Consider the following 63,975-nt stretch of genomic DNA (forward strand, 5'->3'; position numbering starts at 1 on the left):
ATATTATTGGCGCAGTGGTGAGAGCTCTCGCCTCCCACCAATGTGGTCCGGGTTCGATTCCGGCCAGGTACCATATGTGGGTTGAGTTTGTTGTTGGTTCTCGTCCTCCACAAAAAAGACCAACACTTCTAAATTCCAATTCGATCGGGACTCCGAGGGCCACAGGTTTGTCAGTCGAAGACTGTTACGTGCAACCCTCGTAAAACAAAGTTGATTTTTAATGGTTACTGGCTCTGCGATGATGTCGGAAGTAATTTCGCACTATCACGGGGAGATTTCTGGAAAATCTATGTTCGCTAAGAGATATAACTGAGTAGAATGTATAAGCAGAGAGCTGTTTTTTTGCTTTGTGTCGAAACTTACTGGCCCTTTCCTGTTTCTGTGTAATGGAAAACAATCTTTGGCATGCAGCATGACATTTACTCGGTTGGTAGAGAAGTAAAGAATAGTAAAGCTCACCTTGTAAATGACACCTTGTCATTTAGCTCTGAGTTCAACGCTCTCTGATCGGTTTGGCATTTCTTATTTATAGAATTACTTATCTTTTAACCCTATTCAGACCGGGGGGGGGGGGGCTTTGAGGCCCGCGGTGACTTTGAACTCTTATAACTTTTTTTAAGATTCAACCAAACGCTGCCAAACTTGCTGACTTTTCCTAAAATTTATCTGGCAATTATTTGGTAGGGTTGCATCGCCATGGCAACGGCATTTTGACAGGCATGTTTTCCCAAATTTGTAATTTTGCGTGTTTCTGTTAATAAAAATTAACTTTCATGGAATTATTTTTACATTTTTACGGTTTTAAAGCACATTTATTGATTTTGAGTACTTTGTAGTAATTTTGGGTGGTTTTCTGGCATTTTAGAAAAATTTTGAAATCCAAGATGGCGGATCCAAGATGGCGGCTGTTTTGACATCATGATGTAATTGTCACGTGATGTGACGTCTCCATCCCACGTGACGATTACCAAAAGAAAGATGTTCGGACATACAATACATCCTACGTACGGGTGGGGGAGGGGGGCTTCCGTTCCCGCTTGATAATTTGACTGTCCGAGCTTCAAGTATACATTAATACTTTGTAAAAACTTACTCAGTGTATGTTTTGAACTTGTGACGACAAGCTACTGAATACACAGGTAACAGGTAATGAAAATAGTCCTAACTGACATCAATAGTAAAGTAAAAGTGCCTTTATGGCTCTTATGTAAGTGTTCACGTTTGTTATTGAACACAAATAAGCAGTGGCGGATCTAGGGGAGGGCCCAGGGGGCCCGGGCCCCCACCTTATTTTAAGGCCAAACTGAGGCCCAAAGGACCGAGAAAACTTTTTTATAATAATAATAATAATATAATAACAACTTTATTTAATGAGGGTTACACATTACAGTTAAAAACTGAAAAACCTGTGGCCCTCCCCTAGAATAAAAGTTAATACTACTACAAATATATTATCAATAAAAAATGAAAACAGATAAAATAGATAAAAACTAGATTGAACGGACGTGAACGGACCCTACTTTCTTTTCCAAGGTCTGGATAATCAGGCCCCCCACTTACCTGAAGGTCTGGATCCGCTACTGATATGTGTGTAAAATTAATATCTGGGTGACAGTAGTTTTTTTATTTCAATCCCTCCGTGTGCTAAAAATAAAGGTTTCTACTTCACGTCAAAACTTTTCGCTTCCATTTATTTCAGAAATTCCGCTACCTTTAGTTGCAAGCTATGAGTAAAGGCTGGTTTGCACAGATCATCAAATCATTTGCGATCCCGCGCTATTGTGAGGGAAATTGAAGACCGCTTTTGAATATTAAAAAATATATATATATATATATTATACCATGACCTGATTGCAGCAATTTCAAATAAGTGGGAAATAACTGTTGGGAAATTGACGGCACTTTGTTTTGAGGCGGCACAATTTAGGTAGACTGAATTCCTTTCCGTGCAGAGATGATTTAGCTATATAAAGCTCTGTGTATGATCACAACTTATATTTGCCAGTATTGTTTAATTTGCTGCTGGTTTTTAATTTCAATTTCGATCTTCACATGCGACGGTTGGTCATTCGTTTTTTTTTTAATAAAAAAGTTATGCACGCATACCAAGGACAATGAAAACAAGAGAGAAGTCCCAAACATTTTTAGAACTTTCTGGTAACTTCTCGTCAGAAAATCGCCGACTTGTTTGTTAGCGACTTCTCTTAATAATTACCCTTAAAACCTTTGTTAATTTACACAAAGTAGGAAAACACGAGTAGATATCTGTATCTTAGATTGTAAATTGCTGCGTTCAGTACTTAAAGTTTCCACGTCACTTTAAATAAAAAAAATATTGCTGTTTCTATGTAATATATCAGACACGGAAAAAGTGTTTCATCGCTTTTTTCAAAAAACGTAAAAAAAGAAATTAAAAAAATAAACTGAGCAGAGAAAATTCTTTTATAGATACGATTCTGATTTTTTTATATACAATATTCAATGTGTTTGGAAATACGATCATGCATCTTAATTTAACTAAAATTTATGAGTGAAAGCCTGAGACTGAATTTAAAACGAAAAAAATATATGTATAAAGAACTCGATAAATCATTAATGAGATGAAAATTTTTTATAAAGAAATCGAAGATTTTTTCCCTGTTGCGATATAATCATACAGCGCGCATGAAGAAAAAGCACTCGTTGAAAAAATTGAAACTTGTGTGCAGCCTTTTTCGTCATAACTCTTGGAAAAGAAAGGGTTTCTTTTTCACTAGGTATAAGTTAAATAACAAGGATTTTTTAAACCACGCATTTTACTTCAAATAAACAACACAAAGCGTTCCATATGTTCCTTTGTGAAGTGGTTCTCAAAATATGCTACTGAATTCGACAATTATTTTTTTAAACAAAACATCCTGTTTATGGTGTTTGCAGGAATACTCATATATTCCACTTTTCGGGATCACGCTTTTTTCAATTATCGAATATAAATGTACAAAAAATGTAAAGTACTCTTAAAGATTGAAATCACTAGTAACGAAAGTAGCGTCACGAAAGTTGAATTAACAAGCTAGAAACTTCCATTAAAGTGAAAACAACGTTTCATTCATAGCAGATATACCTATAAATATCATTTCTAAATAAATGACAGTCTGAAATTTACTTAAAGAAACAATTGGAGCTGAGAGTTCAATAAAAATAATTGTTTCTTTTTCTCCTCAAAATACCTTAATTACAGTTTTTGTGTAAAGCACTAAAGGAACTTCATTAAATTAAAAAAAAAAATCTAAATCAGGGAATGACTGGAAAGATCAAACTTTTCATCAAGCAAAAAGGTAAGAACTTTTACTTTTTTGTATGGTGCAACAGATGGAAAAATTACGAACACTGCTTTTACAAATATTTGTGAATTTTAAACATCTACTTTTCTGATAAACGGATCATGCATGTCACTTTTTAGGGGAATTTTCGCCGATGTGATGCTTGGAATTTTTATATGGCACAGAAAATGTGTCATTTGGTTTTGATAATAGATTTCGGTAATTTGGAAATTGATGAAAATGTAAAGTAGTATGTTGTCAAGGAATTCACGTCCTTTGAAATTTATTTACATTCACGCTATCGATATTTATGATTGTGTTTAGACGAACACGTCTGAAAAATTCGAAACATTATTAATGGGAGCTTTCAAAAATTATTGCAAAAATAGACGACAGAAAACATTTAAGATAAAATCGATGATTGATAGATAGATAGAAAAAACCGTTTCCTTTGCTAAATACTTCTCTCGACTTATGGAAACAAGAAGTTCACTAGACGGAAAACTGTATGCATTGAGTGACTCAGTAAGTATTGAATTGGTTGTATAGGGTACTGGTAATAAACAGCAAGTTTTTTTTTTTGCCAACATAACATAGCACAACGGTTATAAACGATATTCATCCGGATAAAATTTGTAGTTTGTTTAATAAAAGTGCAAAATTGATCTTTTAACCTAAGGTAAGCCAGCACACATGGACTTGTAACACTGCTTACAATTATTACTACCAGGCTTAACTTTATATTTTGTCACCAGTAGTGTACGTGATGATGCTAATAGGATTATGCCGGCCAGTGATTATTGTTATGACACTTCTTCCCTTCGTGGATAGCTTGGTATTCAGAACAACATCCCATTCCTACTCGGAATCAAACGCAAATCAGTTTTATGAAATTCACGAAGGTGAGTACCCTTTGCATTCTAATTAAATGCAGTATATTAAAAGTGGAATCGATTTCGGCCTTGTTTGTTTTTGATTTGTAAAATCAGAAATAAAAAAATAAGCCTCAAATACAAGCGTTAAGGTTACTGTAAACCTTCGAATTCAGAGGCCAAATTTTGCGAAAATTTTTCTCTTTGCTCATTCTAAAGCTAAAACACTGGTTTATAGTTTGGTGAAAAAAGTAATGTAAAATTGTTAAATGATCGCGAGTTATCGAGGAAAAACTTCTTTTCAGAAGAGTTAATAAATAGCTAAAGGTGTTATAATCCTAATAAAACATGGGGCGCTCGGTTCATTTTTCGCGGTAAACTTCATCCGGCGACTCGAGTTACGCAGATTTGAAAGTTTTATTTACATCGAAAGAGCTGTGCTGTTTAGCGTGGGTAAGGCCAGAAGGATCAGTGAATTTTTATGCAAAAGTCTGTAAAAATTAATATGAGTTTATCAAAAAGAGAGAACACATCTTGGACGAAACATCGTAAGAAAACCGGGTCGAAGAAAACGGAAATAAAAGAGGGAGACTAGAAGAAGGCCAGAAGCAATTTGATGTTCAGTTGGAGCTTAAGAACAAATCGAACAATAACCCTCAAGGTAACGCTTTCCCGAGCGAATTCATCCCCGCTACAGCACTTTGTTTGGGATCGACGGTCAGCTGATTTTGGCTGCTATTTCGAAGCTGGTTTCCCGTCCTTTCCCGCTTGCTAGCGCTTCATTTTCCTTTTGTTTACCCGTGTTAGAATCCATTCTGGTTGTCCTTACTTTCCACATTACAAGCTGCTAGTATTTCAAATATTCGGGCCAAATTTACGGTTCTGGGAAGTTTTTTGCCCCCTTGAGCCACCGTACAGATCAATTAGACCACGATTTGATTGCGAAATAATGTTTTCAGTGAGTTGCGATGGTCTATTTTGGTGAGGAGTCTCTGGGGGACGCAAGCTTGTGTTTCATTGGTCGGCGGCATGACCGCGTTGACAATCACACTGATGAAGTGTGATAAGCTTGCAAACCTTTAGGAGCAAAAAAACGCGAGCTTTATTTTTGCGATGATTCCACTACTTCAAGCAAATTAATAGGGCATGTAGATTTGACGGATTTTTACGAAACTTGGTCAAAATGTTCCTGGGTTATTAACGCGCCAAACTGTGTGAGGCTTTTTTAATATTTCAAATATTCCGCGTTTTAGACCTTCTTACGTGTCGAAGATCGGCAAATATTCTATTCGCCGAGTTTACAATAGATTTTCTCAGCAACCAATTAGAATATCCAAAAAGCCTCACACACTTTTGTAGTCCATTACCTGCTGATTGACACTGTCCAGTTTGTTTGGTCGTACATGCGAACACGAAAGCAGGTAATTCAATTTAGCAAACATCGTCAGTGTTGCGGTTTAAGGCTTGCGCGAGCTTACCATTAGACCTAATCTTTAAAATAACTTTTTTTTTAGATTCTACATTTTATTAGCTTTACAGTGATATATACTTTTTCAAGGTTTTGTAAAAAGAAACACACACATAATCGATTTTCCGGAAGACACTCCTTAAGGTCTACAGTAACCTTAAGTTAAGTACTGCAGAGTGTTGGGGATCTCGTATTGAAATCACAGAAACTTTAAAACATAAGACAACTACATAATTAAGAAAAGCAAGATTATACCAAAAATGGACCAGAGATATAGACAAAGTCACGGCGGTTGAACTTTTTGCCCACTATTTTAAAAATCAAACATTTTTTAATAAACTCTCTGCTACTGAATTCCTAGCTTTCTTATTTTGTTTCCTTGTTTGATTAATAATGTACACCTTTTTAGTCAAAATAAAAAAAATTCTTTTAAGGCAGCTAAAATGAATAAATATACGAAGAATTTGTCCGCCAAAAAATATACGGGAAGCTCCGCCCCGACGTCCAAACCCTTACACTTTTGGCTACCATTTTTGATAGAAAAGGTAGCCCTTTCGTATAGTTTGGATAGGTAATGGTAAGCCTTTCACATACCTACAGAACTGATACTGCATTTCTTTTCTTAAATTTGACTTGAACAACCCTTTTAACATAGTGAAATGAATCGACCGTTCGGTGGGTCTGTTCGAGGAATTTTAAAAATATCTAAATGACAGTTTCCCTACCCTCTTGTATACTCTATCTCGTAATATTCCTACCCTTTAATAAACCTACAGAATGATAATAATATTATCATTAAAAAAGGTACCCCTTTCAGGAGGCGCCTCCTAGTATAGCCCACTATACGGAGAGTACCCCCGAGTCTACATCATCCAGTAGAATCCTATCAAAAAACAACAACAACAACAACAACAACAACAACAACAACAACAACGAAGTTAATTAAGTCTGTTTGGTTATGTGTCGCTTTATATCCAACATACTGGCATGGTCGTTTCCAAAGAAAGATGAATCATTTCTGATGAAATATATTACATGTATGTTAAGACTTCAGGCTTGTTGGTCACGTCATACAAACTTCGATCACAGATGAGTTCGACTGTGGGTTTCGATGTGCAAGGAACAGGAAATGTCAGTCATACAACTGCCATTCCAACGGACGCCGTGGTAACGAAACGTGTGAATTGAACGGCCAAACACGGCACACGAAGCCAAAGGACTTAATACCAAGCAAGGGATTCACTTACCATGGAAAAGGTATGTAAATATCCACAGTTTCAGGTTACTGACGAAATTCTGAATTTTACAGTTTTCCTTGGCTGTTCATTATCCCACGCTGTGCTTACCCTGTAATTTCCAACATTTTTGCCAACAAAACGGGCCAACGGGTTCATTACTATAGATACCATCGATTGTATCTACCCGTGATTGCACGCGCTAAAAATTATGTTTTCACGTGACATCAAACGTCTGCGTTTCAGGTGTCAAACTTTCAAGTTCAGCAGACCATAACGGCATTTTTCGCGTCGAAAGTTCAACACATTCCGGTTTCGAAATGGCGGAAAGATTAGATATAGAGACTTCTTCCGAGAAATTGATGCTGATCTGTGTCGATATGCATACACAGGTTCACTTGAATCAATTCTAGTGTAAAGTTTCGCCCGTACTCAGTGTTTATGGTGAGCATTTTGAGTGCTAAAAGTTCGCGTTACGGTCTGCTAAACTTCAAATTTCAAAACCTGAAACGCAGACGTTTGACGTCACGTGAAAACATGTTTTTAGCGCGTGGTAGATGCAATCGACGGTATGTTGAAATTTTGGTTACTAAAAAGCTATATGCTAGAGATTATTACAGTCACAGTCATAACCACAGCCAAATGCAAAGCCTGAGCCACGGCCATGGCTCAAAATTCCCTACTCTTTATCATTCACTGTCATTTAGAGGCCATCTTCGTTTTATTTCCTGATAACATTGTACGTTATCAAACAAGTGACTATAATATCACTGCTAAAATAAAGGTTATGTGAGAAAGCCCCACCCTGAAACCACGTTTTTTTATTACAGCTAGGCGAGGATGGCATTTCATCCAGCCTGGTCATTCATGTAAAAACATCCGGGACTCTGGAGACTCCAGAGGAGACGGAGAGTACTGGATAGATCCGGAGAACAACGGAAATCCTTTATTAGTGTACTGTGACATGACAACTGATGGTGGTAAGTTATGAATAATTCTTAAAGGTTTGCTCTTGGAGAGAAACTGTTTCCAGTTTTTTCAAACGTTTGTTATAGTTACATTGTTAACAGTACGTAGTCTAGGCCAATATGTTAAATGCTCGTCCAAAGTTTCACGTAATTCTCCAATTAAATGGGGTGACTTGAGGGATTTAATCCTTATTTAGATGTGACCGGACCTATACCCCAGGAAACTTCCATATAAAAGAAATATGAGGGTAACCATCGAAACGCTTCAAAGGAACACCTGTAATGTACTAGAGTTTTGTTTTGTGGCCCTGGCTCAAATTGATCTCCATCCTTAAGGTGTGTCATTTTTAAACAAACTAGTTATTACCCTTTTTAAGGTACAATGCGCCAGAAGGTTCTGGAAAACTAATTTACATTAAAGACCCAATAATCAAACCCTTTACTTTTATATTGCGGTGCCCCACACCCACACCTTCGAGTGATAAACTACTTACACATCATACTGGGTATTTTTCAGGAGGCTGGCTTCTGATTTACAACGTTGTGATTGATGGCGCATCTCCTCCAACCACACTGGGTTTTGAGACATCATACCACGGAATCAGTCATTATAAGAGCAACAACATGGTTCTAGCGACTAGTGGCTTGAATGAGCTGAGAACGCACCTTTCCTTCACTCAACTGAGATTCCACTGCAGTAAACAACAGGGACGTACGTTCCACGTGACCACGGTCGCCAATAGCACTGGCGAAGCTGTAGTCCAGTACTTTAGCCGTCAGACGGACGCCTTCCCCTACGCCTGTGGATCATTTGCAAGACTGAATGGAGACAACTAAAGCTTGTAGAGGAATGTGCAAGATGGGGAAGAGAAAATGGTGTCTATGAAGTTGGCAAATGGGGGCATGAAGGAATGCGGGAGTTGAATGATTTCCCAGTATTTATTCTTGATTCATATCACTGGGCCAATCACCTTGCTTGGAATTCTTGGCTGTGTGATGACGGATTTGGATCAGTATCATCTTTATCACCTGGAGACTTCTGGAAGATTTATGTCCGTTAATTAACAATTATTCTTTAAAATCGAGGTGAATAGCGGTTGAATATTTAAGGAGCTGCGAAGCGGCGAGGTAAATATTCTGCCGCTATTCACTGAGTTTTCAAACAATAATTGTTTCTGTATATACACACACGAAGTGATCTCAACAACAAGCGATTTCAGCAATTTCAGAATTAAACCATTTAAAGTCGATTTAATTGACCTTCGTCTCAATTCATGCGTGCAAGCGGTACTAACGGGCATGCGCGAAACAGTCTGCAGAATCTTCAAACCTGGAAATGTAGTTAACCTTCAATAAAATACTCGTCACATGTCTAGCAAAATGGTCTTTTAACACCATTCAAACCAGCAATCTGAATCAAACACCTGCTTGTAAAACATTATGACCGATGAATCAAAGATTTGAAGTTCATTTGAGATGAAAATTAAAAGAGCAGTTGGCGAAAGAACAACCTCAAAATTTTGATTATACAATGCAAGCAGAACTGTAGCAAAAGTGGCAGTTTTCGTACACAAAGGCGTATTACGGAATATTTGTGGAGGTTCTTGGTTGAATAACAGTCGATGTTGCTGCCGATAAACCCGCGGTATTCATTTCTGCCGATGCCGGGCGAGGATCGACTTGACAGTAAGCAACATGTTTTTCGTTGCTCGAGTTGTGTGGACATTGTCAGGTGCTGCAAATTGTTTCTGCCGATTGGACCACGCTTTATTCATTTACTTCCGTAGGGAGTGAATAATGCTTATTATAACCCACCGATTAATTTTCGCGCCCGCTCATTGGACAAAAAGCATCATATGGTACAAAATGGCGGATATCAGACAGTATATCCCGTCCAATTTGATATCCATCGCCCGATTTTTTAGACATGTACAAAACAAACGAACAAAGTCACCCTCTCAGGTCTATCTTTTTGATCAAATCATAGTGTTAAAAAAATACGTAAACCAATCAACTTGCATTATTTTTAAACAGAGTTACGCCGTGATTATCACAGTACGTGTTTCCTATTTACCAACGATAACACGCGTTGAAGAAATTACTGGTATACTAGAGGATAATGCCCTTGGCCGAAAGACTGTCCTCAAAATTTTACAGTTGCCCTCGAAGTTTCGCTTATCGGCCAACTGTTCATTTTTCGAACAATTTTTCAGCCTTGGGCATTAACTTCCAATATGCCAGTCGCCTGAAGGGGTTTATTTACTAATTAGCCCGAGATAGCGAACCAATCAGATTTGCTTGAAACACAAAGATCACTGAGTGTGTATATACTAATCAAAAATAATTTCACCAATTCTCAAAAATTTGAATCCAAAGGAAAATCTCGCTCATAGCTAAAAACTTAGGGCTAATACCTTATTATAGGAAATTAACGCTTGTGTTAATTAAGGTATTTGAAATTAACGCGACTTAAATTAACGCGAATTGAAGGGAAAATTTCTTCCCATTAAAGGAAATTAACTCGAAAGAGGAGGTAACATTTCAAAATGAAGGAAATTAACGCGACGAACACAAAGAAAAACAATTGTTGAGAAAGTCTAAGACAACAGGAACAAATTTATTTCAACACTTGGCGTATAATCCTAAACGTAGGGGTTAAGCGAAGGAATCTGACCGCCTCGAGCGTTCTTCACAGTTTCAGTGATACCGGCAGATTTCCACCCTGATGAAATAATGCCTTTTCCTACGAGTCAAGAACGTTTGACCGTATCGAGAAATTGGGGCCGAAATAATGGAAATTAAGGTCATGGAAATTAACGCTCCACTTAATTAACGGCGCGGAAATTAACGTTAACAAAAATTAACGCGACTTAAATCAACGCGAATTTTTGAAATTCGCGTTAATTTCATGACGCGTTAATTTCCTATAATAAGGTAATATGATTATTTGTTGCAATAATTTGTCTGTTGAAATTTGTAACTATAGTTAGAAAGTTCTTTGCTATAGTGGGATAACATTATGTACTAGAAAAGTATAAACTGGGTGACAAATCTTGAAAATTGAAAGATTTCTGCCATTTTGGAAAAAAGAAACAAATTAATTAGAAATTAAGGGTGCTTTCGATTGGGCAATCCGGATTTCTTTTTAAAGAAATTCTCAATTTAGAGCACTGGAATAGTCTGATGGCACGATGTAGGCACACGCGTGTTGGTTTTTGTTAGACTACGTCTGGCAGTTTTCTTATTCACCCTCTTTTTCGCATATGTTGTTTTTTATTTCAATAGATTGTCGATTGATTGTCCCCTTTCCTCGTTAGTGCGCGCCGCTACACTAAATGTGGAATGCTTTGCTTAAATTATTTGGCCACACATAAAGGGTGGTTTCAGTGGTTTCTCGTACCTGGCGTGACTATATAATTTGCAAGGATGCAGATTATGCTATTAGGATACATTCTTCATCATCAGATGACTGACTGACTCTGCCTCTTGACTAAAGTTTTCACATTTGATGTATCCTGTCAGAGAAGTCAGAATAACAACCTCTTGTATATTTTCACGCCAAAAAAATAAACTGCACTTTCACACATATACAAATTTTGGCTCGTGTTAATTTTTAATAAAAACATCTTCCGATCCGAGTGTCGCGCGGTCGTTGTTTACTTCGTACGGTCAATACCCAACTCATACAACTAGCAACAACTCCTTCCATTTCCACTAAACTGTGCGGAGCTCGTTTAATTTTAGTTTTTTTTTCTATACGAAGACAATCTCAACAGTGTCTCAAGTGATTCCTGGTTCTATAAATGACATATATAGGTTAAGACACTTAAAAAAAATAGTAGCGGCGCCTTTGAGAGTCGAGAGTGTTATGGGCGAAACTTAGCAGCTGCGAACCTATACTGCAATATAAACTTTTGTAAATTAGATTTTTCAACTTCAGTACCGTCTTCCCGTTTTTCAAGTGAAAACTAAATGGCCGGTAGCTAGGCGCATGTCACTGAAGCACCAACTTGTAGAACCATGGCTCTTTTTGCTAGAAAAAAAATGCTGTTATTTTAAACTCGAGCGTTACGTTCAGAATACTTGTTTTGTATTTATTACGTCACTTCTGTCTTTATGCGTTTGTTAGTGTTTATATACAGCTATTTCAATAAACGTTGTCTGGTCAAAGCTAAAACCTAAAAAGCAAGACCGTAGGGCGTTTTGGGTATTCACTGCAAATTTACATATAAGTTTCATTAAGGGCCCACTGACGGATTTCTCGCGCGTTGCTAAGGTGCTAAAAGAGCGCGCGCTGTATTGCGTGTACGGGTTACTCACGCTATCTGTACGCGCCAGATGTGCAAAAAAATTCCTTTCGAGCACTTCTTCAAACTCGCCAAATAAGATGAAACAATAAGAACTACCGAAAAACTTCCTGACTATAAAAAGTTGACTTCACATCTGAGAATCAGTCAGATTAAATTGAACCAGGAAAAGCAGTTTTTTTACACATGCAAATAATCTCAAAAGCGTACGCATACAACTAGCGCGCGCACCGTTCTCTTGTCAGATGAATTACGCATGCGTTAACAAAATGATTTCCGGTTTGCAGAAAAAATCTAAATACTTGGCGGTCTTTAATTTGATTCACTTTTTTTCGACGTTATATTTTTCCGACCTGGGTCGGGAACATAACTAAGTATTCATTTGCTTAAATCATTTTTAATAAAAATTTTATGGACAAATCAATATTTTAAGTCTCTCTAAAAAAATTATTTTCCATAATGAAATGAAACCCATACTTACCAAGATACAAAAACAAATTTAGATCATGACACCATGAATGATTTTCTGATAACATGCAAAACATTAAAAATTTTAAACTTTTTCTTTATTGGTCACGTGATCATGGGCGTGGCCCGATGACGTCATATTTACGTTATGGACTGAGTAAAAGATTCAACCATAACTAAACAAGAAAAATTTCTATAACTATATAACCGTGAATGTCCCTAGCAACGGGTCCAAATATATACGTCAGTGGGCCCTTAAATGCACAAATTTGTATTTCGCACGGGAAGAATTCACGAGTTTGTTTTTCATTTCAGGAAGTCTTTCTGTAGCTTTACTTTCACTGTCTCTTGGCTCTGAGTTTTTGAAAATTCTTCTTTAATTCAGTGTGGCTAAAAACACCTCGTTTCACATGTTTGAAGAAAATGAAAACGTGGAAATTTGCGTTTGCCATGTCACTATATATTTTAGTATTCAGCACGTGCAGTTACTCTCTTCTTCTACCCAAAAGCGTTCAGTCACGTTTTTAACTTCCTGTACATTTGTCTGCGTTTTCTCTGCAGATTTACGTTCCAGTTCTGTGAGTTGATGCGGTTCGCGGGAAAAAATTATGGATAAATGTATGGGAAATTAAAAACGTATAGAATGCTTTCTAGCCCCACTACATCCTTCAAACTTGGTGAATAAAAACTTTTGCCTATAGCTAGTATCTTAACTTTAGAATTCATAAGTTGTCCAGAATTTAATTTTTGTAAAAGATATTTGCCGTCGGATTTCCATACAAACACAAACAATTTCTACCCGCTTTGCCTACTCGTCAAGATGGCGTCGAAAACCGTGATAAAGCCTTTTAGTCACTTTACTTTAACAAAACATTCTTTTGGTGTTTTAATGAAATACTGTGAAGAAGATTTAAAGTGACTAACAGCTGTCTTAAAAGCAAACCATGTATTCATCTTTTCTAGCTCAGCTATTTATTTTTATTTATGGAATAAAAAAATAATGAAAGATGATAAGTGTCAGTTAAGCATGTTTTAAATGTTTACATCAGTTGTAAAATTAACAAGCGCGAAACAGATATACCTAGTCTGTTTTTGGTCATGTAACTACTGTAGCTATTATTGGCGTAATGGCTGTTAATTTTAATTTAATTTTCGTCTTTTGAGGGACGATCCTCCATTGTCGATCTATATAGTTAAGCGCGCTGTCGTAGCTAAACGTAACACAAGAAAGAAAGCCCAAGCATTTTGAGATTTTCTCAGCTTCGCGTCAAAAAAAAATAGCCGGTTTATGAAGCAATAATATATACAAGTAATTTTATATCACTGACACCATACAAGTTTAATGTCACTCTCTGCCAATTCTTAGTTTTATTTTAACAAAATGCTGTAGGAGTTTATAAGAAACTTCACTTAACAGCTAACTTGACCTTAATTATCATAAAGGAAAACATTTTCGTGCGTTTCGACAGAGATAAAAAAACACAAGTAGAGGTTGTCATGTCAGATTGGCGATGCTGGGTGGCATCTTGGCTTCCCACAGTGTTTTCTTTAGAACAAAACCCATGTAAGTGTATTTAGTGTTTTTCTTATGTAATATATTGACTACAGGAGGTTCACTTTGTTGGTGGAATGAATATTGCTGTGCTTATTGTAGAGACTTTAAATCAACAGACAAACATTTGAAATTAAGCGCGAGAAACGTGTTTTAAAAAAAATCCAACTGGTAGGATGCAATCTACAAAGCGTTGCCGAGGAGTTAAGCTCGGGACTACCAAACCCAGTTATTGGTAGAGCAGAGCGGAGACTGATTTCAACAAGGCAAGGGGGACCAAAATTTCAAGTCCAGCTTCTTATAAGCTACTCGGTCATGCCGCCTCAATAATAAGTTGTAATTAGAGAATGTTCTCTATTCTCCCAATACAAGCAATATTTTTAAATCACTAGGATACCAGAAGTTCCCAAACCGCCAAACACCACACTTCCTGATATTAAAACAGAGTGTGCCACATGTTGTTTTGTGCAGTAGTTCTCAAAATATGCTGACTGTCTTCCGCAGTTAGTCAATTTACCTTTAGAAAAACAATCCATTTATGGTGTTTTTCTGAAATACTGTAAAGAAACATTAAGTGAGTAACAGCTGTCATAAAAGCCACCATATATTCCTTTTTATCTAGCTCAGCTATTTCTATTTATGGAATAAAATAAATATTGGAAGAAGATAAATGTTAGTTTAAAGCATGTTTTAAATATTAAAATCAGATGTAACCCAAAAGCTGAACAATAAGCAAGCGAGGAACTGCAGACAGTCAACAATGGGTTAAATTTAATATACGCTTAAAATAATGGAAAAATAATGATGAAAGCCAAGGGCTAAGCCCGAAACGTTTGGATTTAATTTAATTTGATCTTGGCACTTTAAACAACACTTTTCCATAATTATCACAACTAACAAGTGCCACGCAGCGAACGAAGATTCATTTCTTTTCGAATACGCTTAAAATACCCCGTCTTTGTTACTGAAAAAATGCATGAGATTTGTTTTACAAAGCACCCCTACATAGGTTAGGCCAGAGATAAATGATTGTTATTGGATTACGTGTTTGTACTTTACTGGTTGGAATATATTTATAAGGTTCTCGCGGAGCTAAAGCTCTGAAAAGACTTGAATATGTTCAAAAGGAAATCTGTAGTCATTACTGAATGAGATCGGAAAATGGCCGGAAAGACGAAACTCTTCATGAAGAGAAAAGGTAAGAATTTTCTTCATTTATTGCATTGCGAAAACACTATAAACATGACAAACGAGAAATGTGTATCTGTGAATTGTGAAAATCTGCTTTTTCGCTTAAAGATAAGGCCGGCTTAGCGAATTTTAGTCACTGTGTAAAACTTCCAGTCTTACGTTTGTTCCAGGTTTGCGGTACGTGCTGACGCTGGTAGGATTGTGCCATCCTGTGATTATTGCGATGGTACTTCTTTCCTTCGTGGATAATTTCGTATTCGCAACAGCATCTCAATCCTATTTGCAGTCATATGATGTTATGATGTTTGAAATTCATGAAGGTGAGTCACCTTTGCTCTCTAGCTTAACCCTCCACCTGACCTTAAAAGTCATTTCTGGCGTTTCTCTTTTCTCGTTTTAAAAATGGTGAATTATGTGAACTTATGATGAAAAATATTCTTTCTTCAGACTTCAGGCTCGTTGGTCACGTCATAGAAACAACGATTACTGATGAGGTCAACGGTGGTTTACGATGTAGAAGAAATAGAAAATGCCAGTCATACAGCTGTTATTCTAGCGGACGCAATGGCAACGAAACATGTGAATTGAACGACCACTCAAGTCACACGAGGCCACAGGACTTAATACCAGCCAAGGGATTCACTTACCATGAGAAAAGTAAGCATATAACCACGGTTAAGTTAAAGAGACGAAACGCTTTTAATTTGTTAGCTTTCCTTTTCCGTTTATAGCCCCAACATTGTGTTTACCTTGTAATTTAATTCCTAGCACGATAGACAATTATTTTCTCCATAAAATTAAGGGGGAACTACAATGTATTTTCTACTGAAGACTTTTTAACATAATGTTATGCTTTTTAACTTCTATAAGTGAGTTTTTTGCAATGTATGTTCTATTAAAGCTTTTTGATTTTCTTTTTCGAACGCCACCCTCAAAAGTAAATTTCGACGAAACGCTTTAAATTTATAATTCCAGCGTTAACCTTTAGTGAGTTTTTCGCATATTATTAGGGGGAAGATACCTAACTATAAAATATTTGTTGTTGAAGATTTTTTGACTTCATATCCTGGGCTTCCTAACTTCAATGCGTGACATTACCTTTTTATTAAATAATCGAACTCTTCATTTTCTTTCTTGAATCCCAACCGCATTTGGTTAAGTTACATTAACACAACAGGAAATTATTCCATTAAAACTCAAGCAGGTCATACTTTTTAATTCGACTTTATCCGTTATCGAATTATATTATATTAACCCATTAAACAATGCAATCCATATTTTTTTGATTTGGCCAAATCAGAATAAGAAATCATCCGCCATCAGTTTGGCTTGTCACTTTTCATTCATTTTCCTTTTCATTTGCTTTTTTAAGCGGCTGTATTTTTTAAAACCGTCCACTCAATCTCACGTCAAAAAATGATTTTGCTTGAGACTCTGGCAACTGAGAGACTTTACTAAAACAGATTTAGTTTGTTTCAACATGAATTTCTGGCCGCGTTAAGAGCCATGAAATATTTTGTCCATTCGGGCCCGCCGCAACGTCATAAGAAATTGGGCATTTTTCGAGCAACTGTAAAATATTTAATTTGCATTAAACACTGACAATTTTTATATCAAATTGTTCATAAACATTTCTTGTTTTCTAAGAAAGAAGCAAAACATAAAACTGGAATTATCTAAATTAATGTGACCTAACAACTTTCAGAAGAAACCGTTTACTATTGCAGTCGTACAAGGATGGAATTCCCTTTGGCCTGGCCATTCATGTAAAAGCATCATGGATTCTGGTCACTCCAGAGGAGACGGGGAGTACTGGATTGCTCCTGAGGGTAACGGAAACCCTATACCAGTGTACTGTGACATGACAACTGAAGGTGGTAAGTGATAGTGAGTGATAATGATAATAATGATAATAATGTTGATAGTATTCGCACAAGCAAATTCAATATTATATTAAAGTCTTGGTGCTCGCGTAAACGTGTTCTCAACTAAACCTTATATTGGTCTATATAATCCAAAATACTGATTCCTTTTGCCAACTTTTCTTTTATATTCAAATTTATAACAAAAGTATCGGCGCATGACATACTGTTTTTCAGGAGGCTGGCTTCTGATCTACAACATTGTGATTAACGGCTCATCAGCTCCTACCACCTTGGATATTCAAACATCATACCGCGGAATCAGTCATTACAACAACAGCAACATGGTCCTAGCGACTACTGCCTTGAATGAGCTGAGAACACATTTGCCTTTCACTCAGCTGAGGTTTCAGTGCAATAAACAAATCACTCCACGTTCGTTTCACGTGATGACGGTCCCTGACAGCAGAGGGGAAGCTGTAGTCCAGTACTACAGCCTTCAGACGGATGTCCAGCCCGACGCCTGTGGATCATTTGTAACACTGGATGATGACAACTCGGTTATTGCAGGGGATTGTGCCAGATGGGGAGGCGAAAATGGTGACTGGTGGGTTGGTAAATGGGGGATAACAGGAGATCGCGAATTATACGATTATACGGCACATATTTACTATCAATACAATTGGGCTACTAATCCATTTCGGCCCGTACCTAGATGGGAATGTGATGACTATTATAATAGAGCTGTAACACATGGAGACTTTTGGAAGATTTATGTCCGTTAATCAATAGCAACTTTGCGTATCCCTAAGAATTGAGGGGAGGGGGGGGGGGAAACCATGGAGGAAATTCACGTAGCTCAGTTGCTATAATTGCACTCATTTTAGGTATTAGGTACTACAGGTACAGTACTTATTATTAGAAATCAGCCGGTTAGAAGGCACGGGCCAAAAACCTTAGTTTTTACACGATATTCGCCACTTTAGAGACGAGGAGGAAACTAGGGAGAGTCTCATCCCGATCATATTATCATCAAGGCTCTTTAAATTATTTTCATCTAACAACCTAGCTCGAAAGGTTAATAAACGCACCTTTCTTTGATCACCTGGCTAGCCTAGAAGATTTCTTAGTTTTCATTTGTGACGTAATCGCGGCGTCGATGCGTTTATTTGCAAGATTGACAACGCAACTAGGACACGTTATAATCTACTAACTTGAAAGTGCTTTCGCATAGCGAGTGGGCTGAAAAATAGAGTCCAATAAAAGACTATAAGCTGTATAGGCTACACCGCTGAGTAAGTGATATAGGAGATATGAGACATCTTAAATAAAGCATAATCTTGGATTAGATCAAGAAAATGGATGATTTTTTATTTATTTCCAGATTTGCAATATTTAGTAAACTATGTTATTACAGTGGCAAATGTTACCGAGCCCTAGAGGCCGGAATTTTTTGTCTTAGAGCCTTGATTGTCACAGTGTTTGTCAGTTTAAAGTTCTCCCTAGATGTGTAGTTTATGACAACTCATTTCCCTATTATATTAATGTCCCTCTCTTTCCGATACGCTTTCGAGGCATTTGGTAACAACATTGAATAAGGGGGAAACTGAGGCATCATATGTATCATATATTATATAAATAACAAAATTAATTGCCATTCTATTTTGCATGGGTTTAGGTGTAGAATTTTCAGCTAAGTAACAAATTAATATTTTAAGTATGCAATTTTAATATGTAAACGATCTCACTGAGTTTTGAACTCAGACCATTGACAATGGTCTGAGTTCAAAACTCATTTTGACATCAATGACGAACAGAACGACTTCAGAAACCACCACAAATGAACGTAAACCTTGCACGAAGTTGAGGCGATCTACTGTATTACGGCTATACCGCGCCGACAAAACCGCAGGTTCATGCTAGGTTTCCCTGAAGGGGAAAAAAGCCAAGGCACCACAGAAAAACGACAAAGGATCGTGCTTAACGCAGTCAAGATTATCTTTCTTTGCTAGAGAAGGGTTACAGAAAACGGGAGAATTTTGAGTGAAAACGGTGGGCCAAAACGGGAGGGTTGGAATCTCTGGAGGTTGTAGCAAACAGTTGGTGTTAGGGATCAGCTAAGGTTTAATTTGTCCATTTAATTATTGCATATAACATTGAATTTATTTACTAACATTTTACAAGTATTTTAACGTTAGCGGTTTCAATTTAGGGGGTTCGACCGAACCCCCCGAACCCCCCCCCCCTAGATCCGTCCCAGATTGTGTTGTTCTTCCTTATTTGTAGCACAATGAACGCGTTCAGTTTAAATTGTATTAACTTTCAATAAATCATTTTAAAATCATTTTTGTTTCTTGGATGTGTTTTTTTTTTCAATTAGACTTAACAGGTGACTTAACGTCAGTAGGTTACGACTCAATGGTGTGGGGGCTTTAGCTTGTCTTTTATTGCTGATGCAATAATCTGAAAAGAAACTTTTGAAGGAAAAATGCGCAACTTTCCGTGCTTGTAAAATCGACAATTTTATCGGGGAATACTCAAATATTGGAATTGTGTATTTCAAATAGTAAATTATACAGAAAGAAATACCGTAGAATTCCGGTTATAAGCCCTGGACTTATACAACTTTGTAAGGGGTTTTGGGTGGGCTTATAAGCGGAGGATTTATATATCCGGGAGGGCTTATAAGCGGAATGGAAAAATCGTTTCGAAAAGAGCCAAGTGAGTTTTGATCGAAATGCGTTTTTAAGTTAAAAATGCATAATAAAGCAACATTTAGCCCTGGCTGGTGCGTTAGTGTAATGTCGATGCACACGGGTGTTTGGCGATAAAAGTGTAACAGTAGCCCCGAACAACTCTAGTTTCTTATGTGACCGTTAGTACATCTACAAATCTGGTGATTTTTAATTTAATTTGCTCTTTTTGTAGACGATCTCCCATTGTCAATTGCTAAATGTGCTGTCTTAGCCTTAGACAACGACACTAAGGATGAAAGCCCAAACTAACTACTGAACTTCGCGTCAGAAGAGTCGTCGGTTTATGTAGCAATGGTTTTAAAAGTACTCGCTGATGGCTCGCGTTTCCCGAGTACGTTTATTGGTCAAAAACCACTCGAGTAACCATAAAAATAATAAAGAAACAAACAAATAAAAAACAAAAGAAAACTGAAATGACTTTATTGGTGGCATGAGCGCTGCTGTGCTAATTGTGGATGCTGTTAGCAACAAACAAATATTTAATATACAGTCAAATATCCCAACTGGTAAGAATCTTTTTATACAACGCGCGGACTGGGACTGGTTTTTGAGTCTAATGCTTGCGTGCGCTTTGCGCATGCGCATTAGACTCTTTGTTATATGAAAAAAGCTGTTAGCAATCCCAAGGGAATGGTTCGGGATCGATAATCGTTCGCTGTAATGTAGAAAACAATGATCAGCTGCAAGAACGGACTCCGTACGGACACGCACGATTAGTTTCAATTAAAAACAGCCAATCAGCGACACGTGTTCCCACGCATAATTAAAAGTTCTTTCTCAAGTCACGATTATTCAACACTTGAACAGGACGTAATAATTTTCCAGTTAAGACATTTGGAAGCTTTTTGTGAAAATAAATCTTCGTTTTCAGTTCAGTTAAGCACTTGTGTTTTCGTCTTGCTTAAAAAGCAAGACGTCTTTGAGAAAAAATATTTCGACGGCGACTCGCGTTTATTTACACAATGCGACCAAATATTTATTTTGTTTTAAAAAATAGAAAACTTTACCTCGTATTTTGTATTTAAGTCATTCGAATTTTGACCAATTTTTTCTTTACAGTGCAAACAAAAACCTTCAAAAATAAAAGATGTACATGGATAAATGTAAATCAAGTTACGCGACTAAATCAAAATGCGTTTGTTTGGCCGCTTTGCAGTATTACACTGTCCCGGCCTTTGCCATACACTGAAATCGAATTTCATGCTTTTACGACTCTCAGAGATCTTAAGTTCTTCTTACAGCTAGAAAAATCATAAAATGGTTACATTGATATGGAAGTGATGATTCGCGAAATTTGTACATCATGATAAACAGTCTTCGCTCCTGTGTATGGTAGCTCGATAATAATTGCCAAGTTTCCAGCGTTCAAAAGGTCATCATTATATTGACGTGAGCATTTACACCCGTTTTTAGGAAAATCTGTCACTAAGTGCTTACAGTACAATGGAGTAACAGTCACTATTTCAAGTGCTTTTATTGCAAAATCTGTTTCAAGAGTCATCATCAAAATGGTGAAAAATCTGAAAGAAAACGATGTGAAGTTCTTCAACCCTTGTTGTAATGAACATGCTTTTTGTAAATCGTCACGCAATCTTGTCCAAATGTTTAATCGTTTCTGCTTTTACGGACAATACGGAAGAAGTAACATCAACTCCTGTTCATACTTTAAATTTTGTGAAGCATATAACATTTATGACTGTTTCGTTTTTATCCATAATCATCCACGATGCCCCTAGCTTGCTATAAGCATTTTAAATTAAACTCCCGAACACAAACCTCTAACCAATTTTAACCGGCTTACGAAAACCGCGCAATCTGTATCACTATGCCATACGGCATTAGACTCATGTCACCCTTGGTGACCTATTTTTCTATTCTTTCTGCTCTCCCCGTATAAGCAATCTTTGTAAATCACCAGGATGCCAGAAAGTTCCTAGAACTGTAAACGCCGCTTTCAAATTAAAACAAAGCGTACCATATGTTGTTTTGTGTGGTAGTTCTCATAATGTAGTTACTGCCTTCTATAATTAATTAATCTACTAACGTAGCTACTTAAACGGGGATGAAATTATTTATTTGTAATAGCCGGATATGTGGCAGTTGTGTAATTTCTGCAATTTACCTTTCACCAGAACTTTACTTTTTTCATCTCAAATCTTCTATTCCAACGTAGGAGTAAGACTGGAACAGAACAAAATACACCCATAGTTAAACAATATTCTCTACTGTTTATATCACTCAAAGCTGCACTTTTCTCATTCAATCTCGTGAGTTCCAAAGAAATGGAAAAAATGAGACATTAACCTTTGTTTCCCGCAAACAAAGCACAAAGGGTCTATATGTCACATTGGATATATATTTACAATAACTTTGGCAACATTTAACTAACGAGCGTGGAGCACCATCGAATCATATCGCAAATTGGATTTTGTTTTTCTTTGCTGTATAAATTCTTAATGACCTTTGGGAGGTTTTCAACATTAGCTACCAGCATATTCAACGAGATCATAAGAAAAGAATGTTTGCCTGAAGTTTATGTTCTTTTACGGTTCCATGACTTATTTCCAGTCCTTTACATCTTTTCTTGTCGTGATTTTAAGGCTTTCTTGGACAGGTGTGTCGGCATCGGGTAGGTTTCTGTCGTGTTTTCTTTGTAACGTTGTGTTTAAGTTTATGATGTAAAACAATGTAATTTGATGCGTATATAGACTGCTTATACGTTCCTTCCACGGATATTGAAATTTGCCCTTAATGAAATACTTTTGCCGTAGATTAACATTATTTCGAGCTCTGTTAGGGATGTTTCATAACTTATCCTACAAATACAAACACTTTCTGCTTGTTAAATTAATTAATTATTAAAAAGCTTACACAAAATAACTAAGCCAAAGTAATTTTCATGAAATCAATGTTTTTCGTTAGGTCCATTTACTATAAGTTTTTCATTCCGGTATATTTTTATTTTCTGCAAAATCTGCATCGCCAAAAGTTAGTTGAGGTTTTTTGGGACCTTCTGTTTTTCGTTGTCAAGGCAATACTGTAAAGCGAATAATGTCATGACGTAAGTTTCCCATCCGAGCAAAGAAAGAGAACTTAAAAAACTACTTGAAAAGTTAGGTATGGTCTCCAAAAACTGTCATACCTTTTGTTCTTTGCAATATAGAGCAATGCACAGCGAAGACAATCGGAAAGCCAGTTACAAACAAGGCTCTTATAAATCACGTGATCAGAACCCCGAGGGCGACGTCAGAGAAAGTGTGTGAGTTACACTGCTTTATGGAATCCGAGTGTGAATCATACAACTTTGGTCCAAAGGAAGGTGATGGGTACGTGTGTGAGCTGAGTGACTCTGATTCTATCAGAGATCCCCTGGACTGGATTACAAAACTGGACTGGATTTGTTTACGCAGAAACCAAGGTATAATATGCAGCTTTGTTATGTTAGGACGATGTTTGGTCAAAAAGTCTTTACAATGCCAAGACTTAATCAATTTGCTCTAGTTCATATGACATTAACACCGCTTGGAAGAGGTAGGAGCGTTTTTATTTTTATATTTATTGTGTATTCTTGCGCAACCTCGTTTTTTCTTTTTTATTTGAACGAAAGAATCCATGCAGAGAGTTTCAGTGTCCTGATAATTCCCGCTGTCAATCAGACTTTGAACATGACACGCACCAGTGTGTGTGTGAAGCGGGATTCACTGGTAACAACTGTGAAGCAGGTTAGTTAAAAGTGGTTTAACATATTATGAAATACAGTTATTCTGAAAGTATATTTTAACAGATGTTTTCTTTTTGTTTAATTTTTCGCAGATGTAGACGAATGCACGCAAGGAGTTGATGAGTGTCACGTGAATTCCACGTGCAACAATACCGAAGGATCGTACAACTGCACGTGCAAGGATGGATTCACGGGAGATGGATTAACTTGTCAAGGTGAGAAAACCGTGTAACAGTCGAAAAGTTGAAAGTACTGCATAATCATGTGGGAAAATAGTTATAGTGGAGCTCCCTGCGGCTTGAAGGGCCGCAAAGCAGAGCCCCATACCGATCGAAAATTAACAGACCCATGCTTTTGGTTTTTCATGGTCATCATGGCTAGCGGGATGGTTCGCGGGCGCGTGCGCCTAGCGACGACGTCGCCACAACCTGATCATGAACATGGCAAGTCTCTCGATTTACCAGGAAAAACGAAATCAAGTGTGTAATGACCACTACCGATCGACATCGAAAAAAGGCTGAAAATGACCTTTATTTAGAAGCGAATATTTTAATTTTGGGATCTAGCTGATAAACTCTAGTCTACACAGCCGAAAAGTGTAGTCTTTTAGCGGCTCAAATATGCAAAATCCCTTGTTCGTTTTCAGTATTTCAAAAGTTATTACCATTTGTATCAGCACATTTGCGAGGTATAACGACATTTCCGCTTAAATAAAATTCAAGCCACAAAAGCAGATTTTGTCATAAATACAGCTTACCTGTTTTCTACCTCTGGTTTATTCCACCTTTTGCCATTTTGCAATCCTCCAGATGGCTAAATTCCGATACATTTCTAATAAACAGGCAGGAATTACCTTCAAAACTTGAGGACGACTTCTACCGATCGAATATCTTGTTTCAAGCGAACAAAAGCTCAAAACCATGGCCATCTTTTGAGTTAAATAGCGTATCGAAAAATAAGCATCGAGAATCCGCAGACTATAAACTGTCCAAAGTTTCTGAAGTTTCCTTTTTGCGAGTTTTTCAATTTTACGTTGTTTCGGCCCAGAAAAAAACGAACAACGAATGTATTTAACTCCCGCCATTGTGACGCCATGCTTGGCCAATAACTATTAAAATTGCATATCATATAAAATTATCTAAATGAATGTGACGTAGCACCTAACAGAAGAAACGGTTTACTATTGCAGTCAGACAAGGATGCAATTCCCTTTGGCCTGGCCATTCATGTAAAAGTATCATGGATTCTGGACACTCCAGAGGAGACGGGGAGTACTGTATCGACCCCGAGGGTAACGGAAACCCTATATCAGTGTACTGTGACATGACAACTGCCGGTGGTAAGTGATACTGATAATGACAGTGATAATGAAACTGATAGTGATAATAATGATGATGATGGAAATGATGATGATGAAGAAGAAGATGATGATGATGATGGTATTCTTCTAAGCAAATTCCACATTTAAGTTTTGGTGCTTACGTAAACGTGTTGTCAAGTGTTGGGGCTAGCTTTGATCAGTGGTTTGCACACAGTTTGAAGCTTCCTCCGTGGTTCCTTAAAGGACAGACCAATTCAATTATTCCTTTTGCCCACTCTTCTTTTATATTCTCATTTATAACAAAAGAAACGGCACACAATATTTTTGTATTGAAGGAGGCTGGCTTCTGATCTACAACGTTGAAATTAACGGCTCATTGGCTCCTACCACTTTGGATATTCAAACCTCATACCGTGGAATCAGCCATTACAACAACAGCAACATGGTCCTAGCGACAACCGCCTTGAATGAGCTGAGAACACATTTGTCATTCACTCAGCTGAGGTTCCACTGCAATAAACAAATCACTCCACGTTCGTTTCACGTGATGACGGTCCCTGACAGCAGAGGGGAAGCTGTAGTCCAGTACTACAGCCGTCAGACGGATGTCCAGCCCGACGCCTGTGGATCATTTGTAACACTGGATGATGACAACTCGGCTCTTGCAAAGGATTGTGCCAGATGGGGAGGAGAAAATGGTGCCTGGCATGTTGGTAAATGGGGGAGAACAGGAGATCGCGAATTATACGATTATACGGCACATATTTACTATCGCAACAATTGGGCCACTAATCCATTTCGGGCCGTGCCTAGATGGGAATGTGATGACTATTATAATCAAGCTGTAACACATGGAGACTTTTGGAAGATTTATATTCGTTAATCAATAGCAACTTTGCGTATCCCTAAGAATTTAAATCCATGGAGGAAGTTCGCGTAGCTCAGTTGCTATAATTGCACTAAGTTTTGCAATATTTTAGGGTATTAGGTACTACAGGTACAGTATTTATTATTAGAAATCACCCAGTTAGAAGGTACGGGCCAAAAACCTTACTTTTCAATTACACGATATACACCACTTTAGAGACGAGGAGAAAACTAGGGTGAGTCTCGTCTCGATCATATTATCAACAGGGCGCTTTAAATTATTTTCATCTAACAACCTAGCTCGAAAGGTAAATAAACGCACCTCTCTTTGATCACCTGGCTAGCCTAGAAGATTTCTTAGTTTTCATTTGCTTGTTGCATTAAAACTTTGACGTCAACGCGACGTCGACTGCGAATAGCTGCAAGATTGACAATGCAACTAGGACACGTTTTTCTACTACTTGAAGTGTTTCGCAAAGGATTGAGCTGAAAAATTTATTCCATAAAATCTATAAGCTGTATGAGCTATACACTACTGAGTATTATAGGAGATATGAGAAATCTTAAAGATTTATGTTCGTTAATCGCTAGCAACTCTTGCGTATCGGAAATTCTCGTAGCTCAGTTGCTATAATTGCACTAATCTTTTCAATATTTTGGGGTATTTGGGGTACCAAATGTAAAGTATTTATTATTAGAAATCACCCGGTTAGAAGGCACGAACCAAAAACCTTACTTTTTACACGATATTCGCCATTTTAGAGACGAGGAGAAAACTAGGTTGAGTCTCATATCGATCATATTATCAACAGAGCGCTTTATATTTGAGCAGTTTTTAATTGAGTGTCGTAAAACCAACGTTAATCTGGCCAATCACAAAGGACACAGACAATCCAGTGAACCAAGCAAAACTCGAAGCAATTGCATGTAGCTTGTGCGAAACGCGGGAGAACGTGCGCTAGGAAACCACCATTAATTTCGGTTTTACTCCTGATTGGTTGAGAAAGTGGCGCGAGTTTTTTCAACCAAAAATGTAGCAATGCAAAACCAAAGCAAACGCAAATCAGTACTTTTGACGCTCAAGTGAAAACCGCTCTATTTCCATTTAACAACCTAGCTCGAAAGGTAAATCAACGCACTTATTGCCAGCTTATACCGAGTAGGTACAGTTGACTGTCACCTAACCAGAACACTTCTAAGTATTCATTTGCTTCATGCGTTTATACCTTAACCTCATAGCGACTGCTGCGTTGTCAGCGTAGTTGTGTGATTTATTGAGAGTGCTTTCGCAAAGCGAGTGAGCTGAAAAATTTAGGTCATAAAATCTATAAGCTGTACGTGCTAAACCATTAAGTAAGTGATAAAGAAGATATGAGACGTCTTAAGGAAAATACTATCATATATTAGGAAATCAATGATTTTTTAATTTATTTCCAGGTTTGAATTTATTTAATATAAATATAATTATATATACATTTTTCTGTTGTATTGCGAATCATTGAGGAAGAAACATTAATATAATTAAACTGTAAGCTTTTTAGATTAAACTTATTAGTAGGTACCGTGTTGTATTGTTAATTATAAAATGGTCAATGAATTGCGCGCGCTGTGATTGGTCAATTCGAACTCATTATAATCCCATAAAGCACGCTGCATACGTCACGCGCGTGCTTTATCGAGTTATAATGCACGCTGCTTACGTCACGAGTTTTAGCGCGTGCAATTTCTTTAACATTTCATAAAAGAATTAAAAATCTTTCTCCTCGTGCATTGTTGAGTTATATAAGCACGCTGGAATTTTTAAGAACACTCGAGAAGTGCGAGAAGCACTCGGCTGCGCCTCGAGCTTCTCTGTGCACTTCTCTCGTGTTCTTAAAAATTCCCGCGTGCTTATATAACTCAACAATGCACTCGGGATCGTTTTTTATTTCTTTATTAATAATGTATAGTGCTGTAAGTAGTGTTATAATTATTGTAACTAATGTTAGTATTTTAAGAAATGTTCGTATTGCGAGACAATTTAGTGTTGATATTAAAGTTAGGATTGAAAACAACGTTAATATCGTAGGTAAGCAACGCCAGTATTGTAAATAACGTTAGTATTTGAAAGTAACGCAGTATATTGTTGTAAGTATTTTGAGTGATGTTAGTATTGCAGATAAAACATAATATATAAAAACCTTTGATTCAATTTAAAAATGTCGTGTTTTTAGACTTGTGTACCACAGTGGAACAAATGTTACGGAGCCCAGGAGAACGACACTTTAGTTTCGGAGCCTTGTTTGGCACAGTTTTTGTCAGTTTAAGTTTCTCTGTAGATGTGTAGTTTATGCCAACTCATCTCTTTATCATATTAATATCCCTCTCGTTCCGGTACGCCTCAGAGCTGTATTGTAACACAACATTGAACAAGAAGAGAGGGGGGGGGGGGGGGGGGGGATAGGCACAAATTTATTATAAATAACGATAATAATAACATATCACTTATGCACCAACTTGTAAAACCATGGCTCTTTTTGATGATAAAATAAAAAGTGCTGTTATTTAAAACCCGAGCGTTCAAAATACTTTTTTTTATATTTAGAACGTCAATTTTATCGTTGTGAATTTGTTAGCGACCTGTTAGTGTCTATATATGCTCCTTATTAACTCGAAAGACAAGAATACTCGATATTCTTAACTTTTCAAAAGGTGTCCTATAAGTATATGCATGCAAAATCAGTGTCAGTGAGCGAGTAGCTCGAGCACCCCCCCCCGAATAATCTTTTCTTTATTTCATGTTTAATCTTGCAGATTTTATTGATTTCCAAGGGATGCCCCTTCTCTGACTTATAAACTTCTGTACTAAGCAAAGGCTGGTCGTGCGATCACCCTCAAAATGATCCTGATAGAAATTGTTTTGATATTTAACTGATAGATTAATGGCACTTCTGCATAGTCGGCACATGGTCGTTTTTTTGAATTAACCGTAGTTCTGTTCGTGAAATAGCTAAAATACCCTGTGTTCGGCTTTTTTTTTTTTTTTTTTTTTTCATATAACTACTGTAGCTACTATCGGCTTAATGGCGGCTGATTTTTAGTCATTGTCATTCTATATAGTTATGCGCGCTGTCGTAACTTGAGGTAACGAATTAAAACAATAGAGAAACCCCATTTGCATTTTCTCTTCAGACACGTAGCCGGTTTGTGTAGCAATAGTATACAAGAGTAATTTTATATCAATGACACTAAGTTATGTTACACTGTGTAACCTGTTAGTTTTATTTTAACGGAATGCTGCAGGAGTTTATAAGAATAGTCACTTAACAGCTAACTTAACTTGATTTTATTTATCACAAAGCGAAAAATTTGGGTTTACGTTTGCGTTCCCACAGAGATAAAAAGACGCAAGTAGAGATTTACATGTCAGATTGTGCAATGCTGTGTGGAATCCTCGGTTCCCACAGCTGTTTTCTCAATAGAAAAAAACAAACCCATATAGGTGTTTTAAGTTAGTGTTTTTCCTAATGCAATATATTAACTACGGCAGGAGACAGTGTTTTATTACATTTCTAATTAAAGATGTGCAGAGCTGCTGCCTTTTCCCGAAATTCTAGCTGGAAATGTGATGATATACTTAGTCAAATGCTTGATACATCTTCAATAAAGAATAAACCTACTACAAATTGTGTTTTTTTAACTCGGAAAATTCCGAGTTTTGGTGGTTGGGGCCGATTTCACTCCTTCCATCCTTCACTCGATTCCTGTTAACATTTAATTGGCTAATTAATTAATTAATATCAAATTAAATTATCATTAATTTTGTAAAGCGGGTAGGGTCTTGTAATGCGAACCCTTTTTGTACTTTTTAAAAGTACACAAAGGCTATATATTTGTTTCTGAAGCCCCAATGCTCTCCTTGTGGTACGTATTCTTCCAGCCATAAACCCAAGCACAGGGAATTTGCGTTAAACGCATGCGCATAAGACTGAGGTGAAAAGGCCGACACAAGAAATACATCATGCCGTCCAATATACCGAGCGACTAAACGTCGTACACACGCATGCGCAAAGACCGAGGGATAAAAGGTACGATCACAAGAAAACATTCTAAAATGTCGTCAAGGACACCGAGATGACTAAACGTCGTACCATCCATGATCGAAATACGCCTTTGTAGTTTCAAAAGAAGGAGAGAAGAGGAAGACAAGGCGATTTGTAACAATCGACGTCGAGGGTATGTATTAAGCCACAGGAAGCCGAAGCCCCCCACAAACACAAGCGAGAGCCACAGATGAAACACAAACTCGTCGAAAAAAAAAAAAAGAGAACGACCATAATGTTTCGTCCGTATGGTACAAAAAAAATGATTGCGACAAAAAACGCGCGAAAAAATAAAAAAACCAAAGGAAAAAAAAAAAATTACCCATGCGAACTCAGGCAGTTCCCCCTGCGCCACGACGCCACCCGATGAGAAAAACGGGAACCGGCCGGAAGCGCGAAGCGCGACTACAGTTTAGTTGTAGTGGAGCTATCAGTAGTCGGAGTGAGGAGTCTGGCCGACTGGCTCAAGAGAAATTGAGAGTGTAAGGATGGTTTTTTGAAAGGTAATAAAAATAAAAAGAGGTGTGGAGTGAGGCAGGTAAATTAGTGAAGAGGAGAAAAAAATTGAAAATCTCACTATATTACCCAAAGAATGTAGTGTATAAAGGTTGGGGAAGACATGTAGAGAAGCGAGAAAAGTAAAAAAATTAAAATGTTGCCAAGAAGAAAAATTTTTTCAATTCTCTTTTCCAGAGTGTATAGCAAGATATGTATTTGGGGGGTATAAAATCGTTCCGGGTTTGGTAACTAATTGATTTATGTTTTTGTACCATTGCCCAGCTATTGCTACTCAAGATTTACGATGATACCAAACAAATGTTCCTCTTTTTACTACAGTACAAACAACTCAAAATAATCTTTTGTCACCCCCTAAGTAGCCAACTTTTCACCCTTTCACGATAAATTTTCCGAGTTCAGTGGCTCGCAGCCACTTTGCCAGTTATTAAGGATCAGGTATATAGATATGACTTTCTTAGCTTTGTTTTATCTTTGTGAATTATAAACTTTTTTGAGGAGTTCTTCATTCAAAGAAATAAGACTTTCTTGCACAGAGGTTTAAATAGAAACAATCGTACAACTTAGGAAGAACTTGAAACGGTTTTGACAGTACTCGCTTACTGTACGCGTTTTCTTAGTAGGTTAATTGATCGAAAACCACCCCGTTAAACCACAACATAAACAAACAGACAAATAAAAACAAAATGACTTTGTTGGTGGAATGAACACTGCTGTGCTTATTATGGAGACTGTAAATCAACAAACAAACATTTGAAATTAAGCGCCAGAAACGTGTTAAAATTCCAACTGGTAGGATGCAATCTACAAAGCGTGGCAAAGCAGTTTAACTCGGAACTACCAAACCCAGTTACTGGAAGAGCAGAGTGGAGACGGATTTTTAACAAGGCCTGGGAGACCAAGATTTCAAATTCAGCTTCTAATAAGCTACCCGGTCATGCCGCCTCAGTCTTAAGTCTAATCAGAGAATGTTTTCTATTCTCTCAATATAAGCAATATTTTTAAATCACTAGGATACCAGAAGTTCCCAAACTGCTAAACACCACACTTCCTGATATTAAAACAAAGTGTGCCACATGTTGTTTCGTGTGGTGCTTCTCAAAATATGCTGACTGTCTTCCGCAGTTAGTCAATTTACCTTTGGCAAACACTCCATTTATGGTGTTTTTCTGAAATATTGTAAAGAAACATTAAAGTGACTAACAGCTGCCATAATAGTCAGCTATGTATTCCTTTTTTTTTCTAGCTCAGCTATTTCTATTTATGGAATGAAAAAAATATTGGAAGATGATAAGTGTTAGTTTAAAGCATGTTTTAAATATTAAAATCAGTTGTACCCTAAAAGCTGTAAAATTAGCAAGCGAGAAACTGCAGACAGTAAAATTTTAAAGGAATTAATACCCTTATAATAATGGAAAAGTAATGATGAAAACCTAGGGCTAAGCCCGAAACGTTTGGATTAAATTTAATTTGAACTTGGCACTTAAAACAACACTTTTCCACAATTATCACAACTAACAAGTGCCACACAGCGGGCGAGGATTTATTCTTTCGAATACGCTTAAAATACCATGTCTTTGTTATTGAACAACTGCATGAGATTTGTTTCACAAAGCACCCCTACATGCTGAGGTTAGGCCAGAGATAAATGATTGTTATTGGATTACGTGTTTGTACTTTATTGGTCGGAATATGTTTATAAGGTTCTCGCGGAGCTAAAGCTCTGAAAAGACTTGAATATGTTTAAAAGGAAATCTGTAGTCATTACTAAATGGGAAGAAAGATGTAAAAAAAATACAGAAGGCTTTCGAAATCTGCTTTTTCGCTTAAAGATAAGGCCGGCTTTCATGGCTTCATAAAATTTCTGTCTCACATTACTGAACGAGATCGGAAAATGGCCGGAAAAACGAAACTTTTCATGAAGAGAAAAGGTAAGAATTTTCTTCATTTATTGCATTGCGAAAACACTATAAACAGGACAAACGAGAAATGTGTATCTGTGAATTGTGAAAATCTTCTTTTTTCTCGCTTAAAGATAAAGGCCGGCTTAGTCGAATTTTAGTCACTGTGTAAATCACTAGCAATCTATCTTTTGTTCCAGGTTTGCGGTACGTGATGATGCTGGTAGGATTGTGTCATCCTGTGATTATTGCGATGGTACTTCTTTCTTTCGTGGATAATTTGGTATTCGCAACAGCATCTCAATCCTATCTGGAATCACATGATGTTCAGATGTTTGAAATTCATAAAGGTGAGTCACCTTTGTTCTCTAGCTTAACCCTCTACCTGACCTTAAAAGTCACTTCTGGCGTTTCTCTTTTCTCGTTTTTAAAAATAGTTGTTCAATATATTTTAATTTTTGATGAAAAATATTCTTTCTTCAGACTTCAGGCTCGTTGGTCACGTCCTAGAAACAACGATTACTGATGAGGTCAACGGTGGTTTACGATGTAGAAGAAATAGAAAATGTCAGTCATACAGCTGTTATTCTGTCGGACGCAATGGCAACGAAACATGTGAATTGAACGACCACTCAAGGCACACGAAGCCACAGGACTTAATACCAGCCAAGGGATTCACTTACCATGAGAAAAGTAAGCATATAACCACGGTTAAGTTAAAGGGACGAAACGCTTTTAATTTGTTAGCTTTCCTTTTCCGTTTATAGCCCCAACATTGTGATTACCTTGTAATTAAATTCCTAGCACGATAGACAATTATTTTCTCCATAAAATTAAGGGGGAAGAACAATGTCTTTTCTATTGAAGTTTTTTTAACATATTTTTATGCTTTTTAACTTATATAAGTGAGCTTCTTTTACAATGTATTTTCTATTAAAGCTTTTTTTTTTCTTTTTCGAATGCCACCCTCAGTAGGAAATTTCGACGAAACGCTTTGAATTAATAATTCCAACGTTAAGCGTTAGTGAGTTTTTCGCATATTATTAGTGGGAAGATACCTAACTATACAATATAAATTTTGTTGTCGAAGATTTTTTGGACTTCATATCCTGGGCTTCCTAACTTCAATGCGTGACATTACTTTTTATTAAATAATCGAACTCTTTATTTTCTTTCTTGAATCCCAACCGCATTTGGTTAAGTTACATTAACATATAAAGAGGAAATTATTCCATTAAAACTCAAGCAGGTCATACTTTTTAATTCGACTTGATCGGTTATCGAATTATATTATATTAACCCATTTGGCCAAATCAGAATAAGAAATCATCCGCCATCAGTTTTGCTTGTCACTTGCTTCCTTTTCATTTGCTTTTTTAAGAGGCTGTATTTTTTAAAACCGCCCACTCCAATTCGCGTCAAAAAATGATTTTGCTTGAAACTCTGGCAACTGAGAGACTTTACTAAAACAAATTTAGTTTGTTTCAAAATGAAATTTCTGGCCGCGTTAGGACGGACTGAGAAAATGGGCATTTTTCGAGCAACTGTAAAATATTTCATTTGCATTAAACACTGACAATTTTTATATCAAATTGTTCATAAACATTTCTTGTTTTCTAAGAAAGAAGCAAATCATAAAACTGAAATTATCTAAATTAATGTGACGTAACAACTTACAGAAGAAACGGTTTACTATTGCAGTCAGACAAGGATGGAATTCCCTTTGGCCTGGCCATTCATGTAAAAGCATCATGGATTCTGGTCACTCCAGAGGAGACGGGGAGTACTGGATTGCTCCTGAGGGTAACGGAAACCCTATACCAGTGTACTGTGACATGACAACTGCCGGTGGTAAGTGATGGTGATAATGACAGTGATAATGATAATAATGATAATAATGTTGATAGTATTCTCACAAGCAAATTCAATATTATATTAAAGTCTTGGTGCTCGCGTAAACGTGTTCTCAAGTAAACCTTATATTGGTCTATATAATCCAAAATACTGATTCCTTTTGCCAACTTCTTTTATATTCAAATTTATAACAAAAGTAACGGCGCACGACATACTGTTTTTCAGGAGGCTGGCTTCTGATCTTCAACATTGTGATTAACGGCTCATCAGCTCCTACTACCTTGGATATTCAAACATCATACCGCGGAATCAGCCATTATAACAACAGCAACATGGTCTTAGCGACAACCGCCTTGAATGAGCTGAGAACACATTTGCCTTTCACTCAGCTGAGGTTTCAGTGCAATAAACAAATCACTCCACGTTCGTTTCACGTGATGACGGTCCCTGACAGCAGAGGGGAAGCTGTTGTCCAGTACTATAGCCGTCAGAGGGATGTCCAGCCCGACGCCTGTGGATCATTTGTTACACTGGATGGAGACAACTCGGTTCTTGCAGGGGATTGTGCCAGATGGGGAATAGAAAATGGTGACCGCTATGTTGGTAAATGGGGGAAAACAGGAGATCGCGAATTATACGATTATACGGCACATATTTACCCTTACCAGAATTGGGCCACTAATCCATTTCGGCCCGTACCAAGATGGGAATGTGATGACTATTATAATAAAGCTGTAACACAGGGAGACTTTTGGAAGATTTATATTCGTTAATCAATAGCAACTTAATTTGCGTATCCCTAAGAATTTAAATCCGTGGAGGAAATCCGCGTAGCTCAGTTGCTATAATCGCACTAAGTTTTAGGGTAGGGCAATATTTTAGGGTATCAGGTACTACAGGTACAGTATTTATTATTAGAAATCACCTGGTTAGAAGGGACGGGCCAAAAACCTTACTTTTCAATTACACGATATTCGCCACTTTAGAGACTAGGAGGAAACTAGGGTGAGTCTCATCTCGATCATATTATCAACAAGGCGCTTTAAATTATTTCATCTAACATCCTAGCTCGAAAGGTTCATAAACGCACCTCTCTTTGATCACCTGGCTAGCCTAGAAGATTTCTTAGTTTTCCTTTGTGACGTCATCGCGACGTCGATGCGTTTATTTGCAAGATTGACAATGCAACTAGGACACGTTATAATCTACTACCTTGAAAGTACTTTCGCATAGCGAGTGGGCTGAAAAATAGAGTCCAATAAAAGTCTATAAGCTGTATAGGCTACACTGCTGAGTAAGTGATAGAGGAGATATGAGACATCTTAAGTAAAGCATTATAATCTTGGATTAGAAAAGGAAATCGATGATTTTATTTATTTCCAGATTTGCGTTATTTAGTAAACTTTGTTATCATAGTGGAACAAATGTTACCGAGCCCTAGAGGCCGGAATTTTTGTCTAAGAGCCTTGATTAGCACAGTTTTGTCAGTTTAAAGTTCTCCCTAGATGTGTAGTTTATGACAACTCATTTCCCTATTATATTAATGTCCCTCTCTCTCCGAGACGCTTTCGAGGCATTTGGTAACAACATTGAATAAGGGGGAGACTGAGACATAGGGTGCTTACCATTTAGCCAAAAAATCCGGAAATTTCGGTTTGAAGTCAAATGGTAAGGTAATTTTCCAGAAATTCCATTCGGAAATTGTGGACTACCTCCAGAGGTACTCCACTTTTTCCGTTCGGAATGGAACATCGGAAATTTCCTTACCATTTGAACGAATCTTCCGTTTCCAGGCCCTTTTAAGCACCTCCGCGCGGTTTTAGTCGTGTTTACAGTATGGCGTCTTTATAACAATTTAGAACGAGTATGTTCATCTCGACCATAGAAATGCCAGCACTTTTTTAACAGGAGAAATAAGCTGCCCTGCCTCTGGTATTCCACGTTGGAATTGTTCATGTGTTCATATTTTTTCTCGGGACAGGATCTAGCTCGAACGTGCCAAGTTTCACTCGACTGCGAAATTCACTCGGTGCGTAGGTGGGAACAGTTACCTCAAAATAACCTTGTATTCTGTTTAAATCGCGTCTCATGGAACAGCTGACGGCAGTAAACAGCATTAGCCCATCTTCGTCGTCAAAAAGTTTGTTTTCTACCTCGAAGTATTCAGCTATATCGACAGAAAACAACACTGAATTTGGCGCTAGATCGAGTGAGCGGGAAGGAACGCTTGGTAGAATAATGGTAAGCGAAATCTCATCCGGTTGGTCGGTATATTCGGAAAATCGCTTACCATTATGCAACGGTGACACCAACCGGATTTTTCTTACAAATGGTAAGCACCCATAGTATTTATTATAAATAGATAATTAAAATAAATAAATTTCGCATGGGTTTAGGTGTAAAATTTTCAGCTTAGTAACGGATTAATATTTAAGTATGCAAATTTAATATGTAAACGACCTTACTGAGTTTTGAACTCAGACTATTGTGTTGTCCTTCCTTAACTTTACTCCGACAGATGAACTGGGGTGCACATAGGATTTGTAGCAGAATGAAAGCGTTTAGTTAAAATTGTATTAGCTTTCAATAAATCAATTTAAAATCATTTTGTTTCTTGGATGTGTTTCTTTTTCAAGTAGACTAATGTATTTGTTTTTTTCAAGCAGTAGACTTAACAGGTGACTTAACGTAAGTAGGTTACACGCTAGTTCGTCATCATAGAATGTTTATTCTTCACCCGGTCGTTCTTTACCGGACAGTTCGGCACACGCTATCGAGACTCCGTTCCAGTGGCTACTTGCATGGAAGACTACACCCTACAATCGCGAGGATAACAACTTGTTTTATAAGGATCTCAATGCTGTGGGGGCTTTAGCTAGCTTTTCTTTTATGGCTGATGCTAACGGGTAATTTATTTTCGTTACGATTAACAGAAATCGTGTCGGCATCGGGTAGGTTTCTGTCTTGTTTTCTTTGTAACGTTGTGTTTAAATTTATGATGTAAAACAATGTAACTTGATGCGTATATAGACTGCTAATACGTTCCTTCCATGGATATTGAAATTTGCCCTTAATGAAATACTTTTTCCGTAGATTAACATTATTTCGAGCTCTGTTAGGGATGTTTCATAACTTATCCTACAAATACAAACACTTTCTGCTTGTTAAATTAATTAATTATTAATAAGCTTACACGAAATAACTAAGCCAAAGTAACTAAACACTGTAAAACATAACATCGAGACAAATGTTGCCGATATTTTAAAGAATTTTCATGAAATTAATGTTTTTCGTTAGGTCCATTTACTATAAGTTTTTCATTCCGGTATATTTTTATTTCGCCATTCCTGAAAGTTTAAGTGCTACCGACTGGAATTTTCGAGAAAAAAATTTCAAAACTGCTAATTCGCATTTCTTCATATTCAGTGAAAAGAAACCCTTTGGTGAACTATTTACGAAAATAACATTTAAAATTTTCAAATGGTTTTTATATTTGAGAAAATCGGCAAAAGGTTAAAAGGCCGTTTTCGCGTCCCGCCGCCATAAAATTTTGTCGAATTTTTGTGGGTATTCAAAACACTCGTACGGAAAGAAGGTTGAACGTATGAAATTTATCTTTGGCAGGTATGCGGGGCATCCAATATACTACACAGAAACCTAAAAATATTGCAAAACGATGCAATTAAACAGATCTTTTTTAAAGCCCGAAAATTGGCATTTTGAGCACTTTGGTAAACACTTGAAACAAGGGTAACTTTGGTGGCAAAAATCGTGTCCTGGTACATCAAAATTTGGAATAAAAAATTGATCGGCGTCAAGTACTATTATGGTACTGTAACATATAAAAAATTCAGCCCGAGCAATTGAAAAACCAACCGTTGAGAGAAGTAAACGCATAGTGAATATTTCATGTATTGACTGCAAAAATTGTCACGGTCACGCAACACTAGTAAACACATTTCGATCTGATTTATTCAATGTGTTTTAGTTTTGCTCACTTTGGCTACAGTTTATGCTCGAAAAAGTCTACCTATCTTATGTATAATTTACTGTTTTGTATTCATATAAAAATTAATTTTAGAGGATGGGATAATTGATCTGACCGCAAAAATACAAAGGTCAAGTTTCGTGTCATATTTACCGACTTTGCCGCTCACACTGTGTAACTCGCACTGTGAAAGAAATAAAACAATTCAAAGCGAAATGTCTTCACAAAGTAGTCTCGAAGCGTGTCATATTTTATCCTGGTGGTTCTGTTTCATTGAATTACTAACTATTTAACACTGGTAAAAGTTATTTTTAGTTCCGGCTGTATCGATTCTGTAAAGTTTTTCGAATACCTCAGTCTGTGTGTCAACAACATGAATTTTGCAAATACAGTATGTGTTCATAAACAAGATGATGATCTTATCGACAAGCGTATCTATAGGAGAACATCGAAAAATGAAGTAACTGTGTTCAACTGCTTGTATATTTTCCTTTTAAGAGTGCGGGTCCTCGACTTGATATTATACGCCAGAACTGATACATGTACATGTTTACCAAGAAAGAACTGCAAGAACTGGAATTAGAGGTCTGTCTGAATGTCTGTTGATTTCCTGTTTAACCATAACATTAAAAAAAACACTCTTGGCTATAAAGCAAAAGATACTATACCACCAGCAGCAGCTTACCATACATGTCCAAACATAACAAGTAACGATTCTCGGCTGGTTGAGCAAATACCAAACACATTCGAAAAGGCGATCTCCACAGCCGTTGTCAGCCGTCGTCACGCTCTCCACTTCGCTCCACTGTTCCCAAGCTGTCTGCCTTTCTCCCGTTTGCAATTTTTGCACAGGTTCTCTGTCTTTTTACCGCATTCACAACCAATCTCGACTCACTCTTTGTACCTCCAGACTCTTAAAATCAAATTCCATCCCTTGGATAGCAGGGAAAGGGAAGATTTTATACGGGTGTTGGGTGGGGGGGGGGGGGGGGGGTAGGGGGTCAAGGTTTATTTTGTCATTCATCTTATTGTCCCACGAAGTGACTGACCAGATTACCTGGTGTAATCAGTTACCTTAAGGTTTAAGATGGTAGTAATTTTAGCGATTTTTTTTAGCAAGATTTAGCGACAATGTAATTTAGCGATTTTCAGATTTTTTTAAAAAAAACCAGCAGGCCCTAGAAAAAAAAATACCCAGTGTAAACCAGTATTTCATAAAGTAATAGCTAAGATGGAAATAAATGTTCAGTAAAAGAACAGAATCACTAGACGGCATTGTCAGAAAGAACAAAGTTTCGATATCCATTTCTTAAAAGAATTTTTGATGTCGACTATGATTAATTTATTTTCCTTTGGGGAGGGGGGAGGGAGGTACTAAAATTTAACGAGTATTAAATTTGACGAAGACTAATTTTAGCGAGTACTTAATTTAGCGATTTTCGTGCTACTCGCTCAAATCACTAAAATTAGAAGCCGTTAAAAATTGCACACTTGAGGTATGTTGTACTGACAGCAGCCTGGGAACTAGCTAAGGGTTGGCCCTCAGCCCTCAGATACTGAGGTGGACAGGAATTCAGGAAGAGAGGTTTAACTTAAAAAAAAAAAAACAACAGCGACAAAAAACCTTGTAGTAGAGAAAAGAAAAGGACCAACCTTGCAGAAAAAAATTGGTCGGAAATCATTTCCTGTCTCCACTTCTCAGTATTTAAAGGTTTGCCCCTTGCCTTATTTTTGGATATGTGGGACGATTAAATGCAGAGGGCCACACAACGTTAGGAAGACTTTGGCACAATTCTTTGTCGGATCTCACGTAGCTTGGAGATGCGTGTACTAGAAGTCACTCGAGGTGTATAAAACAGTAATTTTAAATGCACGGCTAGTACGACGACTCTTAGTATTGGACAATTTTTTAGGAGCTGGCTTATATACTAAACAGTGGCGGATCCAGACCTTTAGGTAGGTGGGGGCCCCAATCATCCTGACCTGAAATTAGCTCTTGAAGATTATTTTTCTTTGTCCCGTGGGCCTCGGTTTAGCCTAAAAATAATGGGGACCAGGGCCCAATGGCCTCTCCCCTTGATCCGCCACTGCTTTTAATAGTTGCAGACGCAACAGAACACAGAGCAATTTAACTTGGTCCCGCATTCATGCAACTACATTCCTGGAAAAGTTCTTGCAACAGGACCACATAAAGAGCCCTTTCCTCACTTGTGGAACAGACACAGCTAGTCCAAGTTCATTGCAAAAGAATTGTAGCTGCCACAGTTTTTTCTTCGAAAGAGAGTTTGCCTAGACCATTTCCTACACAAGGGCCTGGTTTAAAAAAAAATCTGAAAATCGCTAAATTAAATAGTCACTAAATATTGCTCAGAAAAATGGCTTAAATAAGTAGCCGCTAAAAATAGCAACCTTAAGGTAACGATTACTTCTGCAATTCTGGTAATCTGGTCAGTCACTTTGTGGGACAATAAGATGAATGACAAAATAAACCTTGACCCCCTAACCCCCACCTCCCCCCCCCCCCCACCCAACACCCGTATAAAATCTTCCCTTTCCCCGCTATCCAAGGGATGGAATTTGATTTTAAGAGTCTGGAGGTACAAAGAGTGAGTCGAGATTGGTTGTGAATGCGGTAAAAAGACAGAGAACCTGTGCAAAAATTGCAAACGGGAGAAAGGCAGACAGCTTGGGAACAGTGGAGCGAAGTGGAGAGCGTGACGACGGCTGACAACGGCTGTGGAGATCACCTTTTCGAATTTGTTTGGTATTTGCTCAACCAGCCGAGAATCGTTACTTGTTATGTTTGGACATGTATGGTAAGCTGCTGCTGGTGGTATAGTATCTTTTGCTTTATAGCCAAGAGTGTTTTTTTTAATGTTATGGTTAAACAGGAAATCAACAGACATTCAGACAGACCTCTAATTCCAGTTCTTGCAGTTCTTTCTTGGTAAACATGTACATGTATCAGTTCTGGCGTATAATATCAAGTCGAGGACCCGCACTCTTAAAAGGAAAATATACAAGCAGTTGAACACAGTTACTTCATTTTTCGATGTTCTCCTATAGATACGCTTGTCGATAAGATCATCATCTTGTTTATGAACACATACTGTATTTGCAAAATTCATGTTGTTGACACACAGACTGAGGTATTCGAAAAACTTTACAGAATCGATACAGCCGGAACTAAAAATAACTTTTACCAGTGTTAAATAGTTAGTAATTCAATGAAACAGAACCACCAGGATAAAATATGACACGCTTCGAGACTACTTTGTGAAGACATTTCGCTTTGAATTGTTTTATTTCTTTCACAGTGCGAGTTACACAGTGTGAGTGGCAAAGTCGGTAAATATGACACGAAACTTGACCTTTGTATTTTTGCGGTCATATCAATTATCCCATACTCTAAAATTAATTTTTATATGAATACAAAACAGTAAATTATACATAAGATAGGTAGACTTTTTCGAGCATAAACTGTAGCCAAAGTGAGCAAAACTAAAACACATTGAATAAATCAGATCGAAATGTGTTTACTAGTGTTGCGTGACCGTGACAATTTTTGCAGTCAATACATGAAATATTCACTATGCGTTTACTTCTCTCAACGGGTGGTTTTTCAATTGCCCGGGCTGGATTTTTTATGTTACAGTACCATAATAGTACTTGACGCCGATCAATTTTTTATTCCAAATTTTGATGTACCAGGACACGATTTTTGCCACCAAAGTTACCCTTGTTTCAAGTGTTTACCAAAGTGCTCAAAATGCCAATTTTCGGGCTTTAAAAAAGATCTGTTTAATTGCATCGTTTTGCAATATTTTTAGGTTTCTGTGTAGTATATTGGATGCCCCGCATACCTGCCAAAGATAAATTTCATACGTTCAACCTTCTTTCCGTACGAGTGTTTTGAATACCCACAAAAATTCGACAAAATTTTATGGCGGCGGGACGCGAAAACGGCCTTTTAACCTTTTGCCGATTTTCTCAAATATAAAAACCATTTGAAAATTTTAAGTGTCATTTTCGTAAATAGTTCACCAAAGGGTTTCTTTTGACTGAATATGAAGAAATGCGAATTAGCACTTTTGAAATTTTTTTCTCGAAAATTCCAGTCGGTAGCACTTAAAATGTTGGTTTTTGCTTTTGTCTGCAAAATCTGCATCGCCAAAAGTTAGTTGAGGTTTTTGGGACCTTCTGTTTTTCGTTGTCAAGGGAATACTGTAAAGCGAATAATGTCATGACGTAAGTTTCCCATCCGAGCAAAGAAAGAGAACTTAAAATTAAAAGCTACTTGAAAAGTTAGGTATGGTCTCCAAAAACTGTCATACCTTTTGTTCTTTGTAATATAGAGCAATGCATAGCGAAGACAATCGGAAAGCCAGTTACAAACAAGGCTCTTATAAATCACGTGATCAGAACCCCGAGGGCGACGTCAGAGAAAGTGTGTGAGTTACACTGCTTTATGGAATCCGAGTGTGAATCATACAACTTTGGTCCAAAGGAAAGTGGTGGGTACGTGTGTGAGCTGAGTGACTCTGATTCTATCAGAGATCCGCTGGACTGGATTACAAAACAAGGATTTGTTTACGCAGAAACCAAGGTATGATATGCAGCTTTGTTATGTTAGGACGATGTTTGGTCAAAAAGTCTCCAGACTGCAAGAAAAAATGTCTTTGCAATGCCAAGACTTTATCAATTTGCCCTAGTTCGTATGACATTAACACCGCTTGGAAGAGGTAGAAGCGTTTTTATTTTTATATTTATTGTGTATTTTTTGCGCAACCTTGTTTTTTCTTTTTCATTTGAACGAAAGAATCCATGCAGAGAGTTTCAGTGTCCTGTTAATTCCCGCTGTCAATCAGACTTTGAACATAACACGCAACAGTGTGTGTGTGGGGCAGGATTCACTGGTAACAACTGTGAAGCAGGTTAGTTAAAAGTGGTTTAACATATTATAAAATACAGTTATTCTGAAAGTTATTTCTTTATTTTACAAATGTTTTCTTTTTGTTTAATTTTTCGCAGATGTAGACGAATGCACGCAGGGAGTTGATGAGTGTCACGTGAACGCAACGTGCAACAATACCGAAGGATCGTACAACTGCACGTGCAAGGATGGATTCACGGGAGATGGTTTAAGTTGTCAAGGTGAGAAAGCCGTGTAATTATGTAACAGTCGAAAATTTGAAAGTACTGCATAATCATGATGGGAAAATAGTTATAGTGGAGCTCCCTGCGGCCCGAGGGGCCGCAATGCAGAGCCCCATACCCATAGAAAATTAACACACCCATGCTTTTGGTTTTTCATGGTCATCATGGCTAGCGGGATGGTTCGCGGGCGCGTGCGCCTAGCGACGACGTCGCCCCAACCTGATCATGAACATGGCGGCCTTACTCCAGAAATAGGTTTAAGGTTATAGTTCACGTCAGCTTACATCTTTGATATTGGACGTCCATGTCATGGTCAATTGACAGCTGTCAAAACAAGGTATCCGCTGACCAGTATCACATGACCATTTCGCGAGCTCACATATAGAGCTCATCGAGGTCAAATGTTTTTGAAGTTTACCGCTGACCAAGTAGTAGTTTCCATTGCATCGCGGGCTCAAGTGTTATATTTTTTTTGTCATCAGTCAGTAAATTCGGATTTACGAAAATGGCGAAGAAAATAACCGGGGTGCTCCGCTTTTAGGCTTGGCTAAATCTATTTAATAACTTCTATAAGTGAGTTTTTTTACAATGTATGTTCTATTAAAGCTTTTTGTTTTTCTTTTTCGAATGCCACCGTCAGTTGTAAATTTCGACGAAACGCTTTGAATTTATAATTCCAGCGTTAAGCTTTAGTGAATTTTTCCCATATTATAAGGGGGAAGATACCTAACTATAACTTATTTGTTGTGGAAGATTTTTTTGACTTCATATCCTGGGCTTCCTAACTTCAATGCATGACATTACTTTTTATTAAATAATCGAACTCTTAATTTTCTTTCTTGAATCCCAACCGCATTTAGTTACGTTACATTGACATAACAGGAAATTATTCCATTAAAACTCGGGCAGGTCATACTGTTTAATTCGACTTGATCCGTTATCGAATTGTATTATATATATTTACCCATTGAACAATGCAATCGATATTTTTTCATTTGGCCAAATCAGAATAAGAAATCATCCGCCATCAGTTTTGCTTGTCACTTGCTTCCTTTTCAGTTGCTTCTTTAAGATGCTGTATTTTTTAAAACCGCCCACCCAAATTCACGTCAAAAAACAATTTTGCTTGAAACTCTGGCAACTGAAAGACTTTACTAAAAAATATTTGGTTTGTTTCAAAATGATTTTCTGGCCGTGTTATTATTTTTTCTTGAATCCCAACCGCATTTGGTTAAGTTACATTGACATAACAGGAAACTCAAGCAGGTCATACTTTTAATTCGACTTGATCCGTTATCGAATTGTATTACATTTACCCATTGAACAATGCAATCGATATTTTTTCATTTGGCCAAATCAGAATAAGAAATCACCCGCAATCAGTTTTGCTTGCCACTTGCCTCCTTTTCAGTTGCTTTTTAAGAGGGTGTATTTTTTAAAACCGCCCACCCAAATTCACTCAAAAAATAATTTTGCTTGAAACTCTGGCAACTGAAAGACTTTACTAAAAAAGATTTGGTTTGTTTCAAAATGATTTTCTGACTGCGTTAGGGCCATGAAATATTTTGCCCATTCGGGCCCGCAGCAACGTCGTTAGAAAATGGGCATTTTTCGAGCCATTGTAAAATATTTCATTCGCATTGAACACCGACAATTTTTATATAAAATTGTTCATAAACATTTTGAATTCTAGTTTTCTAAGAAAGAAGCAAGTCCCTCGATTTAACTGGAAATGCGAAATCAATAGTATAATGACCACTACCAATCGACATCGAACGAAGGCTGAAAAATGACCTTGATTTAGAAGCGAATATTTTAATTTTGGGATCTAACTGATAAACTCTAGTCTACACAGCCGAAAAGTGACATCCTTCAAATATGCAAAATCCCTTGTACGTTTTCAGTATTTCAAAAGTTATTACCATTTGTGTAAGCACATTTGCGAGGTATAACGACATTTGCGCTTAAATCAAATTCAAGCTATAAAAGCAGATTTTGTCATAAATACAGCTTACCTGTTTCTTACCTCTGCTTTATTCCACCTTTTGCCATTTTGCAATCCTCCAGATAGCTGAATTCCGATACATTTCCAATAAACAGGCAGGTATTACCTTCAAAACTTGAGGATGACTTCTATCGATCGAATATCTTGTTTATAGCGAACAAAAGCTCAAAACCATGGCCACCTTCGAGCTAAATAACGTATCGAAATATAAGCTTGGAGGATCCGCAAATAATAAACTGTCCAAATTTTCTGGAGTTTCCTTTTTGCGAGTTTTTGAATTTGACGTTGTTTCGGCCCAGAAAACGCACAAAGAATGTATATAACTCCCGCCATTATGACGCCATGCTTGGCCAATAACTATTGAAATTGCATATCATATAAAATTATCTAAATTAATGTGACGTAACACCTAAAAGAAGAAACGGTTTGCTATTGCAGTCAGACAAGGATGGAATTCCCTTTGGCCTGGCCATTCATGTAAAAGCATCATGGATTCTGGTCACTCAAGAGGAGACGGGGAGTACTGGATTGCTCCCGAGGGTAACGGAAACCCTATATCAGTGTACTGTGACATGACAACTGAAGGTGGTAAGTGATAATGAAAGTGACAATGATACTGACAGTGATAATGATGAGGATGATGAAAATGATGATGATGATGATGATGATGATGATGATGATGATGATGATGATGATGATGGTGAGGATAGTATTCTTCTAAGCAAATTCCACATTTAAGTGGCGATGTCCTTTAAAGCGGACCACCGCATTTCGGGTCTGTACAAAGTTTCCCTTCAAACTTTGCCAAGTGAACTATCTTGGTTCACAAGTAAATGCAACGGCTTTAGTTTTTTGAAATACGTTAAAATATAGTTTTTAGAGCCTATAACAGCCAAGGCGACTAAAAGGCTAATTTTGATGGTCACTACAACGAAAAATTACACAAGTTGACGAGCTCGGCACACAAAAACCGCCGACCGAGACAGAAAATTATTATAATCCCATGAAAGGTGGTCCTTGAAAGATTGTAAAAACATGTTTGTTTTAATATTTTTCTTATTTTCAGGTTCGGAAAAATTTATATCTCAACAACCGTCATATCGCTTTTTATAAACATGTCAATCTACCCTGACTTTGCTAGCCGTTATTTTCCAAGTCCAGACCAGACTATTCTAAATACCAGCTGAATTCTACTAAATAGATGCCAGAGAGCACAGAAATCTAAAAATACCTTGCACTTCTTACTTTTTTTTGCCACAGCGACTTCCAACTTTTCGTGTTTTAAGCGAATCTTTCACACGCATTATGCAAATGAGGTTGTAAACCGAACAACGGTTGTTTTCAACAAAAACGGTTAAATTGTAAAATTTTGGCATTGGAAGTAAAAAATACTGGGAGTATAATAGAAAGAAAACTTGCAAATGATATAAGTAGTTAAAATTTACGAATTATTCGGTCTCGAACTTTGCATGCTTTCAAGACAAATGTAACAATTAATTTGCAAAATTTGTTGTCTGCTGAACTTGGACCGATTTTTTCAAACAAACCGTTCTAGTTTTTTGAAACTCGCTGTGTTTTATCTATATTTAAATATGAAAGCATTCAAGGTGTAAAATTTAGATAATTCATTCAGTTTTATCTGGTCTAACAAGTTGGAGTAATGTACCTTTAATTTGAAATCAACAATTTGTGACCCCTTAATTCAGTTGACTTGTTTTGTTACCATTTTATAACTTTGCAATTTTATTTAGCTAACCTGCTGTTAAAAGACACATTCCTAAACGTGTTTTGCATACAGCAGCATTCATTATTCTCAGCCTGAATTCCCGCCGTATTTGTGGTCGCCTAAGCTACTTTCTATAAACCGCCTTACAATTAAACCGAATTTGCGTGACTTTTTTGTGTGTAATGCATAAACAGGATTTGCGTGGGGAAAACCGGACAGTTTGTACCGTCAAAATTCTATTGCTACAATTCACGTTACCTGTTTTAAGGATGCCCAAAGACATTTGACATTGTTATTCTGTTACTTATTTTATTCATCGTTTAGTGTTAAGTGTTATATAATGGCACGATTTTTAAAACAAATGTTCGAAACAGTTCTGGTAAGTATTGCTACAAAGTTTTGTAATTGGTTCGGCCCTGGGTTCGGCAAATAAAACTTCAAAACAAGATGTCGTGCTTTTTGTCGCGAACGGAAAAGTGTGGCGATTCACGAAACGTTTCAGGTCTCTTCTGCTTGCTTCAGTGCGATAAATCGATAGACAGCCATCTCGCTTCTATACATTTATCACAAGAGGATACTACGGAATGGAAACTTATCCTGGCCAGAGCTGGCTTTTTCGATGTAGAGGGGTTGGTTGTCGCAAAAATTAACGTGTGCGCCAAGCACATCGGCACACATATGGAAATTTCTGGCGCACAAGAACAGTTTTCCTTTATCAAGCGCACCAAGGACGTCCACGAAGAAACAAGGGGGGGGGGGGGGGGGGCAAAGAGCCGATATTCCGTAAATCTATTCCGTAAGGCTATTTAGCAGATTACGGTATTTTCGTTTAAGTCGGATCAGGTGCGTAGAGAATAACCATACACTTTCTCTCACATAAAACTAGTCCAGTCCCTGAACTCTCTCTTCCGCGCGCCCTTTATAGAGGTTGAAACCAAGCGTGTGAAGAGAGAGTCCAGGATAACTTGCATGTGCATGAGCCGATCCCCCCTCCCTAAATTGGGGAAAAAACATATTTGGCAGCACTTTTGAAAACGCGCGCGCACAAATAACGAGCTCAACTACGCAACTGTGCACACTATACTAAAGCAGGATCACCGGAATAACTTTAAAAAAGCCTAGCTTGCCAGTCATTGTCTACGCACGTGATTCATGTCGCAACGTCATGCCACGCCATATATTGAGCGCGCGCGCTGTGACAGCTTTCTGAGCACATACAGGATGGGTAGCCGTTCCGCTCACTTCGCTTTGAGTTTGCTCTTTTAAATGGTCGGTGACCCCTACTTTTTCTTAACGGACTACTTTCGTTAATTAATATCTACGTTTTGCGAGAAAATGAAAAAAATCTATCGAGTGGAAGTTTGTTTTCATTGTCCGACTGACGTTTGAATTTCGCTTTTTGAGCTTCTCGTTTTGCCGTACGACAGTTTTTAATGCCTTTTTCAGGGTTAAGTCTTACAAAAAGGATATCAACACAGGAATTATTTACGTAACAGACGCCCTTCTACAAAATGTGACTAAGATTGTTTGCCTCCGCTCACTAATCTTCGATTTTTTTTAACTATAAGCCTTGTAAACAGTGCTGAATTTCGCGTGCCAATATTGCAAAATCAGGGTAGTTTTCCACACGCTTTATCTCGGAAACAAAGTCGGTGGCCGCAGCAAAAATTTTAAAAAAATCTATCGAGTAGAACATTTTGACGCGAACGTCCTTAAGCAAGTGACGCCACACTCCTCGCTTCTGATTGGTTCCTTCTGAGCATGCGCATGCAAGTTATCCTGGACCCTCTTTTCGCATGCCCGGATTCAACCCCTATAAAGGGCGCGCGGAAGGGAGAGTTCAGGGACTCTGAAAAGAAATAAAAATAAATGTAAAAACTAGGAGTTGCTGATAGCAAGTAAAGTGCTGCGAAGAGAGTTATAAGAATAATAATAATAGTAGGAACGAACGGAAGGTCATAGGAATGTTTCGAATTTTCACATTTTCAGATGTGAAAGATGTGATTTCTCTCAGCGAGTGAAATGCTGGTAATGCTTATGACTGTTTCCAAACACAACCTTGCGTGCACGTGCAATTCGATTGCAAAGCCATCAGAAACACCAATTTATGACGTCAAAAAGCTCAAAGCTCGTTCCATTCCAGTGCGAGGTCATTATGAAAACCTTTGCGTGGAGCCTTCGCAAATCATTGTACTTTTTGCTGGGTATATTTCGCGCTTAAGACTCAGAAAGTAAAATTTCTCCTTAAATAAGCTTAGGAATGAATAATTTTAGTGTTTGGTTGCAGAACAAAGACCTTTAAATTAACGGTATAAATTGAGTAAGTTTCGATTTCGTGTTTGACAACAACTTGGCTTTACTTGATCTTGCATATTTATAGCTTTTCCTGACTATTTTTTCTGACTTTTTCTGACTGACTATTACACGTTCGGAAGTCGTTTCTCGTAGCTCTGAAAATGCCAGGGCATGTTTTCGGATATGCAATTATACGGGAATTATCAAAGCGAATTATAAGAAGGCCTCGTAAATTCGTTATTCATCAGAGCTGGCGCATAAGGGATGAAAAGACCGTTTCCCCGGCACTATACTTGACCATCTTGCTCAAGAGAGGTTTCTTGGGAAGTATTAACAAAGTACTGAACAGAAGCGCAAGCGGCAGCGCTTTAAAATTTAACTTCTTGCTCTTTAACGAAAAGGACATCGCAAACGACAAACGCAGCTTCCACATTTTACATGCCGCTGATCATACGTACTGCATGTACTCAAAATCATCGCCAGTGAAAAAGTCAAATCGAGTGTGTCGCCTATATAAAGCGCCCAGGCCCGCGCGGACAGTCAAAAATAGTTCTGCTGCTACGCTAAGGCTTCGCAGCAATAAATTAGAAATTACACGGCTAAAGGAAGGTCTTTTATAGCTGGTGAGTCATTAAGGCCCTTTCTTATTTTTGAGTCTAATGCTTGCGTGCGCTTTGCGCATGCGCATTAGACTCTTTGTTATATGAAAAAAGCTGTTAGCAATCCCAAGGGAATGGTTCGGGATCGATAATCGTTCGCTGTAATGTAGAAAACAATGATCAGTTGCAAGAACGGACTCCGTACGGACACGCACGATTAGTTTCAATTAAAAACAGCCAATCAGCGACACGTGTTCCCACGCATAATTAAAAGTTCTTTCTCAAGTCACGATTATTCAACACTTGAACAGGACGAAATAATTTTCCAGTTAAGACATTTGTAAGCTTTTTGTGAAAATAAATCTTCGTTTTCAGTTCAGTTAAGCACTTGTGTTTTCGTCTTGCTTAAAAAGCAAGACGTCTTTGAGAAAAAATATTTCGACGGCGACTCGCGTTTATTTACACAATGCGACCAAATATTTATTTTGTTTTAAAAAATAGAAAACTTTACCTCGGTTTTTGTATTTAAGTCATTCGAATTTTGACCAATTTTTTCTTTACAGTGCAAACAAAAACCTTCAAAAATAAAAGATGTACATGGATAAATGTAAATCAAGTTACGCGACTAAATCAAAATGCGTTTGTTTGGCCGCTTTGCAGTATTACACTGTCCCGGCCTTTGCCATACACTGAAATCGAATTTCATGCTTTTACGACTCTCAGAGATCTTAAGTTCTTCTTACAGCTAGAAAAATCATAAAATGGTTACATTGTATGGAAGTGATGTTCGCGTTTTGTCTTTCTTTTTCTTTTGTGTTTTTTTTTTTTTTTTTTTTTTTTTTTTTTTAAATTTTTTTTTCCCACCTTATATTTGAGTCAAGAAAACAGACAAGTACTTTTTTGAGAAAAGTATTTCTTTGAAAAGTATTTTATTTGCAATGAGATAGTGCTTTCCTTTCCTTTTTTTGGAGGAAAATGATATGATCTCAGAGTGTAGTACACTCTTTTTTTGTAAGAAAATATTCTTATTTTTCTGCCGATTTTAGGCTGAAAATATTCTTATGAACATTATTAGAAAATACCGTTTGACATTTCCGTTTTAGCAAGTATTGGGTAATCAATTACAAGTGTTTGGTGTCCAGATCTGTATCGCGTTACATTGTGCACATGTACCATTGCTTTTCGTTGCAGCCTGGCCGTTTTGGCGTTAAAACAAAGAATTCCTCACAGAGATAAAGTGACGGAAATGAAAATACCTGATTTTGTTTCAACTAAAACTACCGGTATATTCTTTTTTAAAATCTCAGCCTCGGATTTATTCCTAAAATATTATTATTAAAAATTTGCAAATTTCAGCCTCGATATTCTTATAAACTACATTCTTATAAAATAAAAAGAGTGTAAGTTGTACCGTGTAGTGGCGACAGGGATCAGAGACGTTTCTAACCTGCGATCAGGTGTTATTTTTCTCGATCGCAGGTTAAGACGTTTCTTGTTATAAGCTCAAAGTGAAATTAGTGTAAGGTGTGATAGCACATCGTAACATTAAGACCAAATGGATAAGCAAAAAAGTCGAACGAACCGAAATAAAGAACCACGCTATTAGTTCTAAAAAGATTTAGTTATAAATTATTAGCCGTGTCACGTCAGTTTCCGTTTTGTCACGGAAAAACTCGCCCCAGGGATCTAAATTGGAGTCAAGGAAACAGACTTGTAAGTATTTTTTTGAATAGCGTATTTCTATGAAAAGTATTTCATTTGCAATAAGGCAGTGCTTTTCTTTTCTTTGTTGGAGGAGAATATCTCCTATTGCACTCAGAGGGAAGATAATTGAACGTCGATACTCACAAATTTGTAAGTATAAGATGTGTGTAAATAAAATTCAGCTCGCACGATCGAGCTTTGAAGTATTAAAATACCTAATACACAGAGATAGACTAAAACTTAAGGATGTCTGTGCATGTAACAAAGAAGTTAAACACGAAATTCATCAGGAAGAAAGGCAATTAAGGCCACAAAGGACCGTCTTCAGCTACTTCTTGCAAAATGGAAGGTAACAGGAAAAAAATATTGTTTTTAACTTCGTACAGGTATGTGATAATTTAATTAAAATGTCACGAATTCTTTATTTCAATGTGTGGTGTTAAAATTGAACTTATTTACTGAGAAAAGCGTTGAGATTCCAAAAATAACAAAACTGTTAACTCAACAATAGAAAGCAGCAAAACCTAAGAGTACACAATCCAATAAGTTTACCTGACCAAGTTTAGCAGTCAATGCAACTGCATTATTAATTCCCATCAGTACGAATTCAAAGTTCCAGGACGAATAATTCGCCGTTTTTAACCGCTTAAATCGTTTGCAAGTGATCATTCTGTGAAATCACCCGTATTTTTGACTTGCAATGCCGAAAGTCAACAAATAAACCGTTTTTGTTGAAAACAACCGTTGTTCGGTTTACAACCTCATTTGCATAATGCGTGTGAAAGATTCGCTTAAAACACGAAAAGTTGGAAGTCGCTGTGGCAAAAGAAAGTAAGAAGTGCAAGGTATTTTTAGATTTCTGTGCTCTCTGGCATCTATTTAGTGGAATTCAGCTGGTATTTAGAATAGTCTGGTCTGGACTTGGAAAATAACGGCTAGCAAAGTCAGGGTAGATTGACATGTTTATAAAAAGCGATATGACGGTTGTTGAGATATAAATTTTTCCGAACCTGAAAATAAGAAAAATATTAAAACAAACATGTTTTTACAATCTTTCAAGGACCACCTTTCATGGGATTATAATAATTTTCTGTCTCGGTCGGCGGTTTTTGTGTGCCGAGCTCGTCAACTTGTGTAATTTTTCGTTGTAGTGACCATCAAAATTAGCCTTTAAGTCGCCTTGGCTGTTATAGGCTCTAAAAAATATATTTTAACGTATTTCAAAAAACTAAAGCCGTTGCATTTACTTGTGAACCAAGATAGTTCACTGGGCAAAGTTTGAAGGAAAACTTTGTACCGACCCGAAATGCGGTGGTCCGCTTTAAAGGACATCGCCACTTAAGTTTGGTGCTTACGTAAACGTGTTGTCAAGTGTTGGGGTAAGCTTTGATGGTTTTCACACAATTTCAAGCTCCTTCCGTGGTACCTTAAAGGATAGACCATTTCAATTATTCATTTTGCCCATTCTTCTTTTATATTCTCATTTATAACAAAAGTAACGGCACACAATATTTTGTATTGAAGGAGGCTGGCTTCTGATCTACAACGTTGAAATTAACGGCTCATCGGCTCCTACCACTTTGAATATTAAAACCTCATACCGTGGAATCAGCCATTACAACAACAGCAACATGGTCCTAGCGACAACCGCCTTGAATGAGCTGAGAACACATTTGTCTTTCACTCAGCTGAGGTTCCACTGTAATAAACAAATCACTCCACGTTCGTTTCACGTGATGACGGTCCCTGACAGCAGAGGGGAAGCTGTTGTCCAGTACTACAGCCGTCAGACGGATGTCCAGCCCGACGCCTGTGGATCATTTGTAACACTGGATGGAGACAACTCCGTTCTTGCAGGGGATTGTGCCAGATGGGGAACAGAAAATGGTGCCCGCTTTGTTGGTAAATGGGGGAAAACAGGAGATCGCGAATTATACGATTATACGGCACATATTTACCCTTACCAGAATTGGGCCACTAATCCATTTCGGGCCGTACCTAGATGGGAATGTGATGACTTTTATAATAGAGCTGTAACACATGGAGACTTTTGGAAGATTTATATTCGTTAATCAATAGCAACTTTGCGTATCCCTAAGAATTTAAATCCATGGAGGAAATTCGCGTAGCTCAGTTGCTATAATTGCACTAAGTTTTGCAATATTTTAGGGTATTAGGTACTACAGGTACAGCATTTATTATTAGAAATCACCCGGTTAGAAGGTACGGGCCAAAAACCTTACTTTTCAATTACACGATATACACCACTTTAGAGACGAGGAGAAAACTAGGGTGAGTCTCGTCTCGATCATATTATCAACAGGGCGCTTTAAATTATTTTCATCTAACAACCTAGCTCGAAAGGTAAATAAACGCACCTCTCTTTGATCACCTGGCTAGCCTAGAAGATTTCTTAGTTTTCATTTGCTTGTTGCATTAAAACTTTGACGTCAACGCGACGTCGACTGCGAATAGCTGCAAGATTGACAATGCGCCAACTAGGACACGTTATTATCTACTAACTTGAAAGTGCTTTCGCAAAGCGATTGAGCTGAAAAATTTAGTCCATAAAATCTATAAGCTGTATGAGCTATACACTACTGAGTAAGTGATATAGGAGATATGAGACATCTTAAAGATTTATGTTCGTTAATCGCTAGCAACTCTTGCGTATCGGAAATTCTCGTAGCTCAGTTGCTATAATTGCACTAATCTTTTCAATATTTTGGGGTATTTGGGGTACCAAATGTAAAGTATTTATTATTAGAAATCACCCGGTTAGAAGGCACGAACCAGAAACCTTACTTTTTACACGATATTCGCCATTTTAGAGACGAGGAGAAAACTAGGTTGAGTCTCATATCGATCATATTATCAACAAAGCGCTTTATATTTGAGCAGTTTTCAATTGAGTGTCGTATCTGGCCAATCACAAAGGACACAGACAATCCAGTGAACCAAGCAAAACTCGAAGCAATTGCATGTAGCTTGTGCGAAACGCGGGAGAACGTGCGCTAGGAAACCACCATTAATTTCGGTTTTACTCCTGATTGGTTGAGAAAGTGGCGCGAGTTTTTTCAACCAAAAATGTAGCAATGCAAAACCAAAGCAAACACAAATCAGTACTTTTGACGCTCAAGTGAAAACCGCTCTATTTCCATTTAACAACCTAGCTCGAAAGGTAAATCAACGCACTTATTGCCAGCTTATACCGAGTAGGTACAGTTGACTGTCACCTAACCAGAACACTTCTAAGTATTCATTTGCTTCATGCGTTTATACCTTAACCTCATAGCGACTGCTGCATAGTCAGCGTAGTTGTATGATTTATTGAGAGTGCTTTCGCAAAGCGAGTGAGCTGAAAAATTTAGGTCATAAAATCTATAAGCTGTACGTGCTAAACCATTAAGTAAGTGATAAAGAAGATATGAGACGTCTTAAGGAAAATACTATCATATATTAGGAAATCAATGATTTTTTAATTTATTCCCAGGTTTGAATTTATTTGATGTAAATATAATTATATATACATTTTTCTGTTGTATTGCGAATCATTGAGGAAGAAACATTAATATAATTAAACTGTAAGCTTTTTAGATTAAACTTATTAGTAGGTACCGTGTTGTATTGTTAATTATAAAATGGTCAACGAATTGCGCGCGCTGTGATTGGTCAATTCGAACTCATTATAATCCCATAAAGCACGCTGCATACGTCACGCGCGTGCTTTATCGAGTTATAATGCACGCTGCTTACGTCACGAGTTTTAGCGTGTGCAGTTTCTTTAACATTTCATAAACGAATTAAAAATCTTTCTCCTCGTGCATTGTTGAGTTATATAAGCACGCGGGAATTTTTAAGAACACTCGAGAAGTGCGAGAAGCACTCGGCTGCGCCTCGAGCTTCTCTATGCACTTCTCTCGTGTTCTTAAAAATTCCCGCGTGCTTATATAACTCAACAATGCACTCGGGATCGTTTTTTATTTCTTTATTAATAATCTATAGTGCTGTAAGTAGTGTTATAATTATTGTAACTAATGTTAGTATTTTAAGACATGTTCGTATTGCGAGACAATTTAGTGTTGATATTAAAGTTAGGATTGAAAACAACGTTAATATCGTAGGTAAGCAACGCCAGTATTGTAAGTAACGCCAGTATTGCAAATAACGTTAGTATTTTAAATGTTGTAAGTATTTTGAGTGATGTTAGTATTGCAGATAAAACATAATATAGAAAAACCTTTGATTCAATTTAAAAATATCGTGTTTTTAGACTTTTGTACCACAGTGGAACAAATGTTACGGAGCCCAGGAGAACGACACTTTAGTTTCGGAGCCTTGTTTGGCACAGTTTTTGTCAGTTTAAATTTCTCTGTAGATGTGTAGTTTATGCCAACTCATCTCTTTATCCTATTAATATCCCTCTCGTTCCGGTACGCCTCAGAGCTGTATTGTATCAACATTGAACAAGAAGAGAAGGGGGGGGGGGGGGGGGATAGGCACAAATTTATTATAAATAACGATAATAATAACATATCACTTATGCACCAACTTGTAAAATCATGGCTCTTTTTTATGATAAAATAAAAAAGTGCTGTTATTTAAAACCCGAGCGTTCAAAATACTTTTTTTATATTTAGAACGTCAATTTTATCGTTGTGAGTTTGTTAGCGACCTGTTAGTGTCTATATATGCTCCTTATTAACTCGAAAGACAAGAATACTCGATATTCTTAACTTTTCAAAAGGTGTCCTATAAGTATATGCATGCAAAATCAGTGTCAGTGAGCGAGTAGCTCGAGACCCCCCCCGAATAATTTTTTCTTTGTTTCATGCTTAATCTGGCAGATTTTATTGATTTCAAAGGGATGCCCCTTCTCTGACTTATAAATTTCTGTACTAAGCAAAGGCTGGTCGTGCGATCACCCTCAAAATGATTCTGATAGAAATTGTTTTGAAATTTAACTGATAGATTAATGGCACTTCTGCATAGTCGGCACATGGAATTAACCGTAGTTCTGTTCGTGAAATAGCTAAAATACCCTGTGTTCGGCCATATAACTACTGTAGCTACTATCGGCTTAATGGCTGCTGATTTTTAGTCATCGTCATTCTATATAGTTATGCGCGCTGTCGTAACTTGAGGTAACGAATTAAAACAATAGAGAAACCCCATTTGCATTTTCTCTTCAGACACGTAGCCGGTTTGTGTAGCAATAGTAATACAACACGCTTTTAATTTGTTAGCTTTCCTTTTCCGTTTATAGCCCCAACATTGTGATTACCTTGTAATTAAATTCCTAGCACGATAGACAATTATTTTCTCCATAAAATTAAGGGGGAAGAACAATGTCTTTTCTATTGAAGTTTTTTTAACATATTTTTATGCTTTTTAACTTATATAAGTGAGCTTCTTTTACAATGTATTTTCTATTAAAGCTTTTTTTTTCTTTTTCGAATGCCACCCTCAGTAGGAAATTTCGACGAAACGCTTTGAATTAATAATTCCAACGTTAAGCGTTAGTGAGTTTTTCGCATATTATTAGTGGGAAGATACCTAACTATACAATATAAATTTTGTTGTCGAAGATTTTTTGGACTTCATATCCTGGGCTTCCTAACTTCAATGCGTGACATTACTTTTTATTAAATAATCGAACTCTTTATTTTCTTTCTTGAATCCCAACCGCATTTGGTTAAGTTACATTAACATATAAAGAGGAAATTATTCCATTAAAACTCAAGCAGGTCATACTTTTTAATTCGACTTGATCGGTTATCGAATTATATTATATTAACCCATTTGGCCAAATCAGAATAAGAAATCATCCGCCATCAGTTTTGCTTGTCACTTGCTTCCTTTTCATTTGCTTTTTTAAGAGGCTGTATTTTTTAAAACCGCCCACTCCAATTCGCGTCAAAAAATGATTTTGCTTGAAACTCTGGCAACTGAGAGACTTTACTAAAACAAATTTAGTTTGTTTCAAAATGAAATTTCTGGCCGCGTTAGGACGGACTGAGAAAATGGGCATTTTTCGAGCAACTGTAAAATATTTCATTCGCATTAAACACTGACAATTTTTATATCAAATTGTTCATAAACATTTCTTGTTTTCTAAGAAAGAAGGAAATCATAAAACTGAAATTATCTAAATTAATGTGACGTAACAACTTACAGAAGAAACGGTTTACTATTGCAGTCAGACAAGGATGGAATTCCCTTTGGCCTGGCCATTCATGTAAAAGCATCATGGATTCTGGTCACTCCAGAGGAGACGGGGAGTACTAGATTGCTCCTGAGGGTAACGGAAACCCTATACCAGTGTACTGTGACATGACAACTGCCGGTGGTAAGTGATGGTGATAATGACAGTGATAATGATAATAATGTTGATAGTATTATCACAAGCAAATTCAATATTATATTAAAGTCTCGGTGCTCGCGTAAACGTGTTCTCAAGTAAACCTTATATTGGTCTATATAATCCAAAATACTGATTCCTTTTGCCAACTTCTTTTATATCAAATTTATAACAAAAGTAACGGCGCACGACATACTGTTTTTCAGGAGGCTGGCTTCTGATCTTCAACATTGTGATTAACGGCTCATCAGCTCCTACTACCTTGGATATTCAAACATCATACCGCGGAATCAGCCATTATAACAACAGCAACATGGTCTTAGCGACTACTGCCTTGAATGAGCTGAGAACACATTTGCCTTTCACTCAGCTGAGGTTTCAGTGCAATAAACAAATCACTCTACGTTCGTTTCACCTGATGACGGTCCCTGACAGCAAAGGGGAAGTTGTAGTCCAGTACTACAGCCGTCAGACGGATGTCCAGCCCGACGCCTGTGGATCCTTTGTAACACTGGATGATGACAACTCGGCTCTTGCAAAGGATTGTGCCAGATGGGGAGGAGAAAATGGTGACTGGTGGGTTGGTAAATGGGGAAACACTGGATTTCGCGAATTATACGGAAAAACGGCACATATTTACTATCGCCCGAATTGGGCCACTAATCCATTTCAGTCCCCACCTAGATGGGAATGTGATGACTATTATACAGCATCTGTATCACATGGAGACTTCTGGAAGATTTTTGTTCGTTAATTATACCTAATCGTACCTTTTAGGTACGCTTCGGCGGCATATCAGGCGAGTTTGGTCGAGCCATGGCTCGTATTTTGGCGAGAAGTATTCGAGCCAAAATACCCATGGCGAGACTAAACGAGCCTGATATGCCGCCGAAGCGTACCTTAAAGGTACGATTAGGTATTTACCGTACCCAAATTTAGAATTGAGCGAAAAATTTTGAAATTCCGACTCTATTGTTTCAGTCTGAATGTTTCAGTACTCGTCTGCAAACATTGGCGAGCGCGCTCAAATTTTGTTTTGGCGGGAAAGTTATAACTTCTTTTACGACCGGTAAACACTAGCTTATCTTAAATTTCGAGGTTCTGTTTCATTTATAAAACCTCTTTTCAGTTCATCGTACGGTGACACTACTTTACTTGAAAGTGTCCATGATATGGTGGCATATCAGGTCAGTGACTTGATATCGTAGGATATCAGGACAGTAGATCGCGCTTCTGATTGGCTACTTGCGAATTTGGGTACGGTAATCACTAATAACTTCGCGTATTCCTGAGAATTAAAATCCAACGGAAATTCTCGTAGCTCAGATGCTATAATTGCACTAATTTCTGCAATATTTTGGGGATATTCGAGGTACTAAATGTAAGGTATTTATCATTAGAAAACACCCTGTTAGAAGGCATGGACCAAAAATCTTACTTTTTAGGCCACAGATAATTCAGTGAACCAATCAAATCTCGGTGTAATTGCATGTAGCTGATGCGAAGCACGGGAGAACGCGCGAGAGCAAATCAAGATTTATTTTGGAAAGTGGGGGGAGTTTTTTTTTTCAACCAATCACTAAGCGAAGCGATGCAAAACCAAAGCAAACACGAATTACTTTCGGCACTCAAGTGAAAACCGCTCTATTTCCATCTAACAGCCTAGCTCGAAAGGTAAATCAACGCACTTCTCTTTGTCGGCTTCATACCGCACGGATGCAGTTTTCATCTGTCACCTTGCCAGAAGACTTATGAGTATTCATTTGTTTCATGCGTTTATACCTTGACCTAGTAGCGACTGCGTAGTCTGCATAGTTGTAAGATTTACAATGCAACAAGGATACGTAAATCTACGGTCTTGAGAGTGCTTTTGCAAAGCGCGTGGGCTGAAAAATTTGTTCATAAAATCTATATGCTGTACGTGCTACACCACTAAGTAAGTGATAAAGAAGTTGTGACGTTTAATTTAAGGAAAACACAATCTTGTATTAGAAAAGGGAAATCAATATTTTTTCCAGATTTGTTTTTATTTAAAAAAACAAAACAAAGAAAATCTTGTTCTTGCACTTTTGTACACAGTTGAGCAAATGTTACGGAGTTCAGAAGCCTGAGACTTTTGTCTCGGAGCCTTGTTTGGCACAGTTTTTGTGAGTTTAAAGTTCTCTCTAGATGTGTAGTTAATGACAATCACTCTACCCTTTCAATGCCCCTTGAACTGAACTAGATTGGGGGGAAGGGATAGGCCCAATTTTTCTATATATAAATAACAATGATAATTGCCATCCTTTCGTTTAAGTGTAGAATTTTAAGCTAATAATGGGTTAATCATTTAAGTGTGAAAATTTAATATGCCCCCAATTAGCTTGATCATGACAGCTAAAAACTACGACACTTAATCGACCTCGCTGAGTTTTGAACTCAGACCGTTGTATCATCGATCGTTTACTCCGTTAGAACAAGTAGGGTGCACAAAGAATATTAGCAGAAGCATAAGATAATGGAAGAATTCAATTGAAATTGTACCGCTAACTTTAAATAAATCATTTAAAAATCATTTTGTTTCTTGGTTTTTTTCTCAAGTAGACTAAACTTAAATAGGTTGCATGCCAGTTGGTCACCATAGAATGTACATTTTCACACGTTCATACCTTACCGGACAGAACCGGCTTAAGGGACTCCGTTACAAAGGCTGTTTCCATTGGCTAGAGACACTAGCTTAAGGGACTCCATTTCAAAGGCTGTTTGCATTGAAGGCTACATCTTACCATCCCGAGGATTATAACTAGCTTTCTATATAAGAGGATCTAAAAGGGGTGATAGCATTTACGGCTGCTGCTAATAATCAGCCTTTTTTTTACGCCTAACGGATAATTGATTTTCTTCAGGGTTAACAGAAACCTCAAAGGGAAATGAAAATTGCTTTAAAATGTTAAAATTAATTTTGATTGAGCCCCAAGAAACTCGATGTCTTCAATCAAACTTCGAAGAAAACGAAGAGATCAAAAAATGACTTGTGTTTAATACCCGACTCACACAACTTGCCTTATTTTCACTAAACTATAAACTGAGCTCATTTTATTTTAGTTATTTATTAGGAAACTCGAAAACGTTTTATACGGGTAGGATCCACCCAGAGGTCCAACCCATTACCCTTTTGTAGACCATTTTTCATAGAAAAGGAACTCCTTTCGTATACTTTATATTGGAAAAAAGGTACTTCTCTCATATACCTACACGATATGACATATACCTAAAACGGGAAGTTTTCTTGTCATTTTTATAAAGCGCATAATAAATTGAGACGATACAGTCAAAAATTGCGTCTGCTCGAAATATTAAATATAAAGGTTTTTTTAAATATTATAATGGCAGATTTCCTACCCTTTCGTATACCTAAACTTGTGAAATCCCTACCCTTTTATATATCTGAAGCCTGAACAAGGTATCCCTTTCGGGCGGAGCCTTCCCGTATAGGTCGTTATAGGGAGTACAGCCCCCCCCCCCCCTCCACCCGGGCCTGGGTTCCCGCATCTGTTTCCTGTAGAACAAAACCCGTATGAGTACGTGTTTAATTAAGTGTTTTCATACAATGTATGAACTACGGGAGACAGTGTTTCATTACATTTCTGAATATGCACAGAGCTGCTTTTTTCCGAAATTCTAGCTGGAAATGTTATATACTAAGTCAAGTGCTTAACACATCTTCAAAAAAATATATAAATAAACCAAAGGAAAAATAAAACTGTAAGGTCAGATATTTAAAACACTGTAAATGAATTGCCAACAGATTTGAGAAGGTTTTAATATACGGAAAGAAGAGATTTTCTTTCCTCGTTCATACAGTCAGCCTACTGGGAAAATAGAAACAAAAGTAAAAACATGGGAGAGCTCGAAACGGTTTAGAAAGTTCTCGCTTGCAGCTCTCGCATCCCGAGTATGTTTCTTGATCGAGAATGAAACCACCCGTATATCCACAAAATAAACAAACAAACAAACACAAAATGAATGAGTTTATTGGTGGCATCAACACTGCTGTGTTATGATTGTGGATACTGTTAGCATTAAACAAATATTTGAAATAAGACATACATGTAAACAGTCAACCTGATCCCAACTGGTAGGAGGCTATTAACCAAAGCGCGGCTGAAGACTCTTTTCTCTATTCCCTTAGCAATTTTTTTAATCACTAGGATGTCAGAAAGTTCCTAGATCTGTAAACACCGCTTTCAATTGAAACAAAACGTGCCATATGTTGTTTTGTGTGGTAGTGCTCAAAATGTGCTTACTGTCGTCCATAACTTATCAATTTACTCTAAGAAAACACTCCATTTATGGTGGTTTTCTAGAATACTGTGAAAAAAAAAACATGGAAGTGATTAACAGCTGTCATAAAAGCTAATTATGCATTCCTCTTTCCAATCTCCGTTATTTTTATTTATGGAATATAGGTATTGAAAGACAATAAATGTTAGTTTAAAGTATTTTTAGGAATATTAAATACAGTAGCAAACATTGCAAAGAGCCCAAAAACCTTTACGATTAGCAAGCGTGGAACTGCAAACAGTTATCGATAAGGTGCTTTCAAAATAGATACGCTTATAATACCACGGCTTTGTCATTAAACAACTGCATGATTTGTTTTACAAAGTACCTCCTCCATGCTGAGGTAGCGCTGGATATCAATGTCATTTGATTAGATGTTTGCGCTTATTGTGATTTGTTTACTCGGAATATGTCACGGATGCAGTTTTTAGGAAACTTGAATCGCTGATCGGAAAATAATGGCCGGAATGATTAAACTCTTCATCGAGAAAAAAGGTAAGATTTTCTTAATATATTGCATTGTGAAAAACACTTTTAAAGGGACATAGAAAGTGTATATTAGTGAATTTTAAAAATCTGTTTTTCCACAAAACAAAGTCAGCTTATCTGTATTTAGAGACTGTAAATTGCCACCAGCTAAACGTTTGTTTTATCAGCAGAATTGTACATAAACGTGTTAATAGGAGACGTAAATATATAGGAGAACATATGCAATATGAATTTGTGAATGTGAAAGGGACTTTGTCAAGTATTTCACAAGAATTTTGAACTGATAAAAATTATATTTGCGTCGTAGAAAACCTAAAAATAATGGTCAATTTTTAATTGAAAATTGCTATATTAGAGCACTGAAAGTGTTAACAAGCGTCTTTGGTTGCGGATGGTCAGGATGGAGATGGATTGCAGTTTGAAAAATGAAGGCTTAGCTGTTGTCTCCGCGCGGCTAAAACAATCAATAATTATAGCCGTAGCTTAATTTCTGTCTGCAAATTTAGATTATATCTTCCTTTAGATGTTTAAGGATGAGGTTCTTCATGGGTAAAGCTGCCTATCAATAAAGTCAGAACAGTTTAGACCATAAATCTGCGAAATCCCCGTGACGTAGCTCCGTTATACTGTAGTTTCCCGCTAAAAGAAAAGTCAGCTTATATAAATTTTAGACACTGTAAATCACTACCATCCCAACTTTTGTTCTAGGAGTGCGGTATGTAAAGACGCTGATGTCATTATGTCGGCCTGTGATTATTGTGATGATACTTTTTCCCTTCGTGGAAAACTTGGTATTCGAAACAGCATCTCATTCCTACTCGGAATCACAAGCAAATCAGTTTTATGAAATGCATGAAGGTAAGTCACTTTTGTCCTCTAACTCAACGTATGATCTACATCTACATTTTATTCTGTCAGTAAAGTCATGAGACATCCCACTAAATATGAAACTAAATACATGTATAAGAAAAATAATAAAAATAATGTGTTAAAGTTTAAGAAGAATTACAGTTTTCCCCTTTTTTCTAAGCTTTACGTATTAACTTATTAACAAAATGTTAAATTGGTTTTAAAACTGTGAAGTG

At 37.3% G+C, this 63,975-nt stretch overlaps 5 protein-coding genes and 1 pseudogene across 9 annotated transcripts; all 6 read left to right on the top strand.

Annotated features, from left to right (window-relative positions):
- Positions 1–4,063: 4,063 nt before the first annotated feature.
- LOC144632970 (uncharacterized) lies at positions 4,064–9,050 on the top strand (annotated as a pseudogene). Its single transcript, XR_013566974.1, has 4 exons — positions 4,064–4,204; positions 6,690–6,899; positions 7,708–7,857; positions 8,363–9,050. The product of XR_013566974.1 is annotated as an uncharacterized LOC144632970 (transcript).
- A 6,235-nt stretch (positions 9,051–15,285) lies between these two features.
- On the top strand, positions 15,286–19,088 carry LOC144633906 (uncharacterized). The gene is made up of 5 exons (XM_078492834.1): positions 15,286–15,370; positions 15,534–15,683; positions 15,811–16,020; positions 17,091–17,240; positions 17,463–19,088. Exons 1-5 carry the CDS (start codon positions 15,334–15,336, stop codon positions 18,008–18,010), a joined length of 1,095 nt encoding a protein of 364 aa, XP_078348960.1. The 5' UTR covers positions 15,286–15,333; the 3' UTR covers positions 18,011–19,088.
- A 3,378-nt stretch (positions 19,089–22,466) lies between these two features.
- LOC144633894 (uncharacterized) lies at positions 22,467–53,997 on the top strand. 2 transcript variants are annotated; one of them, XM_078492820.1, is made up of 6 exons: positions 22,467–22,610; positions 42,587–42,837; positions 43,051–43,165; positions 43,263–43,385; positions 45,832–45,981; positions 53,242–53,997. In XM_078492820.1, the coding sequence occupies exons 1-6, from the start codon at positions 22,517–22,519 to the stop codon at positions 53,787–53,789; spliced, it is 1,281 nt and encodes a 426-aa protein (XP_078348946.1). In that variant the 5' UTR covers positions 22,467–22,516; the 3' UTR covers positions 53,790–53,997. The 2 variants fall into 2 exon arrangements, with proteins under 2 accessions (XP_078348946.1, XP_078348947.1); XM_078492821.1 differs by lacking the exon at positions 22,467–22,610 and adding an exon at positions 37,695–38,816.
- Positions 25,322–26,333, top strand: LOC144633925 (uncharacterized). The gene has a single exon (XM_078492857.1). The coding sequence runs from the start codon at positions 25,466–25,468 to the stop codon at positions 25,904–25,906; it is 441 nt and encodes a 146-aa protein (XP_078348983.1). The 5' UTR covers positions 25,322–25,465; the 3' UTR covers positions 25,907–26,333.
- Positions 32,245–56,171, top strand: LOC144633904 (uncharacterized). 3 transcript variants are annotated; one of them, XR_013567117.1, is made up of 6 exons: positions 32,245–32,419; positions 32,590–32,739; positions 32,873–33,082; positions 34,091–34,240; positions 34,469–35,507; positions 54,549–56,171. XR_013567117.1 is itself a non-coding variant. In XM_078492832.1 (5 exons), the coding sequence occupies exons 1-5, from the start codon at positions 32,383–32,385 to the stop codon at positions 35,014–35,016; spliced, it is 1,095 nt and encodes a 364-aa protein (XP_078348958.1). In that variant the 5' UTR covers positions 32,245–32,382; the 3' UTR covers positions 35,017–36,848. The 3 variants fall into 3 exon arrangements, 1 of the variants encoding a protein (XP_078348958.1); XR_013567116.1 differs by lacking the exon at positions 54,549–56,171 and adding an exon at positions 53,991–54,031 and having other exon boundaries at positions 32,268–32,419; XM_078492832.1 differs by lacking the exon at positions 54,549–56,171 and having other exon boundaries at positions 34,469–36,848.
- Positions 56,172–57,980: 1,809 nt separating this feature from the next.
- On the top strand, positions 57,981–58,873 carry LOC144633924 (uncharacterized). The gene is made up of 2 exons (XM_078492856.1): positions 57,981–58,066; positions 58,285–58,873. Exons 1-2 carry the CDS (start codon positions 58,051–58,053, stop codon positions 58,830–58,832), a joined length of 564 nt encoding a protein of 187 aa, XP_078348982.1. The 5' UTR covers positions 57,981–58,050; the 3' UTR covers positions 58,833–58,873.
- Positions 58,874–63,975: the final 5,102 nt, after the last annotated feature.

Source organism: Oculina patagonica, chromosome 12, assembly GCF_052425735.1.
Source record: "Oculina patagonica isolate OP01 chromosome 12, crgOcupat, whole genome shotgun sequence".
In the NCBI taxonomy this organism is placed as follows: Eukaryota; Metazoa; Cnidaria; class Anthozoa; order Scleractinia; family Oculinidae; genus Oculina; species Oculina patagonica.

Coding starts and splice junctions, on each gene's coding strand:
- LOC144633906 (XM_078492834.1), top strand. CDS start 15,334: ATGGCCGGAAAGACGAAACTCTTCATGAAGAGAAAAG. Junction 15,371..15,533: donor ACTCTTCATGAAGAGAAAAG/GTAAGAATTTTC, acceptor CGTTTGTTCCAG/GTTTGCGGTACGTGCTGACG. Junction 16,021..17,090: donor ATTCACTTACCATGAGAAAA/GTAAGCATATAA, acceptor TTACTATTGCAG/TCGTACAAGGATGGAATTCC.
- LOC144633894 (XM_078492820.1), top strand. CDS start 22,517: ATGTTCTTTTACGGTTCCATGACTTATTTCCAGTCCTTTACATCTTTT. Junction 42,838..43,050: donor TTGTTTACGCAGAAACCAAG/GTATGATATGCA, acceptor TTTGAACGAAAG/AATCCATGCAGAGAGTTTCA. Junction 43,166..43,262: donor TGGTAACAACTGTGAAGCAG/GTTAGTTAAAAG, acceptor AATTTTTCGCAG/ATGTAGACGAATGCACGCAG.
- LOC144633925 (XM_078492857.1), top strand. CDS start 25,466: ATGGTCCTAGCGACAACCGCCTTGAATGAGCTGAGAACACATTTGTCA.
- LOC144633904 (XM_078492832.1), top strand. CDS start 32,383: ATGGCCGGAAAAACGAAACTTTTCATGAAGAGAAAAG. Junction 32,420..32,589: donor ACTTTTCATGAAGAGAAAAG/GTAAGAATTTTC, acceptor CTTTTGTTCCAG/GTTTGCGGTACGTGATGATG. Junction 33,083..34,090: donor ATTCACTTACCATGAGAAAA/GTAAGCATATAA, acceptor TTACTATTGCAG/TCAGACAAGGATGGAATTCC.